This window comes from Mirounga leonina, unplaced genomic scaffold (genome assembly GCF_011800145.1).
Source record: "Mirounga leonina isolate KUSES-001 unplaced genomic scaffold, KU_Mleo_1.0 Mir_101222, whole genome shotgun sequence".
NCBI lineage: Eukaryota > Metazoa > Chordata > Mammalia > Carnivora > Phocidae > Mirounga > Mirounga leonina.
Genome location: NW_023270085.1, coordinates 53,188 through 125,276, shown reverse-complemented (window position 1 = coordinate 125,276; position 72,089 = coordinate 53,188). Strand labels below are relative to the sequence as shown.

The following is a 72,089-nucleotide window of genomic DNA, read 5'->3' as shown; positions in this document are numbered from 1 at the left end:
TCAGATCAACGAAACTAGAAGCTGGTTCTTTGAAAGAATTAATGCAATGATAAACCGCTAGCCAGACTTATCCAAAAGAAAAGAGAAAGGGCCCAAATTAATAAAATTATGAATGAAAGGGGAGAGATCATGACTAACACCAAGGAAATAGAAACAATTATTAGAAATTATTATCAACAACTATATGCCAATAAACTCAGCAATCTGGATGAAATGGAGGCCTTCCTGGAAACCTATAAACTGCCAAGACTGAAACAGGAAGAAATTGACAACCTGAATAGGCCAATAACCAGTAACGAGATTGAAGCAGTGATCAAAAACCTCCCAAAAAACAAGAGCCAGGACCTGATGGATTCCCTGGGGAATTCTACCAAACATTCAAAGAAGAAATAATACTTATTCTCCTGAAGCTGTTTCAAAAAATAGAAACAGAAGGAAAGCTTCCAGGCTCATTCTATGAGGCCAGCATTACCTTAATCCCCAAACCAGGCAAAGACCCCAACAAAAAGGAGAATTTCAGACCGATATCCCTGATGAATATGGATTCCAAAATCCTCAACAAAATCCTAGCTAATAGGATCCAACAATACATTAAAAGGATCATCCACCACGACCAAGTGGGATTTATCCCCGGGATCCAAGTGTGGTTCAACATTTGCAAATCAATCAATGTGATAGAACACATTAATAAGAGGAGAGAGGGGAACCATAGGGTCCTCTCAATTGATGCAGAAAAAGCATTTGACAAACTATAGCATCCTGGGGCGCCTGGGTGGCTCAGTTGGTTAAACAACTGCCTTCGGCTCAGGTCATGATCCTGGAGTCCCGGGATTGAGTCCCGCATCGGGCTCTCTGCTCAGCAAGGGGTCTGCTTCTCCCTCTGACCCTCTTCCCTCTCGTGCTCTCTGTCTCTCATTCTCTCTCTCTCAAATAAATAAATAAAATCTTAAAAAAAAAAAAAACTACAGCATCCTTTCCTGATTAAAACTCTTCAGAGTATAGGGATAGAGGGAACATTCCTCAAGTTCATAAAATCCATCTATGAAAAACTCACAGCGAATATCATCTTCAATGTGGAAAAGCTGAGAGCCCTTCCCTTAAGATCAGAAACACGTCCAGGATGCCCACTCTTGCCACTATTGTTCAACATAGTACTAGAAGTCCTAGCAACAGCAATCAGACAACAAAAAGAAATAAAAGGTATTCAAATTGGCAAAGAAGACGTCAAACTCTCCCTTTTTGCAGATGACATGATACTTTATGTGGAAAACCCAAAAGACTCCACCCCCAAATTACTAGAACTCATATAGCAATTCAGTAATGTGGCAGGATACAAACTCAATGCACAGAAATCAGTTGCTTTCTTATACACTAACAATGCAACTGTAGAAAGAGAAATTAGAGAAAGGATTCCATTTACAATAGCACTGAAAACCATAAGATACCCTAGAATAAACCTAACCAAAGAGGTAAAGGATCTATACTCTAGGAACTACAGAACATTCATGAAAGAAATTGAAGATGCAAAAAGATGGAAAAACATTCCATGCTCATGGATCAGAAGAATAAACATTGTAAAAATGTCTATGCTGCCCAGAGCAATCTATACCTTCAATGCCATCCCGATCAAAATTCCAATGACATTTTTTAAAGTGCTGGAACAAACAATATTAAAATTTGTATGGAATCAGAAAAGACCCCAAATCACCAAGAAAATGTTGAAAAAGAAAAACAAAGCTGGGGGCATCACGTTGCCCAATTTTAAGCTATATTACAAAGCTGTGATCACCAAGACAGCATGGTACTGGCACAAAAACAGACATATTGACCAATGGAACAGAATAGAGAGCCCGGATATGGACCCTCAACTCTATGGTCACATAATCTGCGGCAAAGCAGGAAAAAATATGCAATGGAAAAAAGACAGTCTTTTCAATAAATGGTGCTGGGAAAATTGGACAGCCACATGCAGAAGAATGAAACTCAACCATTTTCTAACACCATACACAAAGATAAACTCAAAATGGATGAAAGACCTGAATGTGAGACAGGAATCCATCAAAATCCTAGAGGAGAACATAGGCAGTAACCTCTTTGACATCGGCCACAGCAACTTCTTTCAAGATACATCTCCAAAGGCTAGTGAAACAGAAGCAAAAATGAAATTTGGGGACTTCATCAAAATCAAAAGCTTCTGCACAGCAAAGGAAACAGTCAATAAAACAAAGAGGCAACCCACAGAATGGGAGAAGATATTTGCAAATGACACTACAGATAAAGGGCTGGTATCCAAGATCTATAAAGAACTTCTCAAACTCAACACCCAAAAAACAAATAATCAAGTCAAAAAATGGGCAGAAGACATGAACAGACACTTCTCTGAAGAAGACATACAAATGGCTAACAGACACATGAAAAAATGTTCATCATCATTAGCCATCAGGGAAATTCAAATCACAACCACACTGAGATACCACCTTACACCAGTTAGAATGGCAAAAATGGACAGGGCAAGAAACAACAAATGTTAGAGAGGTTGTGGAGAAAGGGGAACCCTCTTACACTGTTGGTGGGAATGCAAGTTGGTACAGCCACTTTGGTAAACAGTGTGGAGGTGCCTCAGAAATTTCAAAATAGAGCTACCCTATGACCTAGCAATTGCACGCCTGGGTATTTACCCCAAAGACACAGATGTAGTGAAAAGAAGGGCCATATGCACCCCAATGTTCATAGCAGCAATGTCCACAATAGCCAAACTGTGGAAAGAGCCCAGATGCCCTTCAACAGATGAATGTATAAAGAAGATGTGGTCCATATATACAATGGAATATTACTCAGCCATCAGAAAGCGTGAATACCCAACTTTTACATCAACATGGATGGGACTGGAGGAGATTATGCTAAGTGAAATAAGTCAAGCAGAGAAAGTCAATTATCATATGGTTTCACTTATTTGTGGAACATAAGGAATAGCATGGAGGATGTTAGGAGAAGGAAGGGAAAAATGAAGGGGGGGGGAATCAGAGGGACAAATGGACCATGAGAGACTATGGACTCTGAGAAATAAACTGAGGGTTTTAGAGGGAAGGGAGTGGGGGGATGGGTTAGCCCGGTTATAGGTATTAAGGAGGGCATGTACTGTATGGAGCACTGGGTGTTATACGAAAACAATAAATCGTGGATTACCACATCAAAAACTAATGATGTTTTGTATGGTGAGTAACATAACATAATAAAATAAAATTTTAAAAAATCATAGGAAACAAACTGAGGGTTGGTGAATGTGAGGGGGTGGGGGATGGGATAACTGGGTGATGGACATTAAGGAAAGCACTTGTTGTAATGAGCACTGGGTATTATATCAGACTGATGAATCATTGACCTCCACCTCTGAAACTAATAATACATTATATGTTAATAAATTGACTTTAAATTAGAAAATAAAACAATATAGGAGTAAAAAAAGAAAAAGCTTTTGCACAGTGAAGGAAACAGTCAACAAAACTAAAAGGCAACCTACAGACTGGGAAAAGATATTTTCAAATGACATATCTGATAAAGGGTTAGTATCCAAAATATATAAAGAACTTATAGATTCATCCTTCTTCAGCCATAAGTGCTTGTAGCTCAGAAATGGTCAGATATGGTAGTATGGAGAATTTGTTTTTATACGAGAGTGTAGTGAAAAAACTGGCAGAATTCAAATGTGACACCAACTAAAATTAATTCATTTTCTTGAAGATCTTGAGAATGACATTAGAACTTTCCTTCTTGAATATACCCATCAACTCTTTGGAGATGACGAAACTGCTTTCGGTTACAAGAGTCTAAAGATCCGGGGCACCTGGGTGGCTCAGTCGTTAAGCATCTGCCTTCGGCTCAGGTCATGATCCCAGGGTCCTGGGATCGAGCCCCTCATTGGACTTCCTGCTCAGCAGGAAGCCTGCTTCTCCCTCTCCCCCTCATCCTGCTTGTGTTCCCTCTCTCACTATGTCTCTGTCAAATAAATAAAACCTTAATAAAAAAAAAAAGTCTAAAGATCCTGTTAAACTCTAATGCTGGTAGCCTGTCAACAATGTTCTGTGTTGAGTGTGCATCTAAAGTTGATGAAAACTTTGATCGTGTAGAAGCTAATGATGTAGAGGGCAAAACTAGACAAATAATTCTACCTGGGTTTTGTACAAACATGAATGATTTTTCTCTCTTTACTGGAAAAAGAAGTTGATTTCACGCCATTTGGAACCTTATGCCATATATATTCTGTTCTCAGTCCAACAGGAGGGGAAATTTACCTTTCAGATATACAAGGCTGACATGACATGTAGAGGCTTCTGAGAATATCATGAAAGGCCTCAGACCTTTTTGATGTGGTTTATTGAAACTGCCAGTTTTATTGACATGGTTGATGAAAGACGGCACTACTTTCTAGTATTTGAGAAGTATAATAAGGATGGAGCTATTCTCTTTGTGACCATAGGCTACATGAGTCTGTAAGTACTATGTGTACCCAGACAAAACTCAACCCAGTGTAAGTTAGATGCTGGTACTGACTCCATTTCAAGGTCTAGGTCATGGTGTTCAACTTTTTGAAACAGTTCATAGATACACAATTGCATGTTCTTCTCTTCTTGATATTACAGAGGAAAATCCATCCAAAAGGTATGTGAAATTAAGAGACTTTGTGCTTGTGAAGCTTTGTCAAGATTTGCCCTGTTTTTCTCAGGAAAAGTTGATGCAAGGGTTCAACAAACATATGGCAATAGAGGCACAACAGAAGTTCAAAATAAAGAAGCAACATGCTAGACGGGTTTATGAAATTCTTTTGACTACTGTTAACTGACATGAGTGATGCTGAACAATACAGAAGCTATAGACTGGACTTTAAAAGAAGACTAATTAGCCCATATAAGAAAAAGCAGAGATCTTGCTAAAATGAGAAAATGCCTCAGACCAGAAGAACTGACAAACCAGATGAACCAAATAGAAATAAGCATGCAACATGAACAGCTGGAAGAAAGCTTTCAGGAACTTGTGAAAGATTACCAATGTGTTATTGAATACCTCATTCAAGAGTAAAGATTATCCTGCTCTGTACAGGAAGTTTGCAAATTTCTGTACATTGTGTTGTGGAAAAGCTAATGATGACTTTAATTTTAAAATCTTCTTTTTTATTATGTTATGTTAGTCACCATACAGTACATCATTAGTTTTTGAGGTAGTGATCCACGATTCATTGTTTGCATATAACACCCAGTGTTACGTGCAATACATGCCCTCCTTAATACCCATCACTGGTCTAACGCATTCCCCCACCCCCCACCCCTCTAAAACATTCAGTTTGTTTCTCAGAGTCCATAGTCTCTCATGGTTATCTCCCCCTCTGATTTTCCCCTCTTCATTTTCCCCTTCCTTCTCTTAATGTCATCCATGCTATTCCTTATATTCCACAAATAAGTGAAACCATATGATAATTGACTTTCTCTGCTTTACTTATTTCACTTAACATAATCTCCTCCAGTCCCATCCATGTTGATGCAAAAGTTGGGTGTTCATCTTTTCTGATGGCTGAGTAATATTCCATTGTATATATAGACCACATCTTCTTTATCCATTCATGTATTGAAGGGCATCTTGGTTCTTTCCACAGTTTGGCCATTTAAAATCTTGTAACATTTACTTATATTAAAAGTTATCTATCTTATCTTTGGTTGAATATTTTCTTTTGGAGAGATTGTATATTTAAAATACTGCTTAGAGTCTATGCACATATATTACATTTAAAAATATATATAGCTTCTGATATATCAGTGTAATTGCTTTCCTTCTTAATGGTATAATAAATGTTTAGTTGTGATAAAAAGAACTTATAGAATTCAACACCAAAAAATGAATTATCCACTTAAAAAATGGGCAGACGTCATGAATAGATATTTTTCCAAAGAAGACATCCAGATGGCCAACAGACACATGAAAAGATGCTCAACATCACTCATCATCAGGGAAATACAAATCAAAACCACAATGAGGTATCACGTCACAGAATGGCTAAAATCAATAACGCAAGAAACAAGTGTTGGTGAGGATGTGGAGAAGAAGGAATCCTCTTGCACTGTTGGTGGGAATACAAACTGGTGCAGCCACTCTGGAAAACAGTATGGAGGTTCCTCAAAAAGTTAAAAATAGAACTACCCTACAATCCAGCAATTGCACTACTAAGTACCTACCCAAAGGATAAAAAAATATTAATTCAAAGGGATACACACACTGCAATGTTTATAGAAGTATTATCTACAATAGCCAAATTATGGATACAGCTCAAGTGTCCATTAACTGATGAATGGATTAAAAAATGTGGTATCATGGAATATTACTCAGCCAATAAAAAAGAATGGAACCTTGACATTTGCAATGATGTGAATGGAGCCAGAGAGTGTTATGCTAAGTGAAATAAGTCAGTCAGAGAAAGACAAATATCATATGATTTCACTCATATACAGAATTTAAGAAACAAAAGAAATGAACAAAGGGGGGAAAAAGAGAGAGAGGCAAAGCAAGAAACAGACTCTTAACTATAGGGAACAAACTGATTGTTACCAGAGGGGAGGTGGGTGGGGAGGATGGGTGAAATAGGTCATAGAGATTAAGGAGTGCACTTACTGTGATGAGCACCCACTGTTGTATGCAAGTGTTGAATCACTAAATTGTACACCTGAAACTAATATTATGCTGTGTGTTAACTAACTGGAATTTAAATAAAAACTTTTTTAAAAATTCCTTCTTTGATATAAACATTTCTTTGCTGATTCTTCTGCTCTGTCCTGTCCTTAATCCAGTATCTTCAAATATTGCCCATTCAAAACAAAGTTTCAAGCCTCCTTGGAGTTATAGGAGGAAATGACAAGGCCACCAAAGGTGAGAGCAATTAGTAATCCTGAAACAAAAGAGTCTTATTAAAAGCACTGCTTTAGTAGAAAACCAGGAATTAAGCACAGACAAATACCCCAAGGACTTTTTCCAGAGCATAGAAAATCCATGCTGGATTTCTCATCTCTATTCACATTCATTAATAAACTATGTGTACCTTCAGATACCCTGTAGTTCATTTGGGGCTTTGTTTTCTCTTTCTTCTACTCTTGTTATGCCTTCATTAGCCTCTTACTATATACCTAGGTAGGTTAGTACTAAACACTTTTAATCATTGTCACTTTGTTTATATGGCTTCATATATGATGGCATTAGTCTTCCCCACTTCTTTTTCAGAAGTTTCCTGGAAATTCTCAGATGTTTTCATTTCAAGTGAACTACAATATTGTTTTGATTACTTGTATCAACCCTAGAGGTAGATATTAAGATTACTCACATTTTATATTTATGTATTCAGGAAACTAAGGTAATATACAAGTTAAGGAACTTACTTACAATCACATGACTAATATGTGGCAGAGCTGAGAAATAAATTCTTATCTATCAAATTGCCTATTATATTGAGAATATCAAATATGTAACCATCCTGGAATAAACCTCCTTGACAATTTATAAAGGCTTGACAGTGGGCCTTGTGAATAGTCTCACACATATATTTTTATGAGAAAATGATGATAACCTCTATTTAATGTACATATAAGAATAATTCTGATACAACCTAGTCCTTCTTTTATGGGTCTCCTAGAGAGTCAGATGGCTCCTTGTCACTTTAGAGTCCTCAAGAAAGACCACAAAGGGTCCCGCTCTTGGCTTGTTAATCCCAAGAAGAGCTGTGTCTATACTGCAACTGGTTTCCTCCTGCTATCTCAGAGTGGGACAAGAGCTGCTTGTTGTTGTTGTTGTTTTTAATTCCTGTGCACTGTGATAATGCAGTTGTCAGATCTTCAGCAGTTTTACTCTTTTTTTTTTCTAAATCTTACTATTAAATCACTCCAAGCAGTCTACCTCACAGTTTCACTAGCCATTTGTTGTAAGTAGGCTTTTAGTATCAACTCAGGAACACAAAATCCCCCAAATGAAGCAAACTCAAACTTGTATCCCTGTGTGCAATGTGTCAGAGGGAGTTCATTTCTCTCCACTGGAAACACTTTGTCCTTTACCACCATGTTCCCACACATTTGACCAGAGATTTGTCAGAGGGAGTTCATTTCTCTCCACTAGAAACACTTTGTCCTTTACCACCTTGTTCCCACACATTTGACCAGAGATTTGTCAGAGGGAGTTCAATTCTCTCCCCTGGAAACACTCTGTCCTTCACCACCATGTTCCCACCCATTTGACCAGCAATTTCTCAGCCCCTTTTGGCCCTGGCAGTGACTCACTGACTAGTTTGTTTTTCTCTATATCTGAGTGGAAGTTTTTTCTCTATATCTGAGTGTTTTTCTCTATATCTCCAGGAAGTTCTTTTCTCCTGTTCTTGCACTAGAGGTGGGCAGCCAGTATACATTCTTATGGCCATACTATTTGCTTATAGCCAGTGTTGGTTATTGGTCTAGACCTATGTCTTAACAACTGTTACATGCTTTGTATATTATCTGATAAAAATTTGCTTTAAATAAATTTATCTCTAGGGTGTCAAATTTTATTAACTCACCAGCAAGGGAACCAAGAAGATGACAAAGTCATTTGAAAGAGAGTGTGCCAGGTCGGAAAGGATTTTGAAATGAAATGATTACAAATGTGGGAACTAGAAATGCTTACATAAACAAGTAGATTTTTATACTAATTAACATTTCCTTTCACAAAGTTTTAAACACATAATGTCCTTAAACACATAATGTTCCAATTATTATCAAGGAAGTTTGTAACAGGATGGTACATGCTATCAGTCAGAAGATAAAAGGCAGGTGCATTTAAGTAGCAAATGTTCAAAATATATCTGCCTGATATTGGGGCTTGGTTTTGTCTTCCAGCAATAGTGCGTAAATAGGGACATCTATCAGGAAAGCATGAAACATAGTCAACAGAGATTGGAAACAGATCACTAAGTAATGTTAGTGCCAGTAATTTTTTTTCAAGCTGAAACAAAGATGCAGAATATATAGTTTGCCCGTTCCTTAGTTTGGGGACAATTTCTTTTCTTTGACTGTCACTCCTCTGGTTTCCTCCTCCAAAAAGCAATAATCATTCTCACTTTAACTTACTGTTTGAGTAATCATTTTCTATACAACTTTTAAATATAGCAAAAAGTAGACATAGTCTTACTTTATATACCGCTATTACCATCATGATTATCAGAAAGGTTTTTACTTATATTATTCCTTTAAATCAGTTTCCAACATCTAGGAAAATTTTCTAAATAAAATTTCAAAGTAAATCAATCTTAATGGTAACAAATTAATTTTGTTTATGAACCTGGGCTTTCAGAGTGTGTTCTTTTCACACACAACCTCAGATAGTCACATAAGTGCATCAAAAACATCACTAAATATACACATTCCTTCTTATTGTATAATTAACAACTTTCAGGGTGAGAAGCTACCGAGACCTGATAACTTTTGCTGGAAGATTATGAAAGGAATACAAAGCTCTGTTTTATTTTTTTTAAGATTTATTTATTTATTTGAGAGAGAGAGAGAGAGAGCACATGGGTGGAGGGGCAGAGGGAGAAAATCTTCAAGCAGTCTCCTGACTGAGCATGGAGCCCTATGCAGGGCTCAGTCTCATGACCCTGAGATCACGACCTGAGCCAAAACCAAGAGTCAGACACTTAACCAACTGAGCCACCTAAGTGCCCCCAAAGCTCTGTTTTAAATGGTCCCTATTATTTCAGAAAGGCCCTTTACCATTTTTACCTTACCCAGAGCTATAGAATGTGTACCAAGAAATTCATCTCCATCTGTTTGCAATACCTTACTGTGCAGAGTTGCCCCCAAATTTCCAAGGTTCCTGACCTGCCAGAAAAGATATTCTTTCATATCTGCAAGGCAGAGACTCTTTAGACCACAAAACAAGCACCAGTTACCTGAAAGGTCTCTTTAGGTATTGTTATCAAATATAATATTTGTTTCTTGATGGTAGGCTTGTTAATTCTAATTAGGTGATTTTACCTTCAAATGTGACATTTCTTATATGGGTGCAGTAACAAATTTGATTTGATATCTGATAAACTGCAGTATTGTTTCAATTACTTTTGTCAACTTTAGATATAGACATTAAGATTACACACACTTTATAGATGAAGAAAATGAGGCACCCCAAAGTTAAGGAACTTATTTAAGATTATACAACTAATAAGTAGCAGAATTGAGAAATAAATTAATATCTAACAGTCTGCTTGTCATACTGGAAATATCAAACATGTAACCATCTTGCCATATGCCTCCCTGGCAATATATAAAGAGTGGGCATTTCGAACAGTCTCCCATATATCTAGAGTCACCATCTTTAAGTCTTTTTATTCCCCTGAAAATTCACATTTATGGCCTGTTTTTACATTAAAATGTAATAAACATATAGGAAATTTTATGTTTCTGAATTCTAATGGACTATACTCCATATTGCAATATTCTGAAGAATTTAACCTGTTGAATCCCAAAGTCTGATGACATGAGCTAAAACATAACATTCTTAACATGGAGTTTTTGGAGAATCACTTGAATTTCATACCACTTGAGGAGTGTGATACTTCCGTTACCCTGTGATTTTGACAGTTAGAATTTTTTTAAAGATTTTATTTATGACAGTTAGAATTTTAAAGAGGAGGATGAAGAAGAGAAGAAAAAAGGAAAAGATAAAAACTTTGTAGTATAAGACTGTCCGAATAGAAAATATCAAGCACAATACCTAAAACATCCCAATGCAAACAATCACAATTAGATTTTTCTTATAATTTCACTTGGTCCTCCAATTGTCACTAACTAATTCTTGTTCCATTCCTCTTGGATCAGCAGTCTACCTCTTGAAGTTTGCTTTTGGGCTGAAGCAGTCTTGGAAAACTTGAATTTCCTATCTTTTATACAATCCATTTCATTGCAGCTCTAAGGCTAACTTTCTTGGGACTTTCTTCCATTATACCCAACCATCAATCAGTAGCTTATGGCAAGAGCCCTTAGGTTCATGTGTGCAGGGGAGGAAGATACAAGAATGACAGGCTTTGGTTAATTTATTAGAGTGATTGAATATATCAGGATAGGAGCCTGGATTTCCCTACTGGGTAAAATATGTAAATATATGGACCTAACCATGACCTTTTCTTAGAGACTTAGGCAATATTTGTTAAAAGTTAGTGTAAAACATTTTATGAATTGTGATTGACAAATCTCCAGGGCTTTAAAAACCTTCCCATAAAGTGTGGACCACAATCATCACTAATAAGCAAGGAATAATGACCTAGTATAAAATCTTATACATAAATTTGTAAAAAGTTTTTGTGTCTGCCCATGCACATAAGAGCATGCTTCTACATACCCTGAAGAGGCAGTTGCTGAAACATATTTATATCAATAGTACTTTAGCTATACAAAATTAACGTAGGAGTTGATTTTCTCTCTTTGATTTGACAGTTTTTCTATAATGCATATCTGAAAAAAAATAATGGTTCTTCTAACACTGTGAATTCAGTTACAAAATAAAGAACACACCAAATATAGTTTAGTCTGTTTTTATTCCTCCTTTTATAAGGTGAGGGAATAAGCCTTTTGTATTATGTTCTAGCCATCTAGAAACTGCCAAAAATGATTTGTGTGTAAGAGACATCTTGACAGTTTTATTACTCTAAATTTAGGGTTAGATTTTGGAGAAGAAAATAACAAAAGGGTCTATTAGGGGAATCTGGCTGCTCAATTAAAATTAGAACATAGTTACCTAAGAACAAGGAAGAGTTTTAGTATTGGCTACCTTGTTAACCAGAGTGACAATGCAACATTTAAAATAAACATAGCACCTGAAGTTAATAGAATATTATATGTCAACTACACTTCAATAAAAAAGAACTATAAAATAAAATTTAAAAATAACAAAAAGAAGCACAGCAATAACTAAAAATTTTAGCTTTTCCTTAAATGCAGAATTTATGAATATGATAAGAGACTGTATAAAAGGACACAGAGTAACTATTTTGAGTTGAAAATATACATACACGTGAGACATATTAAATCTTTTTGCAATCTGGATAGAATATATGAAAAATAAATAATAAGTCTATATAATCTCATTGTGAACGCAAATTATATATTCTAAGATCATTTTTCATTTTAACTGTTTAGTCCTCTCCTTTCTGTTATTCCTAGGTTGCTCTTCTTTATATTAATGTATCATTATATGTATATATTTAAACATACAGACCCAGATACACACAAATGTATTCATATTATAGAAAGGTTTAACCTTAAGCTTTAAAATATAATTAACTTCTCAAAATATAAGGTGATGCATATACCATATTGATTTTACCATTTTAATTTGAACTTTGTAAAAAATAAATACTTTTATATGTAAAACTCTAAATAAAAATTATTGCATTGCAACTTGGTATGTCTGATGCTTTGTGCTTATGGATTCTGATTTTCTTAGGAATTTTCCAGGTATCCAAAAAATATTCACTCATTATTTTTGAAGTCTCAAAGTCAATTAGAGAATTTAGAAATTAAGTCGATATTAAAAAAAGAAAACCACAATCATTGTCATTAAAATTTTGGCTTTGTAATATTTCGGTGAAAACCTATATTATAATATAATCCAAATGGAATAATTGTAGGCCCACATATTTTGTAGCATCGTCTGAAGTTGGCAAGAACCAATCCTTTTATAAAAACTTGGCTTACAACAGTTCAGTTTCTCATTATTATCTTAAACATTTAATGATCAATGGCAACTTCTGTGAACAGCAAAATTAGTTATATAGGCAATCTAGGAAGTTCAGATTAGTCTTTTATAATATTATAATCCCAAACAATGCAAATCAAGGAGAAGACAAGTGGGAGAACTTAGGTAGGTTATGAGTCCCATAAAGCAGAGATTTCTATTTTTTATTGTCACTACTGTGAAAAATTTGTTGATACCCCATATTTTTATAAAATATATAATATGTTAGAGTATAAGTGATTTATTATAAGCATTTAAAAGTGTAAATAAATGTTTATAAATAAAATGAAAAGAAATGAATTTTGGATATTTACTTCCTAGGCCAGACTAGATAGTCTTATATGTGCCCCGGAGTATACGTATCTCTCTCTGTGGAGATCATTTCTCCACTATCTGTTTAGTCATGCCACTCTGCTATGAAAAGCATTAAATGTTCTCTGTTAACCTCTGTAATGTTCAACTTTAGGGGATCATGTCAAACATTTCCCAAAATATTAGTTCCAATTTATACTCCAGCAGTGTACAAACCTTTAGTTTCTCCTCATCTTCACCAATAGTTGGTATATTCAGTATTTTATATTTTGGTATGTTTACTTTTTATGTTCCACTGGTTTCTTTTTAAAGCATTTTTCAATACTGAAGAAAATTACAATAATATCAAAAACAATAAAAGAGCAACCCTCAGAGTAGAACCTTTTTGTTTTTAATAACAATTTCTCAAGGTCTTCCCATTTTAAAGAACAAAGTTTATCAGTTCTCTGTTGTCAATGTTGCCACGTCTCAAAGAACAATGTTTCTTAGTATTATGTCCTTGATAAACAGCAGAACTGATTCCGCAATTTTGCAAAAATTCTCACGAACAGAAACTGTTTTTATAGAATTGCAGTATTGAGAAGCTTTGGTTTCTGAAATTATATTAGAGCCCTTGAGAGAATGTGCTGTTAGAAATCATATCAGATAGTATAAGACCAAAATAAATAGACTTTAATCTGGGAGAGATCAAAATGCTTTGTATGCTAAAAGAGCCTCAGGAAGAGCTGACCAGCATTTTCTCCCACTTCTGTTAGAGCTAAACAAAATTTTCTTACTTGTCCAACAATGTATTCCTATCCATTTTGGCATTATTATAATTTTGATGTTAATTAGCAGATACATAAAAGTCTCTACAATTGTCACATCTTGGAAATAATGAGCAAATTGCAACAACAAAAACAAAATAAATGAAATAGTAGATGAAGCCAGGATGTCAGCTTTATTCAGGGGGAAAGTGAATTGCAGGGTACTGCTCATTATTAGAGTGAAATTATACTAACAGAACCCAAGATTTAAGCAAACTATCCATCAGCCTGGAGGCCTTTCGAGTCTAGAAGCAGAACCTTCAAGTTGCACTATTCATGCTTTCTTCACAGGGAAATGAATATCAGGGATAGGAAAGAACATTGTGAATTGCTTGTGTCTTTTACCAGTTTCTTTACCCTGGTGTTCATTGCTTTCTTATGGAAATATAAGAACCAGTTTAGGGATATTTTTGTTTATCCAGTCATATGCATTGAAAAATATTTCTATGGGGGCGCCTGGGTGGCTCAGTTGGTTGAGCGACTGCCTTCGGCTCAGGTCATGGTCCTGGAGTCCCTGGATCGAGTCCCGCATCGGGCTCCCTGCTCGGCGAGGAGCCTGCTTCTCCCTCTAACCCTCCCCCCTCTCATGTACTCTCTCTCTTATTCTCGCTCTCAAATAAATAAATCTTTAAAAAAAAGAAAAGAAAAGAAAAATATTTCTATGTTTGTGGTTGATTTTTTACTTTGGCTTATTGTGATTTTACTATTGACACACACACACACACACACACACACACATATATATATATATTTCAATTTCGGTATAGCCAGATTTTGTTTCAGGATTTTTGTTTAGAAATGACTTAAGGAAGGAAGTATTTGACCTAAGTGAAAGGAGAGATAGATATATTATGTCCCAGGTTCAGATTCAAAATTGTAAATAATTAATTCCACCTAAAATGAAGTATTCATTCATAACAATCCCAATCAAGACACTTAGCATTCTTTTGTAGCGGAGCTTGACTAGCAGGCTTCAAATTTACCAGAGACAAAGTATAAGAGAAGGCCTGAAAAAAACATGTAAGGAAAATTTTACTGCATCTTTATTATATGAAAAAGAAATTTGCTACTTCTATTTCTTTTCTTTTTTTCTTTTTTCTTTTCAGGAAATCACCCACCTTAGGGGTTTGAATGGAAATTGAACAGACATATGTTGCCATTACGCTTTAAAATTCTTTTAAAAAACCAGTTCTTTCTTTCAACTGTATTTCTGTTTGACTTGTGATTCTCCTCCCTCTAAATGAGGGAAGGACCTCCTGCTTTCTCCATCACAGGGAGGGGGCGGAGCATTCTCCAGAAGCTTGGATGTGAGCTGTGGATCGGCAGTCCTGAGGGAGGAGCCGCATTACATACAGACTTGGAGGCTTCCGCCGAAGAGAAGAAGCTTGGAGGTAATGGCTGTCGTAACAGCTAGTTATTTTCGGTGATTTCTGGAAACTTTCAAGTAAAGGTGAGAAAAGAAGGGACTGTTGCTTTGGAGTAAAGGGAAAGGAGTGTCGTTTCGTGGGGGTCGTTGTTTCTATAAGGGAATTAATGTCTGGATTTTGTATTCCTTCAGATATTTTAAAAGTCCACATTTTGAAAGTGGGGGAGGTGGTGATCAGATTACACCTGCGGAAAAAATATTTCATGAAGTGGCCAAAGCTAACTTCTGAATAGGGCATTTTAGGTTTCAGACAAAAAGCAGTGGTAACAAGGGATAAATGATGAAACAAAAGTTGAGAAATTAGTCTTTCTTATTTTGAAAAAAAAAAAAAAGATTGTGATAATCCCAAATGAAGTTAGTTGGGGGTGTTGGCTTTCATATTAGTTTGGTTTTATTGTGTTTCTAACAAATCTTACTGTTGTGAAGGAGTTTATATGGTAATAATCTGAAGTAATGTATAACTGTGCGGATTTAAATACTTCTGAAAATTAGGAGTTTGGTTATTTGTCAGGGGGATACTCAATGCCTTAGAAGAATTGCTTTTTTATGGATGTTCAGAGGGCTATCTTTGTCTACATCTCTACCTATCAGAAGAATATGTATTCCTATTTTTACTATAATCAGAAAAATATCTGAAAAATCATAAGCTAAGGAATAATGGACATGTGTTAATATAATAAAACACAACAAACAGTATGTCTAGTAGTAAAAGATATCTAGGGGAAAAAAGAGAGGAAATTTTCCACTTCTTTCTTCCCCATTTCACTTAGCATGTAGTACCTTGTCAGCATAAAGAAGAGAATTTTAAAACATGGGGGAGAAAACTACCTTCTCCAAAATGTGTAAATATATATAAACATGGAAAAATCTTCAAATATATGCGTGAATAAATGTAATCTCAGATAGTACATTCTAGTATATCTATGATGAGGTTAACAATCAAAGGGATTAGACTCAAATGTAAACAATTCGGTGGTTGGAGTAATGATGGCTTGTATTTTCTTCTTTAGATTCAATGTATTTTTAGGGTTTTTTGGAAACATAATGGAGCTGAGAGGGAGTAATCCATTTTGTTACAAATATTTAAATAGACACCACACACACTCCATTGTCTTTACCTGGAGGTGGATCTGACAAGGCTGTTTATCTGGTCGCTTGGGCTTTTCTTGCAATTCAGATATTTAGACTATTGTACAGACTTTGGTTCAAGCAGAAGGTATGTATTTGTATATTGATGTATTCTTGAGAAATAATTCAAAAAATGTTTTAAACATATTATAGAATAGCCACATAGGATAGTGCATCCATAATGCTGAATACTATGCAGCTGTAAAAAGAATAAGTTAATGCAATGAACTAAATAATAAGAAAAGGTGTCCATGGTATATTCCAAAAATAAGCAAATTTGCAGAATGACCTGTATTATATTAATACAATATATGCCAGAAAAATCTGGAAATATGCATGCTACTTTATTAATTGGGGATATAGATGTAGTTGGAGAGACAGAACACTTCAGTGTTCTGTATATCATATTTCTCCATTTAAAAAAATCTTACTTTGAAAAGAGTAAGCTTGAACCATTTTCATTATGAGAAAATGAGATCAAATTTTAGAAATATAGACAACTCTTGTAAAAGTAATTCACAAAAAGATGATGCAAGAAAATATTTATTGATGTGGAGAGGTGATAAAGCGTATTCTTGTTTAAAAACCATGCACATTTATAAAATCTGTAGGAAAAATCTAGAAATATGGAGAGCAAACCCTTATATTTTGACCATTATTGTGGAGACTTGCTTTCTTTGAAAAATTAAAAGATGAAGTAAGATATACAATATGCATGAGAGATATTATAATAAAGACATTAAAATGAGGAATTATTATTCCATTTTTGTCCAACACAATTCTTAAATTGAAAATAAAAAAGCATAGAAGCCCAAGAAGGCTACTGTCTGGATAACTGTAGTTCCCACCCTTCCCCACTAAGGACCAGGGTATCTGCAGTTCTGTTTCTAGCCACAAGATGGCGCTTGCCAGGTGTCCTAAATTTTCTCCAGGCAACCATTTTTATGAAGTGGACAAACAAAGGAATGAAACATATTTTTCATTAGCAGATTACGAGACAGTATGTGGAGTGTGATTGCAGTTCTGTTGAAGTTTTTCACATGTATAACAGAAAAAGCACCCACACTAGGACTGATACGAAATTCAAACAGAACACATTTTTTGAAAGGTAACTACAGAGGTTTAGATATAGAAGACGCAAGGCAACTGTTATTTCCCTTCTTTCCTGTACCCAGATCATACTTTTCATGAGAGAGCTCATTTCAGTATGAAGCAAGTAACAACTATATCACAGAGAACATTTCAAATAAAAACCAAAAGGGTGATAAATGTGGCATCTACATCACAGATGAAATTTCACCTCCTTCTTGTGTTTCAGAATGATGCGCCTGCTGAAGTTTTGGTAGAGAAGTTTCTTTATACCTTTTCCATTGAATTGGTTCGATTCACGGTCTCCTTTGGGTTAGTCTCCTAGGTTAATATCAAAGATATACATGACCTGGGGAATCTGCATGTGATACCAGTTGAGCCCCAGAAAGGCAGTGCAACCTCGGAAGTGCTGAGCAGGAAGAAGGCTCTGCAGGACAGGCAGCTGGAGTGAGAATCAAGACAACGAGATCACAGGACCAGACCTTCCATAATCCACGTGATACTGGGTAAAGTTCTTCCCATTTCATGAAATGTTTCACGTTGAAAATGCATTGAGAACCTTAAAAGCCGCATTCATACTAAAATTATGTTAGGTTGAGAATTAGCAGTACAATTTATTTTGTTCCCCATCCTGTAATTAAGAGTCATAGTTTCTCATTTGGGAGGAAAAAAATCTCATGTGTTAAACCACTGTGAAGAAAATTGTGCAAGAGTCTATTCGGGTATCTACCTGAGCTTTCAGCCAATGGCCTGACTCTCCATTGCTTGACACCTAGGTTGTTATCACCACATACTAGATAACAGAGTTACAAAGATACTTTAAAACCTGCTTAAGGTCTTCTGACCCTCCTTACATAGACATCTGTATACTCTCTTGAATAGTATATTATAGTGGTTTAACACATTTAATTCTTCCCCAGCAGCCATCAGGAATCTCTCACTCCTGAAGTCATACTCTTAATGAGGTTGGTGCTGAACCCTACTGTCTGGGTCCATGAGATCTTTGGTTGCTTTGGACAGATGGGGCAGCACTAGCAGTAAAGAAAACACAAAGCCACACATTCCCTCATGATAACCTAGTGGGGTCCAAAAGGCCCAAATTGTCCAGGAACACAAATAATGTCCCTGACACTGCCAAAGCCTCTCCGGCACACATTCCCTTCTTACGGTACAATAGAAATGATAAAGACAGGATATTGGCTTTGTTATCATAATCTTTCTTCTCTGTTTTTGTTCCTCTCCCCCGAAACATGTTCCGTGTCTCTAACCTCAGCTGATACTCACTATTCATTCTTCTGATTTTTATCTTATCTTCATTCTCATTGTCCACATTCTTTCTTCTTAGCAAAGTAAACTTTGTATCTGATCCCTTTTCTTTTCTGCCATGTTTTAATCTAATTCAGTTGTCACCCATTGAACATATTTTATTCAGGCTCTTTTGTGAAGTTTCAGAAGGATAAGAGTCTACAAGCAGGTGAGAACCACTCACTAGCCCTAATAAGAAGAGTTCAGGGTTCTTTAAAAACACTGCTTTTCTAGAAACCCAGGCAGCTACAACCAGATGAGTGACATAAGGATTTCCCTAGCATATTGTGTATCTGTTGATTGATTTCTTGTCTATCTGGCTGCACTGATTGAGCATGTGCAAATTCAGTTTCTCTGTGGTTAAATTAGGACTTCTTTTGCCCCCTTTCCTGTACTTCCTGTCTCATCTGTCTCTTACTACACACTTAGACAGGTAATAAACTCGTTTTTATGTACCATTAAATACGATTTAATATTTAGACAACCTAGGTTACATGTGACTCATGCGTCTCTCTTAACTATGCTATCTACTGTGGGGAGATGACAACTTAGCATAGTTGTCAAGGATTTGATATGTTTCTCTCCACTGAATTAATAAAGATCTCAAACCCACACCTGTCTGCCTGCCTGCCTGCCTATTCGACCCCTTCAAAAACGTGACTCTGTCATAATGCCTCCCTGACAAATTCTTAAAAGCTAGACATTGGAGTCTGCCGATAGAAATCCATATCTCCTCCCCAAAGACCCCTTGATGTCCTTTATTCAGATTGGCTAACAGAATAATTTTGACCCAGTCTGACCCTGCATTATGTGTCTCTGGAAGAATGGAAGAATGATGGCTTCTTCCTTTAGAGTCCCCAGTGCAGACAGCTAGCTTTCTTTCTCTTGTTTGCTAATTACAGGAAGAGCTGTGTCATACTGAAGTTCTGTTTCTCCAACCTGAATAGTCAGAGGGGGCAGGAGGCAGCAGTTGTGTTTACTTGTTCACTGTGATAAAGGATGGGGTTGTGAGGGTCTCACCAGGATGACTTACGTTTTACTTTGTTACTGTTGTTTTTAAACTTGGCATAACATTATCTTAAGAGAACTAACCCTCTGAATGATCCATTGGCACCGTGTACGTTTTAGCACTTCCTGGGAAACCTCAAAGTTAAAAATCTAAGTTTAAATCTTACTTTCTGGCACGTTTTGTGAACACAAAAGCTCAGTAAGAGAGGGTAGAGAAACAATTTTCTCATATTGAATTAGAAGTTGCAAACAACGAAAGCACAAGAACAAAGAGTTGCCAAATGTAAATGAGGATGGAATGAACTGGGGCATTTCTCTACCTAACAAACGACTGATTTTTCAGCCACTGCCCAGGGATAGCTATATCTTGTGCCCTGCGACACAAAAGAGATATGTCATAACTACTCCATGGCCAAGTGAATGCTATCATGCAGATAGGATCAGTGTGAAAACATAGTGCAGAAAAATATTTTTTAATTTGTGTGGAAGTGTGAATGTACATCAAAGATGGAGAGTTCATAGATAAGTACGGTAGTTACTGAAGGCGGTTGTAGTTCACCAGTGTGTTCACCAGAAGGGACATGAAATTAAGCAATGCTCACTCTGGGGTTACATTCACCAATTTCCTCACAATCTGAAGGTAAATGACACCATCCTTGGTTCAACCAAAGAGTCAGTATTCCAAGCCCAGGAGGCAGTGAATACTGGTGGAGAAAGAACACATTCTTTTGTTTGGGAGTCAGATAGACTTTGGCTTTAATTCTCTTTTGCCCTCTTCCCAGCTTCATGACCTTGCACATGAGCCAAAGTGCCCATTTCCTCATTTTCTGGTCAACTGTCCATTGTATCATTTCTTCATTTCTTTGTAAGTGAAACTAGGTAGAAAAATCTCATTGCTGTTCACGTTTGCATCCCTGATTATTAGGGAAGGTGAGTATCCTTCATGTATCGTTCACTTTTAATTTTTATTTTGAATGTTTGGGTTTTGAAAAGCCCCACCGAATAGCACTTTCCTTTCTCCACTGAACAAATTGATATAAAACAAATAGAGTTGCAGATGGCAGCCAAAATGTCAGCTTAAGATAAATTGCAGTCAAGATAAGTGGCAGGGCATTGATTATTGTGAGAATCAAGTGGGCCTTATAACACCACATTTAAACAAATCTACCGAACAGCCTCTAGGCTGGCAACTGCACAAAAAGGAGAGAGATACCTGTAGTTGAATTACTTGAGCTTGCTCACAGGAAGTAAATAGGAGCAGGGAAAAACTATTCCCTCAGAATATTGTGAATTACCTATTTATAGCCCTTGCTCAATTTTTTCCACTTTGCTGTTTATTTCTTATTAATTTGGAAGCTCTGCTTTAGATTAGAGATTTTTTTAATTGAAAACGGTTTTATGAAGTGTGTTCTTCTGTTTTCAACTTTGGTTTGTTGTGTTTTTACCATATTTTTGTATTTCAGTATATTCAGATACAGATCTCTTTTCTTTAAGGATTTTGATTGATGTTTTATGTTTAAGGAATGACTGTACTTGAAAAAACTAGAAAACATTCTGAAGGATAAATGAGACAACCTGAGTAAAGAGACACACCATGTCTCAGGGCCAGAGGAATAAAACTGTAGAGATATAATTCTTCACAAATTAATGTATTCATTCACTGCGATCAGAAACAAGGACCTAACAGGTCTTTTTAATGGACAATGACCAGCTGTGTCTTAAAATCTTGTAGAAGTAAGGTGCCAGAAAAGGCAAGAAAAATATGCAAGAGCTATTTTTAACTGGGTCTTTGTTTTATGATAAGTGGATTTGCTAGGTCTTTTCAGGAAATCACCTTACCCCTGTGGTTTGAATGGAAATTAAAGAGACACATGTTGCCACTTCACTTTCAAGTCTTTTAAAAATGAACGTTTTTCCCCTTTAAGTGAATTTCAGTTAACTTGGCGATTCTCCTCCCTCTAATTGAGGGACAGGCCCCCTACTTTCCCCATCACAGGGAGGGGGCGGAGCATTCTCTGAGAAGCTTGGAAGTGAGCTGTGCCTGGCCAGTCTTGGGGGAGGGGCTGCATTTCACGAGGCTGCAGCTGACAAGAAGCTTCAAGGTAATGGCTGTCTGAAAGCTAGTTATTTTCTGGGAATTTCTTCGGGTTTTGGTGTTACAGTGGAAAAAAACAAAACAAAACAAAACGTTGTTGCCTGGGAGAGGTGGGAATGGAATACGGTTTGGGGAGAATTGTTGTTATTGTTACAGAATCAATCCCATGAAAATTCAGTTTCTCTCGATATTTTATGAAGTCCACAATGTGGGAATGGGCGATCAGATTACAGCTTCTAAATTAAGACTTCAGTGAGGCATGCTGTTCATGTTAATTTTTACATGGCATTCCATGTTTCTATTTTTGTTACAGATTGTATTATATTTTGTGTGAACATTTATTATTGTACACAAAAAGTAACTGATAGAAAAATGTAAGCATAAAAAGTGATTGACATGTACAAACACAAGTATAAATGTAGACGAATGAATGTGGAAGAGATTCAGATATGCTGTTGAGTGATAACATTTGTGAAAAATATATGCATTTTCCTTAAAGAGAACTAGACTCCCATGCTAGCAGTCAGCATCTCTGAAGTGTTCAGATTACTGGGATTTCAAAATACATTTTTATTTGGTTTCAGCATTTTTAGAATTGTTTTATTCCGTGATTATTTTTATAATGAGAAGAGCACAACGAAGCTGCAACAGTGTACCTGTTTGGTTTCAGACACATAAACGTTCACAGACACGACAGACATGCAAACATACCCCCCCACCCCCCTTGTCTTTTGTCGATAGTGGAAATTTTCCTGGACCTGATCAAGCGCGTAGCCTGGTTGCTGTGTTGGCTACCGCCCTGCATGTGTCCTCCTTGCAACTCATTCTTTCAGACCACAGGTATGGCTGTGGTCAGCAAGAACTATTTTTCTGTATCTTTTAAGTTTATTAGTGAGACAGGGGATTTGGTTTATTTCTATTAGCAGTTTTAAAAATATCATGTGGCATGGTGCATCCATACAATTGAATGTTCTATAGCTGACAGATGGGAAGTATGAACATGTAGTGATTTGAAAAAATGTCTGAGAAGTAGTATTAGGTGAAAAATGGAAATTGCAGAATGGCAAGCACTATACTATATCATTTAAAGATAAAAGACTGCCTTAATACTATACGTCTAACAAAATCACAAAAAAAATAGAAGGCTGCCTGCTAATGGGATTGTGTGGTTGGAGACATAAGACAGTCTTTACTATCTCTATGTAAAAATAATCATTAATATATATTTAGTCATTTTTTTAATGGTAGCAGAAAAAAGTTTGGAATAAAATGTTACAAATTAGGGGGGAAATTACATTTAAAGTGATTCATAGTCAATGAAAATACTTACTGATATGGGAAAACTTTCAAACCATGCGCTTGAGCATGGTGAAAAGCTGGTCTGAAATTATATGCATCCATGTGTATTTGTAAATAAGGATTGTGGAAAAATATTCAGGAAACAATATTAATTATTTTTCTAGAATTATACTTTCTTTTTATAAATCATGTCTTTTCAATTTTCAGTAGGTACGCAATTTTTTATCAGACCATTGGAAGTAAAGACATTAGCATTCCATGTTTTGCATAATGCATAACAAAACTCTAAATTTGAGCATGGTATATTCTAGAAGCCTGAGAAAACTGCTGGCTTGGCAGCATGTAGTTCCCACCCTTCCATAAGAAGTATCTGGTAGTAATAAAGTGCAGTTCTGGCACTGGTCACAAGATGGCGCTTGCCAGATTTTCCAAATTTTCTCCAGGCAACTATTTTTATGAAGTGTGCAAACAAAGCCATGAAACGTATTTTGTATTACCAGACTATGAGACGACATATAGAGTGTGATTATAGTTTCACTGAAGAAAACTACGTGTCTCGAAAAAAAGCCCCACCTGAGGACTGATGTGAGAACTCAAACAGAAAGCATTTTTTTAAAAGTAACTACGTAGCATTCGGCCTATGGAAAAAACACAAGGCAATTGTTATTTCCCTACTCTTCTGTCCTCACCTCACCTTTTGCTAATAGAGATGATATCGGCATGAACCAAATAACAAGCGTATCACAGAGAGCATTTCAAATAAGAACAAAAAAGGAATATAAGCATGGCATCTCTATCACAGATGAGATTTTGTCTTATTCCTGTATTTCAGAGTGACATGCCTGCTAAAGTTTTGGTAGGGAAGTTTCTTTACACCTTTTCCATTGAATTGGTTTGATTCCCTGTTTCCTTTGGGACAGTCTAGGTTAATATCAAAGATACACGCGACCTGGGGAATCTGCATGTGATACCAGTTGAGCCCCAGAAAGGCAGTGCGACCTCGGAAGTGCTGAGCAGGGAGAAGGCTCTGCAGGACAAGCAGCTGGAGTGAGAATCAAGACAACGAGATCACAGGACCAGGTCCTCCACAATCCATGTGACATTGGGTAAGGCTCTTCCCATTTCACATTAAAACATGGTTAAGTTGAGAATGTACAGTACAATTTTATTTTTTCTGGCTCGGTAGCCATAACATTTAAAATTTTAAATCTAGTGTTAGGAAAGAATTGTCTTAAACTTCTAGGAAGGAATTATACAAATGGAAATCTACTTATGGAAGACTTGCGGGTCTCTGCCAACTGCCTGACTCTCAAGAAATCCTTGAAAACTACCCTAATCGGTAGGTAGCTATGGCAGCCATTCCAAATATCTAACTCTTAAGCTCATCTTCTTAATGAGGTCATTGTGCTGTTGTCTGAGTCCAGGAGGCACAAATGCCAGTATCTGTGTCTGACTGCCTTGTGTAGATAGGACAGCACTGGCAGCCTTAAAAAGTTAAGATTACCCTAAGGGCGCCTGGGTGGCTCAGTTGGTTAAGCGTCCGACTCTTGATTTCAGCTCAGGTCATGATCTCAGGATTGTGATCTCAGGGTCGCGACCTCAGGGTCGTGAGATTGAGCCCTGCATCAGGCACTCTGCTCAGCGGGGCGTCTGCTTCTCTCCCTCTCCCTCTGCCCCTCCCCCCAGTCGTGTGCTCTCTCTCTAAATATAAACTAAATAAATAAATCTTTTTTGTAAAGTTAAGATTACCCTAGAATAAACCTCAAGAGGCCCCAAAGTATCAAAATATCCAATAATAGAAATGGTGTCCCTGACACATTCCCCAACACCCCCCCATCTCCTACCATATGCACCCTCATTCATTTCTTACATGTAATAGCTATAATAAGGATTACATAGTGGGGCATTATAGAACTACTTCTCTTTTTCTGAATTTTCAAATATTTTTCCCCAACCGCAGTGTTTCTTTGGTGCCAGGTATATATTCATCTTTTTGTATGTCTTCTCTGTTTTCATTGCCCACCTTCCTTCTCCTTTGACAGAAGAAATCCCTTTGCTTATTCTCTTTTCTCTTTGCCTTCTCTTTAAGTGACTATTTTCTTACTCCCTCACTTAAGTGAATATTTCTTATCTCCCATTCAAATCACTTACTCAAGCTTCCCCCCAAGTTTTCAGGAGGATATGTATAAACACTGAATGAGAAAACTCTTTTGTAGCCCTAAGGCAATAGAGGCCTCTAAAATCGCAGTTTTTGTGGTTACCTGGGCAGTCAGACACAGCCCAATGACCTAAGGATTTTTCTAAATGATTCAGAGTTCACTGATTGATTTCTACTCTATATCCAGATGTACCAATCAATCACACACACATTCAGATCTTCAGTGATTCATTTTGAACTTCTTTTATTTTGCCTTGCTCATGTTCTTATCTACTCCTTGCTGCACACTTTGACTGTTACTGAAGTTTTTACAAATTATTTTAACTGGTCCTTCTCTTTTCTTGTTAATCCCAAGAACACTATAGCTTAGTCTTTCTACTTCAGTACTTAGATTGTAGTCAAGCTTTGTTTGCTATGTGCTCTAATGATGCAATTGTGAGGTCCTCATCAACTTTATTTTATTTCTTTTAATATATTTCCCATTCCATCATCCTGAATCTTAATTTCCTAGCAGCTTCAGCCATTGGCACTATGTAGGTCTTAGCATTACCTGGAGAATACAAAATCTCCAGACATGGCAGGTTTATCTTCATGTGACCTCTAGGTCACTGTTTGGTATTTTTTTCTTTTTTCCCCTCTCTATCACGTTCACATACATTTGGCCAGAGATTATGGAGTCCCTTTGGCTCTGGCAATAATTCACTCTCTGGCTAGCGTTTTCTTTTACCTAGCAAGCTTTCTTCTGATGTTCTTCCTCTTCCGGTGGGCTGACATTCAGCCAGAGAACATTAATAATAAGATTTTAACTTTGTTTATAGCCGTTTTCAGTTGTTTGTTTGTACCTATGCTTTAGGGGGTCATTCAATATTTTGTATATCCATTAAGTATCTATAATTCCTTGCTTTACCAGCGCTCATGTCCTCCTCATGGTTTTTACGAGTGTTCTAACTGAACCATTTCCACTCTTTTATATGAAACTTCTACACTAAAGATATTGATATTTGTTTGTTCTATAACCACACTGTCTCTCGTATGTTATTTGGCTTTTGCTTTCTCACTGGGGACATAATTCTTAACTGGATCTCTGTCTCCAGATTATGACACTTTGGCTTCTACTCCTTCCTTTCTTTCCATCCTCATAGTTGAGTGCTATGTGAGAACTTCAGTGTAGTTAAAGGCTCTACCAATAAGGATAAGTTTCACAAACCATAAGGTGCTGATGTCATCTGGATTCTTGACATTTGTCCTGAATTAACTAACTTCTAATGAAAGAGTGAGTATATAAATTTATAGAAAGAGATACATAACTGCATTAAAAGTCATGTGTCTTAGGTGACCCCCCAACATTTTAAAGTAAGTTCAGAAATAAAGTTAGCAAAAATTAAAGATATTTAAAAAAACTGAATTTCTAACATATTCTTTGTATGCTCCAGAAGATATTTTTACACATACCTTGTGTAACCCACAACCTTTTTTGGTATTCATGACCCAAAGTACAAATCAAACTCCTATATATATTCCCATTACTCTCTCAGTAAAATATGAACTTCTTATGTAGCTTATATTCTGATTTTGGATGCCTTTTTAAGGCTCAGGTTTATTGAGGTGTAATTTACATAGAGTTAAATTCACTCTTTCAGGCATATAGTTTGATGAGTTTTGACAAAGGTCTGTAGTCATGTAATGACAAATAGAGTCAGGCTATAGAATATTATTGTAATTCCAAAATGTTCTCTCTTGCCCCATTGTAGTCAGTACTCACTTTACCCTGATTCCTGGTGACCACTGATCTAATTTCTGTCCCTATAGGTTTTTATCTTCCAAAATATCTTCTACATGGAGTCATATAATATATAGTTTTTTACATCTGGCTTCTTTCACTTAGCATGATGTTTCTGGCATTTACCCATATTGAAGTATGTATCAGTAGTTTATTTGTTATTCTGTTATTCTACAATTTGTGTATCTACTCATGAGTAGATTTATAATTTTTGGTAATTATGATTAAAGTTGTTATAAACATTCCAGAACAGATCTTTGTCTGTGCATAAGTTTTTATTTCTCTTGGGTAAATACCTAGGAGTGGGATTCCTGGATTACATGGTAAGCATATGTCCAACTATATTAGAAACTGCCATAGTGTTTTCTAAAGTAGCTGTGAGATCTTGTATTTTCAACAGCAATATATGCATTCTAGTAGCTCTGCATCATTGCCAGCAGTTGATACTGTCATGTGTTTTCTCTTTTTGATATTAGCCATTCTTATAAAGGTGTTAGTGATGTCTTACTGTGGTTTTGCTTGCATATCCCTAATGATTAATAGTGTTGGGCATCTTTCGATGTGTTCATTTGATATTCATATATCTTCTTTGATGATGGTCTATTTAAATTGGTTGCCCATTTTTTACTAGGTTGTTAATCTTATTATTGGATTATAAGATTTCTTTGTATATTCTGAATAAAAGCTGTTTATTAGATATGTGTTTTGTAAATATATCCTGTGGATTTTCATTTTATTTTTTAAGAGAAGTTTTCAAGTGCAATTTATCAAATTTTTTATGGTGCATACTTTTTGTGTCTTAATAAATCTTTGTTTAAATGAAGGTCTCAAAGGTTTCCTACTTTGCTTTCTTCTAGAAGTTTTATAGTTTTCACTTTTACATGTAGGTCAGTAATTCATTTTGAATTAATTTTTGTATATGGTCTTAGGTAAGGGGTCAAGATGAATATTTTTACATACAATGTCCAATTTTTCCAGCACTATTTGTTGAAAAAAAACATCATTTCTCCATTTAATTACCATTGTTAAAAACCTATTGACCGTATTTGCAGGTCTATTTGTGTTCTATTTATCTGTGTGTCTATTTTATAGTGTAATACACTATAATAATAATTGATAGCTAATAATATGCTTGATTGCTGTAGTCCTTTTTTTAGAGGAGAAGGAAGAGCAGAGGGAGAGGGAAAGAGAATCTTAAGCAGGCTCCACACCCAGTGCAGAGCCCAACGCAGGGCTCAATCTCATGACCCTGAGATCACAACCTGAGCTGAAATCAAGAGTCAGACACTTAACCAACTGAACCACCCAGGCCCCCCTTGATAGCTGTTGTCTTAAAATCAGATAACATGAATCTTCCACTTTGGTATTTCCTTCCCAAAAGTGGTCTGCCTATTCTAGTTCCATTATTTTTCCGTATACACTGTAGAGATATCTTTTCAATTTCTACAAAAAGTCTGCTGGGATTTTAGTTGAGATTACAATGATTCTATAGATATGTTTGGAGAGAAGTTACATCCTAAAAATAGTTAATCTTTCAGTCAATGAACATGATATATTTCTTCATTTATTTAGGTCTTCTTTAATATTTTTCATCAATTTTTTGAAGTCTTCAGCATACAAGTATGTACATATTTGTTAGATTTGTCCTAACTTAGTATTTCCTGTTTTTTGATGATATTATTATAAGTGGTATTTTTTAAAACATCCAAACTTTACTATATAGAAATAAATTATTTTATATTGATCTTACATCTGATGATATTGATAAACTTCCTTATTAGGTCTAATAGCTTTTTTTTTTTGGTAAATTCATTGGGATTGTCTACATGGATCATCATGTCTGCAAATAAAGACAGTTTTATGTCTTCCTTTCCAATATGTATGCCTTTAATTTACTTTTCAGGCATTACTGTATTGGCTAGTATCTCCAATATAACGTAGAATAGTAGGGGTAAGAGCAGACATCCTTTCCTTGTTCCTGATTTTAGGGGAAGAACATTCCATGTGTCACCATTAAGTATGATGTTAACTTCAGGCTTTTTAATAGATACCCTTGATCAGATTGAGAAAGATCCATTTAATTCCCAGCTTTCTGAGCTTTTTTATCATGAGTGTTTATAGAATTATGTCAGATGCTTTTTCTGCATCAATTGAGATGATCTTTTTTCCCCCCCTTCAGTCTGGATATGGTGAATTACATTGATTTGCAAATGTATAACTATCTTTACATTCCCAGGATAAACTCCGTTTGGTCATGATATATTATCCTTTTTCCATATCATTGGACTTTTTCTAGATCATTTTCTGTATCATTTCTATATCTAACATCATTGGATCCATGTATTTATTTATGAGAGACATTGATCTGCAGTTTACTTGTTATGTTGTTTTTTTTTTTTCTCCTAGTTTTGGTATCGGGTTAATGCTGGTATTAAAATATGTTGGAGATTGTATCCTTCTTTTTTCACTATTATCATCTGGCTTGCATAGGGTACATTATTTTGCTTAGAGTGGAGCCTGGTGTGCCAGAAGATTTTTTTCAATGATTTTTCTCCACCCTATATTCAGCAGTCTCTTCACATCTGTGCCACTAGAAGGGGGTTCTCTCTGCACACTCTTGCCTATTTTGCAGCAGTAGGCTCCTGTTATTATTAGGTGCTAGCCTCTTGGTGAGGCAGGGAGTGCTCTTTGATGTCCTGTCCAGACTCAACCTTATGGAGGCCTTGTGCAACTGGACCTTGAGACTTGTCCTTTCTCAGCATTCTTTCCTCTCCGCATGGTAGCTAACCTCGGATTTGTACCTGGAGTTGGTCTTTGGTGAGAGATATGACCACTGCTTTTATTCATGTAGGACCGTGGGCCTAAGGGTTTCGTACCCCACCTCAAGGGCGGAGGTTTTTTACTCCTACTCCACACCCCACCCCACCCACTTCCAGCAGCAAAGGATCTCTGCTTTTGTCCTGGGGATGGGAAGATTTCCTGTCTCCCCCTCCCTGGGCACATGGGTTTTACTTTTACCCCTCCCCCAGAAGCAGTGGATTTTTACCTGTACCTAACAGGGAAAGGTTTGTTGCTTCTCTTCTAGTGACTTAAGGCTTTTGCTTCTCACAATAGAAGGGTTTGGATAAGTGTGTGGGGCTGTCTGTCTGCCAGCAATAGCTTATTGCCCCCTGCATACCTCAACCACTGACATGGGCTGTTTTTGATCTCCTGCTTTGTCCCTAGTCATGTATGTGTGCTTCTGGTTAAGGACTGTGAAAAAGAACTTGGCAGTGAGTGAGTGTATAAGTGTCTGGGATGCCAGATATTCCAAACTACACTAGCCCAGTAAGAATTTAAGAATTCATTAAAATTTCAGCTGATTTCTTTTTACCTGCTTGCATGACAGCCACCTCTGTCCCATGTTTTGCCAAAAGTGAAAGAGTGCATGTGTCCCTCTAGTCACCCTTTGTAAGTCAGTTTACCAGAGTTCTCTGATGGGCTCAAGGAATGTTACAGTTTTGTAGATTATCTAGATTTTTATCATTGTTTACTTATGGGTGATATTCTCTTGTGGTTTTTCATATCCTAATTGGAAATAGACCTGGTACTTTCTAATAATGTTATGTATGGGTTATTTTTGTTTTCTTTGTTATTAAATATGCTTTAGGAAGAAGCAGATGGTTTCTAAAGCATATTTATAAAAAGTAGATTTTTATATAATGGTTATGAAATGTTTCTACTTAAATTTTATTTTTTAAATTATCCATTAAAACCATATTTTATAGTATCATATATAATACATCACTTCTTTGTATATACTTCTTTGGATTTTACACAGGTATAGATTCATATAATCACTACCACAGTCAGAATACAGAAGAGTTCCATCACCCCACATCTTTCTGTGCTATCCTTGTATATAGTCACACCCTCACCCTACCTATAATTCCTGCCAGCCAATGATCATGTCACCATCACTATACTTTCCTCTTTTTGAAAATTTCATATAAATGGAATCATACAGTATTGTGGCAGACAACCTAGGCGGCCCATCTCCTTCTGTAATCTCCCACTCTTGAGAAGTGTGGGTAGAACCTGTGACTTGTTTCTAATCAATAGAATTCAGCAAACGTGATGTCTCTCATTCCCATAATTATATTAGGTTATATAAGACAACTTTATGTTAAATTAGATGCAGAACCAGGTACAGAATTTTAAGTTCCAGTGACTTCCAATACATAACTATTTCAAATTCATTAATTAACTCACCTATTCATCCAGCCACATTTACAGAGCCTTTTCCATTTGCAATGAGGTAGGTACAGTGTATCTTAGTGATTAAGAGCATGGACTCTGGAGTCAGAGTACCTGGATTAAAGTTCTGTGCACCACATGCTCTCTAGATATCCTGGTAAACATTCATTAATCTCTAAAGCCTTATCTATGCAATGGGAATACTCGTAATACCCACCTAACGAGAGTCTGTGAGGGTCAAGGGAGATGGTGTATACAGAGCCCCTGGCAGAGCACGTGGCACATGGTTAGAAACAGTTTTGGCTTCTATAATCTTTGTCATTATTATGAATAATACTGCTGCTGTTATGCAGAATGAGTTGGTTATGGAACTCTTCTCCATGAAATAACTATCTGATTATTAAATGAGATAATATGTCAAGTGCTGGGAACAGGTTTAGATACTATTAGATCTATAATTATTTTCTATCTTCATTATAATAATAGTAGTAACAGCCTTTATTATTATTGATTATCATTCTTCTCCCCTTCTCTCTACAGAACAGTGAAATATAAAATATTGTCCAAGGAATTAGTTTTTTCCTTTGCATTTTGTTTGGAAAATAGCAAGGTAGCGTAGCATTTCCTGGTTTATGTGCAATATAGAAAATAGACAAAGAAATTATGGTTTTGATGTAATGACCTTACTTTATTTGCATTTGTTTTTTTTCCAAACATGTGAGATGAGACGACAGAATAAGAAATATTTCATTATAAAATATATATAATTGAATATGTCTTTATTTAAATAAAGACATATTTACATTGGCCTGATAATCCTCTTTAAATTATATAGTAATATTTTGAAAGCTTTGAAAAGATTAATTCTGTAATACTAATGATATCACTTTTGTTAATGATTGCAAGATCAACTATTTTGTTCTATACTAGAAGGAGAGACTGGAAAACACAGTGACTTAGATAAGATAAAGTTTATTGTGTCACTAAGTTAAAGTGTTTGGAAAGAGCTGGCTCCACTCAGGGGTTCAGGATCTAGCACCCCTAGTGAGTTGCATCCTTTTTCTAAGTCACTTGGTCCAGAATGACTATCTGAATTCTATCATGGTCAAATTCTAAGGGGGAAGCAAGAGAAAGAGGCAAAGTGAAAAAAGCCCTAGTTGGCTCTTTACCCCATTTGGAGGTACCTTCTCTGGAATCTTTACAAGTATTTCTGCTTACATTCTTTGGCAAGAAATTCCCTATGACAGTGGCTTATATGGTAAAGGAGTCTGGGAAAAGTAGTATTTTAAGAGTTTATATTGCACCTTGAATGCAACTGGGGTTCTGCTAATGAGGACGAATGCAAGCAGTAGACTTAGGGTGAGCAACTAGAAGTTTCTGTCCCAGTCATTATAACTATGATACATGGTTGTAAAAAACAAACAAACAAAAAAAAAAAACAAAAAACGTATTAAACGAATAAAGGAAATCTATAAAAGATTGAAAGGGAAAACTTTCTGTGGCAGAGAGAATGCTACGGGGTTCACCAAACGGTTTCATTTTCCTCCTGGGACACAGGGAGACTGCTTTCCCTGGCCTCTATGGCAGTTTTATCTACTTGACTGTGACCAGCAGTCATGTTTGCCAGCCCTGCCCCTAAAACTTGCCACAGGATTCTCCAGCCTCCCTCTCCATAAGATTGCTAGCCACGTGCAAAAAACGCAGTGGAGGACTTCAAGGCTAAAGAAGATGGTACAGTCATAGATGGAAGAAGTTTGAATCTCTTAATGACTGATAGGAATAGCGATCCCTTCCCGTTCTAGCCACTTGATGACCTACATTGTACTTTGACATCAGGAAAATAAACTTCTGTGGCTAAGCCACAGAGATTTAGGGGTTGTTTATAGTATAGAACATTACATACTCTAATTATTAGAGCCCTCAGTAATAATACCAGTCTAGAGATGATCTTCACTAATTTATTGGTACTTACTGTTCCAGTATTAAAGCTTATATAAAGGTGGATTTTTATAATATATATGTTTTATGCTACATGATACAGAGGCCAAATAAAACACTTCATCCTTAAGTATCTTCGTTCCCAAAATTATCACTAATGATATAAAAAATTGGCTTTCTAAGTTAAGTCAGAAATTCAAATTTAAATTCAGACAGGAGAATTTTAATGAACAAAATCTACAAAATACATTTCAGACATACAAATAAAGACATGTAAATTTTTCTTAAAAATTAATTATCACCACATTGAATTGCCTGAATTGAAAAATACCAACAAAATATAAGAAGGAGGAATTTCCAATTATTGATGAGGGTATGTGAAATGGGTACTTTCTGGCCAAACCAGGGATTTTTCTGCCTTTAGTCAAAAATATCCATGTTTGTGAAGAATTCTCTGAAACTTTCCTAAAGCATTTAGAAGAACTGAATAAAAGGAAAGACTTACTATGTCCTAGAAACAGAAAAAAAAATTATAAAGAAGCCATTCTCTCTAAAATAATGTGCAGGTTTAGTGCATTCCCAATCAAGATCTTAATGAGCTATCTTTTTTTTTATTAAGATTTTTTTTTTTAATTCATGAGAGACAGAGCGAGAGAGAAAGGCAGAGGGAGAAACAGAGCTCCCAAGGAGCAGGGAGCCCGATGCGGGACTCGATCCCAGGACCCTGAGATCATGACCTGAGCCGAAGGCAGATGCTTAACCATCTGAGCCACCCAGGCGCCCTCTTAATGAGCTATCTTAATGGAGGTTTATCAGCTGGGTTGTAAAATCTACCTGCAAAGGTAAGGTGCCAGAGAAGGCAAGGAAAAAAATATGTTAGGAATATTTTAAACTAGATTTTTGTTTTTTAATAAAGTGGTTTGCTAACCTCTTTTTATAAAAAAAATCACACTCCCTCAGACTTGAATGGAAATTAAACAGACACTTGTTGCCATTTCACTTTAAACTTTCTTGGGAAAATAAACCATCTCTACCCTTTCATACTTCAGCAGTTTAATTTGGCAATTCTCCCTTCTCCAATTCAGGGAGGCGCCTTCTGTCATCCCCATCACAGGGAGGGGGCGGAGCATTCTCTGAGAAGCTTGGAAGTGAGCTGTGCCTGGCCAGTCCTGAGGGAGGAGCTGCATTTCACCAGTCTGCAGCTGACAAGAAGCTTCAAGGTAATGGCTGTCTGAAAGCTAGTTATTTTCTAGGGGCTTCTCAGGGCCCTAGAGTAAAGATGAGGAAAATAGGGAGGGTGGTCTTAGAGTGGTGGGAAGGGTGTGTGCTTTTGAGAGAATTGCTGATGTTTTGAAGGAATTGATCCTTTGGAAATTTTGTATCTCCCAATGCTTTAAAAGTACACAATAAGAGAAGGGGTGATCAGATTACAGCCTCTATATTAAGGCTTCTGTGCAGCATGGCTGTTCATGCTAATTTATTGACTTGGCATCCCATGTTTATATTGTTAGACATTCTGTTACTCTTTGACTTTTTAAGCATTCATTTATTTACACACAAAAAATGATAGATAAAAATATTTGACAGCTTGGGGGAAAATACTGTAAATCAATTGCCATATAGAAAGATTATGTATGTGTCATCTGCACATGCGTATGGAAAGGGGAACATGTATGTAGTTGAGTGAAGCCATTTGCACACCCCATGCGTGTATATATATGTGTGATTAGAAGATAATTTGGGAGAAAATAAACTGCTATATTAGCATTTCTGGGTGGTCAGGTTACTATTTTAGTGTTATTTTTCAGTCTGTTTCAGCCTCTTTAGAGTAGATTTCCCCATGATTATTTTTATAATCATGAAAGAAAAATAAAACTGAAACAACATGCCCATTTTGTTTCAAACACATAAGAACTCATAGACACATGCAGACATGCAAACATACCTTGTTTTTTGCCGATAGTGGAAATTTTCCTAGACCTGATCAAATCCATGTCACCTGGTTGCTGTGTTGGCTACAGTCCTGCATGTGTTCTCCTTGCAACACATTCTTCCAGACCACAGGTATGGCTGTGGTCAGCAGGGCTGTGGTCTGACAGTGAGATAGAGTGGTTTGTTTCTATAAACACTTCTTAAAATGATTATCCAGCTTGGTGTAATCATACAATTGAATACTGGAGAATAGAAACATGAACTTCTACATCTAGTGATTTGAAATGTCTGAGAAATAAGATGAAGTGAGCAAAGCAAATTATAGCATAGCATTTATCATATGATCTCTCTTAAAATTAAACATGTATGTTAGTGACACATATGTATGCTACTACTGGACTTGCAACAAGTCTGGGAAGAACATGTCTGCCACAGTATTAATGGGATTATTTGTGTGGTTGGAGAGACAGGCTCTCTTTTTAAAATACTGTTACTATATATTTATTCATTTACTTGGTTTACATCACCAGGGAAAATATTGACATAAAATGTTGCAAATGTGGGAAAAACCTCATTTAAAGTAATTCATAAAAAGTCATGTGGAAAATACTTTTTTGTGTGGAATGATGTTCAAACTCTTCTTTTGAGATCTGACGTTGGTTTGAAGTGATATGCATTCATTTATCCATGTAAAAAATTCTGGAAAGATAGAAAATATTCCTAGTGAGTATTTGTATAGAGCTGTACTTTATTTTGCATATATCTTTTTGTATCTTTTCAATTTTTAATAAGCTTCTGGATGTTTTTATAACCAGAACTATTGTAGTTGAAGACATTATAATCCTGTTATAATCCCGCACAACAAAACCCTTGAGCCTAGAACAAAAAATTACAGAAGTTTGGGACAGCTCCTAGCTGGCTAAATGTAGTTGCCACCCTTCTTTCTCCCTTGAGAAGGATCTGATCCTGATTGAGGCCTTCCGTACTTCTTGGGGAGGCTGCAGTTCTGGTCTTGGTCACAAGATGGCACTTGCCAGGTTTCCTGAATTTCTCCAGACACCCATTTTTATGAAGTCGGCAAACAAAGCAATGAAACATATTTTGTATTTGTGAATTATGAGACAGCGTATCGAATGTAATTAAAGTTCTGTTGAAAAATTATATATTTAAAGAAGGAAAAGTCCACATGATGATCGATGTGAGGATTCAAACAAAGGTCTACAGTCTGGCTCAGAGTAGACACAGGGTAATTGTTATTTCCTTTTCCTCTTGTCCCCACCTCACAGTTTTCCTGAGAGGAATTCTTTCAACATGAACCAAATAGCATAACAGTATCACAGACAAAGAATTTAAAATAATAAGAACAAGAAGGAAAAAAAACATGATATCTAAATTGCAGATGAGATTTTATCTTAGTGTAGAGTTCCACTGCCCTAGGTAAAACATTAGGGGCACCAAAGTCCCACGGTATCTAATAACAGAGTCCCTGACACACCACTGCAGCCTCTTCCACCTCTGTCAGTATGTACATAAATTTACTCCTTAATACTCATGTGCAATAATAAGGGCATGTTCTTGAATTTGAGATATTATAAAACCATTTCTCCACTTCTCATGCCCCACCTTACATTATGTTGCATTTTTCTCCTCACCAAACATTGTTCTTTCTTTTATCTCTTCTCTGTTTGCAACTGCTCACTTCGACCTTGGCAAAACAATTTTATTTGCTGATACTTTTCTTCTTTTCCTTTTCCCTCTTCTAGTATCCTCCATATTGTCCCCTTCAAACAACGTGTTCACACATCCTTGGGAAATTCAGCTGGAGAAGAACAGGCCACACAAGCTGTATACCTTTTGTAGTTCTAAGACAAAAGAGGCTTTGTCAGAGTATTGCTTTTGGTAGAAACTGCCTTAGCAGTGTCAAGAATAGCCAGACACCTCAAGTTCTGATAGTAATCTCTTGACACACAAACCTAAATCGTAATGGATGCTGAGTATGTCCTGTGCAATTGGAAAGACCAGTTATGGCCAGCAAAAGTTTTGTCTAGATCTGAGATGTCATCAAACAGTAAGAGAAAAAAGACATTTTCCCTAGAAGTTCAAATACTCTCACTGGATGAAAAAATTAAAGTGGAAAGCACAGAAACAAAGATTCTAAGTAAATCTCAAATTGAAGCCATTGCCTCCTCACTAGCAGCACAGTCAGAAGTCAGTGCTCCACCTAGAGAGGAAACAGCCTATGAAAGGTCACTAAAAGTGGCACTGGATCTTCTGAATGAAAGAACAAATTTGAGTCAAGCAAGCAGTTCAGATGAAGAAGCAACCACTACTCTGTCTCAAAATGATCCACAAAAGCTTTCTGATTCACCCCCTCGTAAAAAGTATCGGAAGCATGAAGGAGATGACGGAGATGAAGGAGACTTATCAAAGTGTCTTGAGGAAAGTGAAAATGCAACGTCCCCGTTAGGACCTAATTTAGAGAATAATGATTCCCTGTGTGATGATAAATCACAGGTGCATGCAACCACTGATACTCTTGCAAGTGAAATGGAAACAAAGTCATCAGAAAACTCCAGCTGGTATGAAACTTTTCCTTCGCTTTCAGAAGATGACGATGAAAAGGAAAGCAAGAAAAAGATTGATATCTCAGGAGTTATGCCTCTGTATTCCACAATCAAAGAAGAGGATGTATACGTTAAAGATGAAAAGTTCACTCCAACTTGGCCATCAGACACCTTCACTGTGCCCAAAGCTGTGAAAGAGGAGGCACAGGATATTTGCCCAGAGACCCTGGGTGTTTCCTCTGAATGCTCTACCTTCTCAGAGAATATTGAAGATCCTGGAGAGGGCCCCTCAAATCCGTGCTCAAGTACCAGCCAGAATCAACCTGCGGAATCAGAAGCAGGTGCTGCGGCATCGCCCAGGCGTTGTTCCTGGGAATGTCAGGTTTCACTTAGTGCCTCTAACCGTGTCCTGGATTATTCACTCCTTCTTATGAATAATGAAAGAAATCTTCAGAGACTGGATTTTGAAGAGCTTGGGGAAGAACTTCAAGCTTCTGATAAGTCAGCACAGCTAAATCCTATTGATACTTCCATATTAGATGACAACGACGAAGATGAAGAACTTCCACGCTTTGTTTTTAATTATGAGCCTCGTTCATTTGAAACAGGAATGATAGTCTGGTTTAAATATCAAAAATATCCATTTTGGCCAGCAGTGGTGAAAAGCATCAGGCGAAAAGAGAGAAAAGCAAGTGTGCTTTTTGTTGAGGCAAGCATGAATCCTGAAAAGAGAGGCATTAGGGTGCCTTTTAGAAGATTAAAGAAATTTGATTGTAAAGAGAAACAAGCACTAGTGGAGAAAGCCAGGGAGGAATACAGTGAAAGTATTGACTGGTGCATCTCGCTGATTTGTGACTACAGAGTTAGACTAGGTTGTGGTTCTTTTGCGGGCTCTTTCCTTGAGTATTATGCTGCTGATATTAGTTATCCACTTAGAAAAGTAATCAAACAGGACACCTTTAGGAACTTATTCCCAAAGCTGCATAATGAGAATTCTGCAGAACAGATGGTTGTGACTTCCCAGACCAAGAAAATGTCCTTCCAGAAAATTCTTCCTGACCGAATGAAGGCTGCTCGGGACCGAGCCAACAAGAACCTAGTGGACTTTATTGTGAATGCAAAGGGAACAGAGAATCATCTTCTAGCCATTTTAAAAGGCACGAAAGGGTCCAGGTGGCTGAAGTCATTTTTGAATGCAAATAGGTTCACTCCCTGTATTGAAACATACTTTGAGGATGAAGATCAGTTGGATGAGGTGGTGAAATATTTACAAGAAATCTACAAACAAATAGATAAAAAAATGCTGACTCTGATAAGAGATGATAAAATTAAATTTATCCTGGAAGTTCTTCTGCCAGAAGCAATCATTTGTTCAATTTCTGCTGTTGACGGATTAGATTACAAGGCAGCTGAAGCAAAGTATCTAAAGGGACCATCCCTAGGATATAGGGAAAGAGAATTATTTGATGCAAAAATCTTATTTGAAAAGAGACGGAAACCATTAACAAATGAAGCTCATTAAATCTCTTGAGAGTCCAAACCATAACCGGAAACTTTCATAGGTATTACTTTTAAAAAGTTGTTGAACAATTCTAACATATATTTTCCAGAAATGGGAGAGTTTGGGTACTGTGTTCACTTTTTTTTTTGCCATCTCTAGGATTTGCGAGTATTACTACATCTTTGTTTCCTTTTCTTAATGCTCCTTCAAAGTCAGTTTTATTAACATATCAGCAGTTCTACTTTGCCATAAATTTTTAGAGTGCATAATTCCTAAATTATTTTTAAGAGAAAGTACTGTTTTGTTTTTTGACATTTTTTTTTGTGTCTCTGCTGTATAGTTAAATACAGTGTGCACAGTCATTTTAATATTAAAATGCACTGGTGTTAGATATTAAGGGAGATAATTAGAAAAAAAGTCTAAAGAACATCACATATATTTTTTGCTTAATTTTTATAAAATATTAGGCTTTCTCTTAAGATAGTTGAATTATTTTTCCTGCCATGCCTATTTATTTTTGGAAAAAAAATAACTCTGAGACATGGAACCAAAGATAGAGAGATGCTTTGCTATATATTGTAATTAACTGCAATTGTTTTTGCTAGAAAACAGTCTGGAATTCAAAAATAAATAGATTACCTGCATGCAGTCTGTATGTGTGTGAATAACATCTCAGCATGCAGAAAATAATTTTGACAGCCTTGAACAGGATTGTTCATTTTACGTTTCCCTGAAATTCCGTTTATGAGAGTGTCTGTTATTCAATAGCTGAATGGTTTCTTAAAAAGGCTTTTGGCTGTCTTCATTACTAACAGTGACTTATCTTAATATAGCCTTCTGACCACATGTGGAAGGCAGCTAGAGTCATTGTATTCACAGTCTGGCTACTCCAGATGGATGAGTCCAGGCTGATTGCTTAAGAGCCCATCTAGTTTGATATAAACTATAGAAAATGCAAGCACTTTGTTCTGAGTCTTGTATCTCTGAATACATAGTCATTTGTTTCAAACCAAGCAATATTTATCATCTGGCTTATTCATAAAATAGTTCAAGTTGGTTCCAATAATATAAATGCCAACTGGTAAGTTATTCCAGGCTACTAGAAGAGTAGATGGACCAGAATTTGTGAATTTGGAAATGGGTCACAGAAAAAGCCTCCATTTGGCCAAAATTGACAATTATCTGAATATGTTTTAAAATAAACAAAAGTTAATGTTTGAAGCCAATGAAGTGTTTATTCTAACTTGAAACAAGACTTCAGTGAGAATAACTTTTAGGAGAGCTACTTTATTTTAAAACTTTGACATAAAAATAAATGCTAAAGGCTTAACATGAACCTGTCTGGATTTTTACTGATTGAGACAAGTTTCACACTTGGGGTTTTGTTATGTGGATACATGGCCACATGTTTATGTAAAATTTGCAAATGTTTGATGTTTTGATTTGCAATAAAGCTATTATATCTTTCACCTTGGATGGTCACTTTGTCATACTTCAGATTGTGCAGCTACATAAGTGGTGTTTCTGTGGAAAAAATATATATATACACACACACATATATATATTTATAATCTGTTTGAAATTTTTGCCTGCTGTAGTTGTCATAAGTTTAACACTTGTTATATGTTATCATTATAAATAAATATTCATTATCATGATTGATTTTGTATTATTTTAAAAGAAAGCCATCTAAATTGTATAAGCTTCAGATTCCACAGAACCTTATTTGGACCCTGCCTGACAAAGACCAGGTCTCCTTGGGCATACAGCCTATACCAATCCACATAGCTTCCTCAAGATCCTGAGATATATTTGACAACAGACATCACCACACTATATGTGGATCTTATACCTTGGGAAAACACTGTATTTACTCTATAAAAATGTGTTCCCTTGATTCCAATCTGTTACCCACCTTCAGTTTTCTCAGTGGAGCTAACCCTATCACTTGGTTCTAATATTTTCTTTACTACCTCATTCATTCATTCATACAATTGTGAGTCAGGAGAGCAAACTGTGTGGTTTAAAGCCCAGCTCTGAGCATTTAAGGTGACCCCAATGACAGGGTCAGATTTAGGGTGAGCCAGATGACAATCTAATTTCTAAAATGACTAGGATACATTACATCATAATAGAAATATTTATTAATCTTGTGGACAGCTCGTATTTGAAAACCAGAGCCAGAAGCTTCCCCATATTTGCGAGTTCCTGGATATATGGTTTGGGGTAAAGGGAGGGTACATGATTCCTCCTGGGATTTCATGTTGTGGCACTTATTGAAGTGAGGGAGATGTGCCTCAGACATGCATCTATATTCTCTTTGGGTTTTTTTAAGATTTTATTTATTTGAGAGAGTGAGAGAGCACAAATGGGGAGGAGAGGAAGAAGTAGGCTCCCCACTGAGCAGGGAGCCTGACATGGGGCTTGATCCCAGGACCCTGAGATCATGACCCGAGCTGAAGGCAGCCGCTTAATGGACTGAGCCACCCAGATGCCCCGAATATTCTCTTTAAATGAATTGGCATTTGGGGCATGGGAGTGGATAAGCTTGGCTTCTAACTCTGTGGATTCTGAAATACCTTTCAGCCTAAGTGGTTGCAGAGGCAGGCTCTAAGACTGCCCTAATCTGAATCTCTAACCTCGGTTTGTATGTCTGGTGGAAATGCCCAACCTGTCATCTACGCTAACCCATTAGGTTAAAGAGACTTTCATCTCCCTCATTCATAAGGCAGACTGCTGAATATAAGGCACAGATTCTAAATGTAAGTTTAGAAGAGCTGCATGGAAACTTCATTCACATTTACAGGTCTCTATATCAATGTATGTATTCTTTTTTTTTTTTTAAGATTTTATTTATTTGTGAGAAAGAGAATGAGAGACAGAAAGCATAAGAGGGAGGAGGGTCAGAGAGAGAAGCAGACTCCCTGCTGAGCAGGGAGCCCAATGTGGGACTCGATCCCGGGACTCCAGGATCATGACCTGAGCCGAAGGCAGTTGCTTAACCAACTGAGCCACCCAGGCGCCCCCTCAATGTATGTATTCTAATAAAGAGTAGAACTCTGAGAACTGGAATGGTGATAAGTGTGAGAATCTTGAATATCTACAATCCCCGAACCCTCAGCTTGGCAAAAGCAGCCCCCTAACCCTTGCTATTGGAGAGCAGCCTCCCTGTTCGTAAAGACAAGGCAATAACCTCATCTAAGGGACCTACCTCAAAAGACATTACTTAATCTTACCCAACATCCATATTTTTCATTGCTTCCAACTCAGAAGGGTAAGGTATCACACAGCACAAGGAGCAAAATACAGTCTCTGTGTAGGTGGAAAATCCAGACTGAACTACATGGACTGGCTAATATGTAATAGCATGGACTGGAATAATATATTTTAAAATTGACTTTGAGGATGACAAATTAGCAAGGAAGGAGGCAGAATATAAGTAAATATAGGAGAGTACTTACTGACTTGGGAACACAAAACTAACTCAGAATTCAGTGACCTGGAGCTGCCTTAATATACTACTCGGGTGACATCTTTAAGTGTGGACAACAACCTATCATAAATGAGGTAGTAATACTGGAACTTTCTTGCCAGATGCTGAAGAATTGGTGAAAAGACCAAAGGGAGTGAAGGTATTAGAAATGATTTATAGTGTGAGACAAGAGGACCTATCTCTAACCTATTTTCCTTGAAAGGGCAGAGAAGAGACTACTATAATGACTCTGTTGGTGAAGGGAAACGCATTTCTTATTTTATTTTTTAGATTTCTTATTTAGAGAGAGCATGAGCGGGGGGAGGAGGGGAGGGGAGAATCGCAAGCAGACTCCACGCTCAGCATGGAGCCCAACATGGGGCTCCATCTCACAACCCTGAGATCATGACCTGAACTGAAATCAAGAGTCGGATGCTTAACTGACTGAACCACCCAGGCACGCTGGGGAAACACATTTTTTTTAGAAGCTCAATGTTGGCTCTCCTCTGCAAACCATGATTAGAAGTAAACTATGTTGCAATAAAGATGATAAGATTCCAGAATGACAGGGCCCAGGTGGTGACACAAAACTTTAGGGGCAAGTTGGGCATCATTACCATAATGGAAAACAAGGTCAGAGTGGAGTGAGGCTATTTTGACTGACAGAAATCTGTGGCAATGCCTTACAGATAGTATTCCAGGGCTAAATGTATGTACAGCTGACTGGGGTATTATGTCCTTTGTACAAAAAGAAAAACATGAGAGTTGGCAAGTCAAAGTCTGATGTTAACAGCTGTGGTGTAATATCATGGTCCCCCACCAAGTTTTCAGATCTACAGTGCAAGTTGTCCCACTACTCAGGCCATATGACTTAGCATATCCGATAGTGCTTACAGTATCTATGGTGGAAAAGGATGTACTATCTAGTCATTCTAAGCCATAATATGGGAGTTGCAACACAGAATCCTGAGGTTCTGAACAAAAGCCATACACCCTATACCAGTAAACTACTTGTTATTTAAAAAAAGCTCCTTGTATGCTATTTTTCTTTAAAGATTTTATTTATTCATTTGACAGAGAGAGACACAGCGAGAGAGGGAACACAAGCAGGAGGAGTGGGAGAGGGAGAAGCAGGCTTCCCGCCAAGCAGGGAGCCCGATGAGGGGCTCGATCCCAGGATCCTGAGATCAGGACCTGAGCCGAAGGCAGACGCTTAACGACTGAGCCACCCAGGCGCCCCTCCTTGTATGCTATTAAAAGCTTAGTATCTATAGAGTGCCTAACCAAGAGACAACAGATGACATATACAGGAGCTGCCCACCATAAATGGTGTTATAAGATTCACCAAGTGATAAGTTTGGCAGGTTTAAGAGCAGTCCACCTTATGATGGAAATGCAACATTCAGGATCCAGCCTGAGAAGGCAGAAATAAATCAGCAGATTTCACAAACCAATATGCCATTGATCATTGTTGTAGTGATGTCTCTCATGAATTATAGGGTGATCTATGACCAGCCAATGGAAGAGAAAATTATCAAGCATAGTGTACAGATGTGTCAGCACATTAAATATTGATGATAGCTGTAAATGAACTGCCACTATACTTCAGCTTCAGTTGGAATAGCCCTGAAGAATAATGTTGAAGGGAAAACCTCCCAGTTGGCAGAGCTGTGAGCATTACATGAGATCCTACACTTTGAATGGAAGGAGTAGTAGCTTGAGGTGATGTCCTGAACTGTGAAGAATGATTTGGTATTTGTCAAGGCCTTGGAAGGAGAAGAGTTGGAAATTGAAGATAAGAAAGTTTAGATAAGAGGCATGTAGATGGACTGTGGGAATGGAAACAAAGCATATGCATCTCTGTGCCTCATATTAATGGTCATCTGTGGAATTGGCTGTAGAGAAGACACTTAACCAAGTGGTTCTGATGGCTCATGCTGTGGATGTGAAACAGCTTCTGTCCTCAGTCATCTTAGTTTTGGCACAAGGTATGATGAATTGTCATGGTGGCAGGGATGGAAACTGAGCTTAAGCTCAATAGCACTGGATCTCTCTCACCAAGGGTGATTAAGCTACTGCCACTGCTGAATGTATAATTCCCCAAGAGCAACATCTGATTCTGGGCCCTCAATTCTGCACCTTCCTTCAAGGATATCATTCAGTCAGTTACCTCATTCCATGTTGAATGCACTGCATTCTATCTTAGAATAGGTAGTGGCAGTTATTCATCCTCACAAAAATGCATACCAACTTTGGACCCATAGGATCACCTCCACTTGCCTGTAGTGGTGTGAAATTTCAAAACACATCTTTGTTTGACTTTTCCAGCTTCCTTGTTTCACCACTCATTTTCCTCACTCTGACTCACTAAAACCATTTGCCAAATGAACTACTCATGCAGAAACTGTTGTATCACACTTTCTTTTATGGGAACTCACACTAAGATAACCAGCAATAATTATTTATATAGTTTATAAAATATAAGTAGGTGCTGCTATGTCAAAATGTGTTAAAGATTTTAAACTTATCCATACATGAAATAAGTTTAAAAGTAAGTGTTCCAGGGGAGCCTGGGAAAATGGCAGAGTAAGAGGACCCTAAGCCAATCTCATCCCATGAATACAACTAGTTAACACTCATATCAGTATAAATAACCCAGAAAATTACCTGAAGACTGGCAGAACAAACTCCACAACTAAAGGTAGAGAAGAGGCCACATCAAAGAGAGTAAGAAGGGTCGAGACTCATGGGGAGCTAAACGGACCATAGCCATCTGTGATGGGAGGGAGCCACAAGCATGGAGAAGGGGAGAAACAGACTGTCACACAAGGGGGCACACACAGGGAAGACAAATCTCCATGGGAAAGGGGCCAAATTTTCGTGAGTTCTTAAAACCAGCAAGACTTAAAACCTGGAATTTTAAAAACCAGCAGACTTGGCTCTGGGAGAGTCTAGAAGACAAGAGGAAGCTGAGACCCCAACCTTAAAGAGATAGCAGGACAAATAGCCCACAGGGATACAGCCTAGAAACAGCAGTTTGAAAAACACCTGGGACATACAGGAAGAAGAGTAGTTTATTCATTCCAGAGCATATCTGAGAGGGCCAGGGATCACAGGAAGGCCTCTCCAGGAAAAAAGTAGCTGGCAGGCACCATCTCCCACCCCTGCCTCCCAGCATAAACACATGACCACCTGTGGGAACCAGCACAGTACTGGAATTCACTACCGAACTTACTAACAGTATGCCCCACCCAACCACTCTCGGTTTCCACTCATCTGCCCTTCCTAGTCCTGCTCACCTCAGTCCTACCACTGTGGGTCCCCTCCTCCAAAATACCAGTACAAACCTCGCCGTGTCTCCTGACCCATGACACCGTGTCTCCTGACCCATGCATTTTGTGGGCCGTAGTCCCAGTGGTGGCAGTGGGGGCAGCAGAAGCCAGTCCTGCTGATGACCAATGGTCACCTTGTTGAAATTCTGTGCCCCAAGCACACGGGCTGTGCAGAACTGCCCAGGCCAGCCCTGGTCCTGGGAGCCATAGTGGCAGATATCATTTTGTAAGCAGACCAGCAGTCACCAGGCTAAAACCATGTGCCCCATTCTGGCCCAGTCCCAGTAGCAGCAGCACATACCCTCCAGTACACCCTCAGCGGCAGCCCATTCAAAGCTGTACCATAAGACTGGCAGTGTGTAAGCAGCTCCAACAGGGGCCAGCACTACTCCAAAGTGGCTCTTGCCCAGGGAAGAAGGAAATATAACTACACACATCAGTCACACTGTAGCCCCAGTAGTGGGAAAGAGGTAGACAGCTGGTCTGAATGCAAGTCCCACGCACCAGTGAAAATTTCTCAGGTAATGCCACAGGGAAAGTGCCCTACAGTTCGGTACTATTGCATCTCTGCCAAAAGAGTCTGGTCTGACTCAACTCAAACCCAAGATGACCCCAGACTTGTCCACTAACATGACAGGGACCAAATACTGCCCACACAGGCAAAGAGAGCCACTACAGCTGACTAGACTGAAGGAAAAAGCAGCCAAGACACAATAGTAGGGTACATGCAACATAGAAGACACTCATGTGGTGCCAAGTTCTAGTGAACAGGGGACACTGCATTGCAGGGCACTACAAGACCTCATCTTCATAAGGCAATTACTTTCAAGAACAAGAGACATAGCTGACTTTACTAACACAGAGAAACAGACAAATAGATTTAGACAAAAGAGACAGAGGAATATGTCCCAAATGAAAGAACAGCACAAAACCACAGAAGGAGACATACATGAAGATAAGTATTATGCCTGACAGCAAATTTAAAGTACTGATCATAAAGTTACTCACTGGACTTGAGAAAAGAGTGGAAGACATCAGTGAGACCCTTATCAAAGTAACAGAGAACATAAACAAGAAGCAGTCAGAGATGAACACAATAAATGAAGTTAAAAATATAATAGATGGAATAAATAACAGGCTAGAGGAAGCAGAGGAACAAATTAGCAACCTGGAGGACAGAGTAATGGAAAATAAGCAAGCTGAGCAGGTGAGAAAAAAATATGCAAAATGAGAATAGATTTAGGGAACTCTGCAACTCTATCAATCATAATAACATTTGCATTATAGGGATTCCAGAAGAGGAAGAGAGAGAGAAGGGAGCAGAAAATTTATTTGAAGAAGTAATAGCTGAAAAATTCCATAATCTGGGGAAGGAAACAGATATCCAGATCCAGGAGACAGAGCTCCCCTAACAAAATCAACCCAAGGAGGGCACAACAAGACACATAGTAATTAAAATGGCAAAAAGTAATGATAAAGAGAGAATTTTAAAAGCAGCAAGATCTCTCTCTCTCATTCTCTCTCTCAAATAAATAAATAAAATCTTTAAAAAAAAAAAAAGGGCGCCTGGGTGGCTCAGTTGGTAAGCGACTGCCTTTGGCTCAGGTCATGATCCTGGAGTCCCTGGATCGAGTCCCGCATCGGGCTCCCTGCTCGGCAGGGAGTCTGCTTCGTCCTCTGACCCTATCCCCTCTCATGTGTCCTCTCTCTCTCATTCTCTCTCTCTCAAATAAATAAATAAAATCTTTAAAAGCAGCAAGAAAAGAGAAGTTATAGACAAAGGAAACCCCATAAGACTATTGGTGGATTTTTCAGCAAAAACTTTGCAGGCCAGAAAAAAGTGGCATGATATATTCAAGGTGCTGAAAGAAAAAAAAATCTGCATTAAAAAATACTCTATCCAGCAAGGTTATCATTCAGAATAGAAGGAGAGATAAAGAGTTTCCCAGACAAACAAAAGTTAAAGGAAATCATAACCACTAAACCAGCCCTATAAGAAATGTTAAAGGGGATTCTTTGAGGGGAAAGGAAAGACCATAAGTAAAAGAAAAGTAGGAAGGAAAAAAAGTGCTAAAAATAAGTATATCTGTAAAAACTAGTCAAGAGTCTCCCAAAATAAAAAGATGTAAAGTATGACAATGTATATCTAAAACATGGGGGGGAAGAGTAATAAAGAATGTACATGGGGTCCTGAGTGGCTCAGTCAGTTAAGTGTCTGACTCTTGATTTTGGCTCAGGTCATGGTCTCAGGGTTGTGAGATTGAACCCCACATCAGGCTCCACACTGAGCATGGAGCCTGATTAAGATTCTTTCTCTCCATCTCCCTCTGCCCCTTCCCCTCCCCCTTCTCCCCACCTCTCTAAAAAAAATGAATGGGTTCAAACTTAAGCTACCATCAACTTAATATAGACTGCTATATTTAGAAGATGTTATATACAAACCTAATGGTAACCACAAATCAAAAACCAGTAATAGATATCCAAAACAAGGAGAAAGGAATCCAAGTATATCACTGAAGCAAGCCAGCAAACTGTGAGAGAAAAGAGCAAGAGAAGAAAGGATCAGAGAAGAACTACAAAAACAACCACAAAAAAGTAACAAAATGGAAAAAAATACATAATTATAAATAATGATTGGAATGTAAATAGATGAAGCACTCCAAGCAAAAGACACAGGGTGATGGAATGGATAAAAAAACAAGAATCATGTATGTGCTGCCTACAAGAGACACATTTCAGACCTAAAGACACATGCAGATTGAAGTGAAGGATGGAGAAACATTTCTCATGTGAATGGCTGTCAAAACAAAACTGGGGTACCAATACTTATATCAGACAAACTACTTTAAAACAAAGACTGTATGAAGTGACAAAGAATGCCACTGCATAATAATAAAGGGAACAATCCAACAAGAAGATATAACAATTGTAAATATTTATGCACCCACCATGGGAGCACACAAATATATAAAACAGTTAATATCAAATATTAAGGAACTAATCAATAGTAATACAATAACTGTAGGGGACTTTAACAACACATTTACATCGATGGACAGATCATCCAAACAGAAAATCAACAAGGAAACAGTGATGTTGAATGACACACTAGACTGGATGGATTTAAGATATATTCAGAATACTCCATCTTAAACAGCAGAATACACATTCTATTGAAGTGAACATGAAACATTCCCCAGAATACATCACATATTAATCCAGAAAAAATCCTCAACAAATTCAAAAAGATTGAAGTTGTACCATGCATCTTTTCTGACCACAACACCATAAAACTAGAAATCAACCACAAAAAAAATCTGGAAAGAGTAGAAATACATGGAAGTTCAATAACACGCTACTCAACAATGAATGGATGAATCAAAAAATCAAAGAAGAAATAAAAAATTACAGAGAGGAATGAAAATGAAAACACATGATCCAAAATGGTTCTAAGCAAAAGTGGTTCTAAGAGGGAAGTTTATAGCAATACATACATACCTCAAGAAGCATGAAAAATCTCCAACAACCTAACCTTACACCTAAAGCAGACCTGTACTCTGAAAACTATAATACACTGATGAAGGAAACTGAAGATGACACAAACTAATGGAAAGACATTCCATGCTCATGAATTGAAAGAACGAATATTGTTAAAATATCTATACTACCCAAAGCAATCTATACATTTAATACAATCACTATGAAAATACCACCAGCATTTTCCACAGAACTAGAACAATCTTAAAATTTGTATAGAACCACAAAACACCCCAAATACCCAAAGCAATCTTGAAAAAGAAAAGCAAAACTAGAGGCATCATAATTCCAGGCTTCAAGTTATATTACAAAGCTGTAGTAATCAAAACGGTATGGTACTGGCACAAAAAATAGGCATATAGATCAATAGAACAGAATAGAAAACCCAGAAATAAGCCTACAATTATATCGTCAGTTAATCTTTGACAAAGGAAGCAAGAATATACAATGAGAAAAAGACAGTTTCTTCAACAAATTGCGTTGGGAAAACTGTACAGCTACATGCAAAATAATGAAACTGGACCATTTTCTTACACCACACACAAAAATAAATTCAAAATGGTTTAAAGACCTAAATGTGAGACCTGAAACCATAAAAGTCTTAGAAGAGAGAACAGGCAGTAATTTCTCTGACATCAGCCATAGCAACTTTTTCTAGCTAGGTCTCCTGAGGTAAGGGAAATAAAAGCAAAAATAAACTATTGGGACTACATCCAAATAAAAAATTTCTGTACGGCAAAAGAAAATCAACAAAACTAAAAGGCAACCTACTGAATGGGAGAGGATATTTACAAATGACATATCTGATAAAGGGTTAGCATCCAAAATATATAAAGAACTTATACAACTCAACACCAAAAAAAAACCCCAAAAAACAAACAAAAAAAAAAAACCCACACAAATAATCCAATTTAAAAATAGGCAGAAGACATTAACAGACATTTTCCCAAAGAAGATATCCAGATGGACAATGGACACATGAAAGATGCTCATCATGACTTATCATCAGGAAAATGAAAATCAAAACTACAATACATTATTAGCTCCCACCTGTCAGAATGGCTAAAATAAAAAACTCAAGAAACAACAAGTTTTGGCAAGGATGTGGGGAAAAGGAACCCTCTTGCACTGTCAGGGGGAATGCAAACTGGTGCAGCCACTATGGAAAACAGTATGGAAGTTCCTCAAAAATTTAAAAATAGAACTACCCTACAATCCAGCAATTGCATTATTGGGTATTTACCCAAAAATTACAAAAACACTACTTCAAAGGGATACATGCATCCCTATGTTTATACCAGCATTATTTACAATAGCTAAGATATAGAAGCAACCAAAGTGTCCAACAATAGATAAATGGATAAAGAAGAAGTGGTATATATCAACAATGGAAAATTATTCAGCCATAAAAAGAATGAAATCTTGCCATTTGCAATGATGTGGGTGGAGCTGAAGTGTATAATGCTCAGCAAAGTAAGTTAGTCAGTGAAAACAAATACCATATGATTTAACTCATGTTGAATTTAAGAAACAAAACAAGCGAGCAAAGGAAAAAACACAGAGAGAGAGACAAACCAAGAAACACTCTTAACTATAAAGACCAAAATGATGGCTAGCAGAGGGGAGATGGGATGGGTGAAATAGGTGACAGGTATTAAGAGTGTGCTTGCTATGAAGAGCACTGGGTTATGCATGGAATTGCTGAATCACTATATTGTACACCTGAAACTAATATAACACTGTATATTAACTATACTGGAATTAAAGTGAAAACTTAGTAAATATAAAATAAACAAGTGAAGGGGATCAAGTGTTCACTTACCATGATTAGCACTGAGTAATGTATAGAATTGTTGAATCAGGGGGTGCCTGGGTGACTCAGTTGGTTAAGCATCTGACTCTTGATTTCTGCTCAGATCATGATCTCAGGTTTATGAGATCGAGCCCCACATTGGGCTTATGCACTGGGCATGGAGCCTGCTTAAGATTCTCTCTCTCTCCCTCGCCCTCTGCTCCTTACCCCCCCTTAAAAAAATAGTTGAATCAGTATATTGCATATCTGAAATTAATAAAATGTTGTATGTTAATTACACTTGAATAAAAAGTAGTAACAAAGTTATACTATTTTTAAAAACTAAAACTAGTCTACAAGTCAGTAATCACACTGCAGTGTATTTACCCGAAGAATATGAAAACACTAATTTGAAGGGATATATGTACCCCTATGTTTATTGCAACATTATTACAATAGACAAACAATGGAAGCAGCTCATGTCCATCAATAGATAAATGGATAAAAAAGAAGTAATATATATTACTTCTTCTTTATATATTTCCATATATATATATGGAATCTTGCCATTTGTACCAGCATGGATGGATCTAGAGAGTATAATGCTGAACAAAATAAGCCAGTTAGAGAAAGACAAATACTGTATGATTTCATTCATATATCACATTTAAGAAAGAAAATAAATGAACAAAGGAAAAAAGAGAGAGAGACAAGCCAAAAAACAAACTCTTAACTATAGAGATCAGATGGTTACCAGAGGGGAGGTAGGTGGGGGGATTGGCGAAACAGGTGAAGGAGATTAAGAGTACACTTAGCTTGATGATCACTGAGTAATATATGGAAGTGTTGCATCACTATATTGTACACCTGAAAATAATATGCTGTATGTTAACTATACTGGAATTGATATAGATGATGATGATGATAGATAGATAGATAGATAGATAGATAGATAGATAGATAGATAGATAGATGATAGATTTCCAGAACTGGAAAACTTACATATATATAATATACATATATAATACACATAAATAATGTATAGTATTATATATATATGTATGTGTGTGTGTGTGTGTGTATATATATATATTCTAGATAGGATGGAGTCATACATTTCCTCCATTCCTCCTGCCAAAATCAATAACCTAAGTTCTCACCCTAGAAAACTAGAGAAAGAAGAGTACATTATGTCTGAAACAACAGAAGGAAGAAAATATATAGTAGAGCATAAACCAACAAAGTTGGTGTTACTGGGCAATAATAGAGTAATAAAATAATAAAATAAAATAATAAATAAATAAATAATAAATAATATATAATATATTATATATATTATATATTATATAATATAATATATAATAAATAATATATAATATATATATTATATATATTATAATATAAATAAATAATAAATAAATAAAGTAATAAATAAAGTAATAAAATAAAATAAAACAGGGCAATAATAGAGTAAATCAATGGAACCTAAGGGTGACTCTTTGAAAGAGCAATAAATCTGGTAAGACTTTAACCAGGGTAACTAAGAAAAAGAAGACACAAGTGACCAATATTAAGAATGCAAGAGGGGACATTACCACTGATCCCATGGACATGAAAAGGATAATAAAATATTATCAGTAACACCATACACACAAATAACTTAGATGAAGTGGACCAACTCCTCAAATAATTTGAAAGAAAAATATTTTATCACATTTCTTTTTACTATACTTCATATTTTAAAATAGGATTCTTTTTTTTTTTACATGGAAAAGTACTGGTGTCAGATATTAAACAGTAATAATTTTCAAAATTTAATGTATATTTTCCTGAAATATAAATTTTCCTTTTTTTTGCTTCATTGATATAAACTGTTGATTTTTCAACATAATTCATGAATTTTTCCTCTTATGCCTATTTATTTTTGGAAAAATAGCTTTCAAACATTAAGCCAATGACAAAGATGCTTTCTTTCTTTTTTTTTTTTTAAGATTTTATTTATTTGTGAGAGAGAGAATGAGAGACAGAGAGCATGAGAGGGAGGAGGGTCAGAGGGAGAAGCAGACTCCCTGCTGAGCAGGGAGCCCGACACGGGACTCGATCCTGGGACTCCAGGATCATGACCTGAGCCAAAGGCAGTCGCTTAACCAACTGAGCCACCCAGGCGCCCGACAAAGATGCTTTCTTATATATTATCACTAACTTAAATTGCCTCTGCAGAACACAGTCTGCAGTTAAAAAATAAAGTTAATGCAGTATCTGTCTGCAGGCTTTATGTGTGTGAATGAAATCTCAGCATGTAATAAATCATTTTGGCAGCCTTGATAAAAATTGTTCACTCTACCTGTCCTGAAATTCCATTTATGGGAGTATCAATTCTTCAATGGCTGAAAGGCTTCTTAAAATAGACAGGCTTTTGGCTGTCTTCCTAACTGACAGTGACTGGCTCCTCTTAACATAGCCATCTGACAATATGTGGAAGGTAACTAGAGTCATTGTATTCAATCTGGCTACTCTAGAATATGAATCCAGGCTAACTGCTTAATATCCTATACAGTTTGCTATAAACTGTAGGAAATATAAGCACTTTGTTCTGACTCTTCTATACAGTTTGCTATAAACTGTGGGAAATATAAGCACTTTGTTCTGACTCTTCTATCTTTAAAACCATAGTCATTTGTCATAAACGAAGCAAGCTTTATCATCTGGCTTATTTCTAGAGTAGCTCTAATAGGTTCTGATAATATAAATGCTGACTGGTAAGTTATTCCAAACTGCTGGAAGGAGTAGATGGACCAGGTTCTAAGAATTTAGAAATGTATTACAGAAAAAGCCATTTAGCTGAATTTGACAATTATCTGAGTATGGTTAAACAATTAAAAGTTAAAGTCCGAAGCTGATTGTTTATCTTAACTTGAAACAATACTTTTTTGTGAAAATAAATGTTTGAAAAACTTTTACTTTTAAAACTTGATGTGAAAATAAATACTAAGGGCTTAACCGCATTTTAATCTACTATCATAGATCAACTGCACCTCACATGTAATATCATTTACATATTTTTTTTCACAGTAATGACTATGGTAGTTGAATTTGTGGGAAGAATGAGACCACTTTCCTGATTTTCCCCTCACTTTATAGAAGCTCCTTTAATAAAAGTTATAGTGCATTTTCTATTAGATGGGTGATTGTCCACTTCCTTTTTAATTAGTAAGTTAATGTTTTAAAAGGAAGACAGACTTTTAGGCAAAATAATTACAAACAAAAATTATAATATGTTATACCATTTTCAGTGTTGATTTCAAAGTGTGATATAGAAATTAAAAAATATTTATTCAAATGGCATGCTGAAATTGTGGAGTGGAGAAGTCCAAGTCTCTTTCAATCTACTGAAGCAACTATAAGCTTGCAAAAACTGTCAGAATCAACATTTTGAAATTCTGGAATCTAATAAATACACAATAGCAACCCAAATGTCCACTGACAGAAGAATGGATAAACAAAATGTGGTATATATATATATATATATATATATGATTTATTTATTTATTGGGGGGGCAGAGGGAGAGGGAGAGAGAATTTCAAGTAGACTCCCTGATCAGGTTGGAGCCTAAGGTGGGGCTCAGTCTCACGACCCTGAGATCATGACCTGAGCTGAAATCAAGTCAGATGCCCAACCGACTGTGTCACCCAGATGCCCCTAGAAAACACATAATTAAGGGAAAAAGAAGAAAAGAACAATCCTTCATAATCCCACAGCCACTATTGATATATTGGTGATCGTTCTATCAGCCTTTCTTCTTCTATCATATACACATGTAGCTCTCTCTTTCTTTGGGCGTGTGTGTGTGTGTGCACACACAGCACGTATATATGTGTGTTTTGTTTTGTTTTGTTACAAAAATGGGCTATATAGTCAGGAAACAACAGATGTTGGTGAGGATGTGGAGAAAGGGGAACCCTCCTAAATTGCTGGTGGGAATGCAACCTGGTGCAGCCACTCTGGAAAACAGTATGGAGTTTCCTCCATACATTAAAAATAGATCTACTCTATGACACAGCAATTGCACTACTGGGTATTTACTTCAAAGATACAAATGTAGTGATCCAAAGGGGCACCTGCACCCCAGTGTTTATAGCAGCAATGTCCACAGTAGCCAAACTATGGAAAGGGCCCAGAAGTCCATCAACAGATGAATGGATAAGGAAGATGTGACACACACACACACACACACACACACACACACACACACACTGGAATATTATGCAGCCATCAAAAAATGAAATCTTGCCATTTGCAATGATGTGGATTGAACTAGAATGTATTGTGCTAAGCAAAATAAGTCAGTCAGAGAAAGAGAATTATCATATGATCTCACTGATATGTGAAATTTAAGAAACAAGGCAGAGGATCATAGGGGAAGAGAGGGAAAAATGAAACAAGATGAAACCAGAAAGGGAAACAAACCATAAGAGACTCTTAATCTCAGGAAACAAACGAGAGTTGCTGGAGGGGAGGGGTGGGGGGAGGGGGTAACTGGGTGATGGACATTGGGGAGAGCATGTGTTACAAAGAACACTGGGTATTATATAAGACGGATGAATCACAAACCTGTAGCCCTGAAGCAAATACTATATGTTAATAAAAAATAATAATAATAATTAAAAAAATGGATCCACACAATATGTGAAAAAAATGAAAAAATAAATAAAGATATAGGAAGATAATCAATATAGCTTAAATGAGAAATGCAAGTCAAAAAATAGACTCTTACCTATAGAGAATAAACTGATGGTTGCCAGAGGGGAGGGGGTGGGGGGATGGTGAAATAGGTGATGGGGATTAAGGAGGGCACTTGTGATGAGCACTGGGTTGTATATAAGTGTTGAATCACTAAATTTTATACCTGAAACTAATATTACACTGTATGTTAACTAACTGAAATTTAAATAAAAACTAAAAAAAAAATGATAACACTCTAGCCTCACTAATCAAGGAAAAAAGAGAAAAATGAATTACCAATTATCAGAAATTAAAAGTAAAGACATCACTACAGATACTATAAGCATTAAAAATGTAATAAAGAAATAACATGAACAAGTTTATACATTAAATTCAGCAACGTAAATAATATAAACTCATTACTTGAAAGATAGAAACTATCAGAGGTCACTCAAAAAGGAATCTACAGCCTTAATAGTTCTATATGTACTGAAAAAATTATATTCATAATTATAATTATTCCAACAATGAAAACTCCAGATCCAGACGTCTTCACAGGGGAATTCTATAAAATAATTAAAGTATAAATATTATCAATTTTACACAAATTCTTCTATAAAATAGAAAGTAAAGAGTCACTTCACACTCATTTTATAAGAACAATGTTTTACTGAAGGCATGAACAAACAAAAAAATTACAAAAAAATTAAAAGTACAGACCAGTAACCCTCATTGATATAGGTAAAACATCCTTAACAAAATATTAGCAAATTGAATTCAGCAATAATAAAAGGATAATATATCATCAATAACTGGGAACTACCCATGAATTCAAAATTGCTTAAACATTCAAAATTAATTAATGCAATTCACCTATCAACACACAAAAGAAAAAGTGTGTTCTCAATCAATGCAGAAAAACCATTTGACAACATTCAACATCTGTATGTGATAAAACCATCCAACAACTTGTAATAAAAAGAAACCTCCTCAAACTGGTAAAGGGTACTCAACATCATATTTAATGGTGAATGACTGAATGCTTTCCCCCTAAGTTTGGGAATATTTGTTGTGTATCTGAAATTCAGATTTAACCAGGCATTCTATAATTTTATTTGCTAAATCTGGCAATCCTACCAAAATTTATCTTCTATGTTTAACTATAAAGTCTGGATATGTGTCTTGGTTTCCTTTTTCATTTTCCCCTCACTAAAAAATAATTTGAAAATCTTCACTCAGTTTATATACAAGTATATTTCTGGACTCGCCTGGTACATGCCCCATGGATCCCAGGAGGTTTGAGATGGGTTCTTTTTGCTTTTGAGTCCCTCAACTGACTACTTGTTAATAGAAAGCAGAGCTGTGTCCTACTACAGCTCAGTCTCTCTAACCTGAATAAGCATATATTAGAGAAAATGTGTGTGCACTATTCTAATGATAAGTTGGTATGGTCATCAAATGCACCTAAATCTTATTTTTTTTAAGATTTTATTTATTTATCTGAGAGACAGAGATCGTGAGAAAGCAGGAGCAGGGGGAGGGGCAGAGGGAGAGGGAGAAGCAGACTCCCCACTGAGCAGAGAGCCCAATGCGGGGTTCAATCCCAGGACCCCAGGATCATGACCTGAACCGAAGGCAGACACTTAAACAACTAGGCACCCAGGTGCCCCTAAATATTATTTTTTAAATTAATTTTAACATAGTACATAAGTGAAACATTTGCCTATGAATGTATTATCTATGGAAGTCTGTAGATTTTATCATTGCTTAGGAAACAGCATAATCCCTAAAGTAGCAGCCTCATATTTATCTTCTGTCCTGTAATCCCTTGTACCAAAACACTATGGAGTAGTGTGTCTATTCTCATTTAAGTTGTTTTTCATGGTCCTTGGTATGATGAGTGATTTTTTAACAAATCCTTGACATTTTGACTATTATGCTGGAAGATTCTTGATCTTATATCCCATTTCAATAGGTGGTCACCTCTTTTTAGATCTAGCTTATAGAGTTCGGCTAACTTTTGTGACCTTTAGTTCAAATGGCAGTTTAATGTTCAGAGCCCAGTTCAGTGCTATTCTGGCTGACTTTATTCTGGCTCTGCTAGTCTCCCTCTTGATCTCTTCAGGTGCCACCTATGTGCCCAATGCCATTGGGTGGGAGATCATGAAATATTAGGCCCTGGTTGCTGATGCTGTGGCAGACTGATCCATCACTACTTCATGCATGGAGTGTGGAACAGGTACCTGGCTAGGTCCTGATAGACTATGCTGCTGCCACTGCTTCTATTGTTGGGCAGGATGGGTCTCCTCACTGTCTTTGCTAAGTACCCTTTTCCCAGAACCTTTAGACAGAAAGAGTAGACTTCTTGTTTCCCTTTGTTTTTTGTCTATGCCTGTGACAGCTTCCAGGTTGTAGGTCTCTTTGTCACCCAATTAGAAATGTACAAAAGATACAAAGAAAACACAATAGACTCACAGACACCACTGTGTCTTTCCTCAAGTCTTGAGTTCCCTGGCCTGTCACCTTCCTTCAACCTTCACAGTCCCTTTACACCTGTCTGTTGAATTAGGAGAAGGAGAAAGAAAAGTTAGTCTATGTCATTTCATCCTGGAACTGGAGGTCAGTTTTTCTTTCCTGGAATCATTTTCTTCATACTACAGTTTTTGTAAACATTTGTCCAAAAATTTACCAATGTCCTTAGCCCAGGAAAATACTTAGTGGCCATTTTCCCTAATACTATATCTGGAAGGTTAATATTTACTAAATTTTCTCCTCCCTGTGTTGTCCCAAATGTACCAAAAATCCTTGGAGTTGGCCTCAATATATTCCTGTTATAATTAGGTATCTCCATTATCAACAAGGATCTTGGTGGGGGGAAAATGTCATTCTCAAATATTACTCTGATTCTCCTTCCTTATTAGAATCATCTCAATGTCCAGATTCTAACATTTTCTGCTCTACCTCATTCATTTATTCATTTAGTTTTAGGACTGTAATAAGTGAACCACTTAGCTATGGTGTAAAGTCATGATTTTGATGATAAATTTAAGATGCACTAGAAAGAATGTGGTAATTTTTGAACCAGGTCATCTGGAGGTATTGACTGCCCTGGGTTTGGGGTGATGTGGATTTTGAAATCCCTTCCAGCACAAGCATCTGTTATTTCAGGTTCTAAGGTGATCCTAATCAGACATTGAAACCAGTTTTGCTGCATCTGACAGGAAATCCAGAACAATTAACTATCCTTTAAATCATCCATTTTAACTCGTTGTTTTAAAATCCTTTTATTTTACTCCAATGGTAAATTTGGGGGGAATTGCTGAAATAATTTCTTCATGGCATTGTTTCCTAGGAGGAATTTGTACTTCATAGCTTCCTTGGAAAGCTAATGTAAAACTGATTGTTATGCTGATACTCTGGTTTCTATGACAACTGGAATGTGCTATCTAATGGTCAGAGGGAGAAACAGTTAGCAAGGATATTCATAGCCAGAAAGAATGGCATACATGCATCCAAAACAAGCCTACTGGGGAGTCTACCATCAATATGACTGTTTTTATGTGCCTTTTTGCATGTGTCTTTGATGAGTGATTTTTTATTGGAGATTTGATGAGTTATTTTATTGGAGAACCTGGGTCTGATCTCCCTTGTAATTTGACAGAGACTGTCAGCTCCTCCTGAGGACAGTGGTGAATGCTGAGTCACCAGTTATTTATTTAATTCCCTTGTCTCTGTGCCCTAAAATAGCCTGACACCTGTGCAGAGAGAGCCAATTTAACCTTTGATTCTTTCATTTGGATTCTGTTAGTGGACATAGAATAAGATGTGGGAATCCAATAGAGGATTAAATTAATTTTATGATTTTAAAAATTGTATGTAATATTTTAAAATTTAACATTGTGGGCGCCTGGGTGGCTCAGTTGGTTAAGCGACTGCCTTCGGCTCAGGTCATGATCCCAGGGTCCTGGGATCGAGTCCCACATCAGGCTCCCGGCTCAGCGGGGAGCCTGCTTCTCCCTCTGACCCTCTCCTCTCTCATGCTGTTTCTCTCTCGCGCGCTCTCCAATAAATAAATAAATAAAATCTTAAAAAAAAATTTAAATTTAACATTGTATTAAAAATTCCCCTAACAAAATGGGTATACCTTAGGAAAAAATTGAATTCTAGTAAAAATCTAAATTCTCCCTAAATTGTCGTTTATATTCAATACCAAAATAATTATCAGAAGTTCCTTTTAATTACACAGAGGAATTATAAAATTAATCAAGTGTCAGGTGCCAGAATAACCAAAATATTTTTGTTACATAAAACCATTACAAATTTCTCTTTTAGTATAGTGAAGTTTCCTTGTTAGTTTTAGGAAATACTCCATTCAGTTGCCTCTAAATTTCCACAGGCTACATAGTACAAGAAGCTCTAATGTAATGGGTTAAAATTTTGGTGATGTGAATTTGGGATAAAAGTGAAAAAAATAAATTTCAGACTATGGATGTTGGTGTTCATGGGAGTCATTTTAAGAAACGTGCACTTATTGGGGCACCTGGGTGGCTCAGTCAGTTAAGTGCCAACTCTTGATTTCAGCTCAGGTCATGATCTCAGGGTTGTGAGAGGGAACCTTGTGATGGGCTCCACACTGGGTATGGAGCCTGCTTAAGATTCTCTCTCTCCATCTCACTTCACCCCTTCCCCATCTAAAAAAACAAAATGTACACTTATTAAGAAAGAACTCCATATGAAGATTTATTTTCCTTGAGGTATATATTAATCAATCACCTGGTAAGCAGTTATCAGAGTATAGCTTCCAAAACACTATTTCTATAGAGCATGACTATCAATGGATAACTAAAAACTTTTTGATTAGCAATTTTATTTCAACCTAAGAGTACTTGTGGAAAATGAATCATATTTTAAAAAGCATAGGAAACTCATAACTTGGACATTTTGTTACTGTAAAACATTTTTATTTTATTGTGGTAAGAAATCTACCCTCATAACAAAAATTTTAAGTGTACATTATTGTTGACTATAGGTATGATGTTATATGGCAGATCTCTGAAGTTTATGCATTGTACTTAAACTTTATGCCTGTTGACTAATAACTTGCTGTTTTCCTCTCCTCCCAGACCCTGGAATCACTGTTTCACTCTTTGATTCTATAAATTTGACTATTTTAGATAGTTAATGTGGGTAGAATTATACAGTGTGTGTCTTTTTGTGACTGGCTTTTTCCACTAAGCATAATGTTCTCAAGGTTCATTCATCTTTCCACATATTGTAGAATTTCCTTCTTTTATAAAGCAGAATAATATTCCATTGTATGAATATATTACATTTTTTCTATTCATCCAGCCATTGATGGACACTTAGGTTGTTCCCACATCTTGGCTATTGTGAATAGTGCTGCAAAGAACATAGGAGTGCTAATATCTCTTCAAGATCCTGATTCAATTCTTTTGGATAAATATCCAGAATGGAATTACTACATTATATATTTCTGTACTTAATTTTCTGAGGAACATCATACTGGTTTCCATAGTGGCTGCAATATTTTGCATACCCACCAACAATGTGCAAGGATTCCAGTTTCTCTGCAGCCTCACCAACATTTATTATCTTTAAAATTTTTTTTAAGATTTTATTTATTTATTTGACAGGGGGGAATGGCAGGCAGAGGGAGAGGGAGAAGCAGGCTCCCCGCTGAGAGCCCAACGTGGGGCTCAATCCCAAGACCCTGGGATCATGACCTGGGATCATGATGCTTAACTGATTGAGCCACCCAGGTGCCCCTTATTTTTTTAATAATAGCCAACCTGACAGGTGTGAAGTGACATCTCATTGCAGCTTTGATGACTATTCACATTGAGCATCTTTTCATATATCTGTTGTTATCTATGTCTTCCTTGGAGAAATGTCTATTCAGTTTCTTAGCCCGTTTTTAAGTGAGTTATTAGGGTTTCATTTTTTTGTTTATTGTTCAAGGAGGTTTTTTTGTACAAGGAGTTTCTTGCATATATTGAAGATTAACCTCATCAGATATATAGTTTGCACATATTTTGTCTCATTCCACAGGTTGCCTTTTCCCTCTGTTGATTGTTTGTTTCCTTTGTGGTGCAGAAATCTTTTAATTTGATGTGGGTCTACAAGTTTATTTTTGGTTTTGTTGCACATTTGATGTCAAATCCATAAAATCATTGCCAAGATCAATGTCATGCAGCTTTTTTTCTGTGTTTTTTTCTAGCATTTTTATACTTCCAGGTCTTATATTTAAGTCTTTAATCCATTTTGAGTTAATTTTTTGTGTGTATGGCATAAGGGTCCAATTTTATTTTTTTGCATTTGAATATCCAGTTTTCCCATGACCATTTGTTGATGAGACTACCCTTACCCCACTGAGTATTCTTGGCACTCTTGCCAGTTTAATAGTTTATTTTAAGCTGATAACAACTTAACTTTAATCACATACAAAAACACCACACTTTAATTGCCCCCTCACATTATGTTATTGTTAAAATTTACATCTATTTCTATTGTGTATCTTTTAACATATTTTTAAATTACGATTATTTTTAATACTTTTGTCCTTTATCTTTAATACCAGAATTAAAAGTGTTTTCCCCAACACCATTATAGTAATATACTATTCTCTATTCGCCTAAATATTTATACTTCCCAACAAGTTTCATGCTTTCTCATGCAATTATATTCCGGGTTAGGATCCTTTTGCTTCTACCTGAGCAGCTCTCTGTAGCATTTCTTCTGAGGTGTAGCAAGTAGTAATGGGCTCCCTCAGCTTTTGTTTTGGGGGCTTTTTGGGGGGATGGGAGTCTTTATACCCCCCTTCATTTTTAAAGAAAGTGTTGCCAGTGAATTTTTCAGTTCAATTATTGTGTTCTTCAGCTCCATGAATTCTGTTTGGTATTTTTTATTTTCTCCTTGTTGAAATTCTCACTTTGATCATGCATTGTTCTCTTGACCTTGGTGAGTAATGTTATGACAGTTGATATGAATTCTCTGTCAATCCCTGTAAATTATGTATCTCAATTTTGTTAGGGTTAGTTTCTGGAGATTTTTCTTGTTCCTTTATTTGGAACATCTTTCCCTGATTCTTCATTTTCCTTGACTTTCTGTGTTGATATCTATGCATTAGCAAAAGCAGGCACCTCTCTCAGTCTTTTTGGACTAGTGGCACACAGGAGAAGGACCTTATCCACAGCTTGGCCAGAGATTCTGGGGCTCTCTAGCAACTCCTTCCCTCCTGGAGAGGCAGGCAGCTGTGTTTTTGTCTGTTTGCTTGGTGCTATACAGGGGGAGGATCTATGGCCTCTACCAGTGCAAACTGCTATTCTCCCTCAGGTAGCTAAACTGTGCTAGACCATTAGAGTTCCAACACTGGAACGTCAGATGACATTTCTTTGGGCAGGCCTGGAATAGATGGAGTGTTGGATGCATGGATCAACTCCTTCCCTCCCAGGGGGAAGCTGGGAGCTGGGATTTTTCATCTGCTTACTCTATGCTGAGCAGGGGGAATGGAAGGATCTTTGGCATCTAACAATTCCATTCTCTCCCAGGTGGCTAGACTGTCAGATTCATCAGAGATACAAGACTGGAAAGAAAAAAGACAGTCCTCTGGGGAGCCCCTGAGGAAATGCTGGTGTGTGGAACCCATGAACCAACTTCTTCCTTCCCCTGGGAGAAGCTGAAAGCTAAATGGTCTTTTCCTGATCATATAGCACCGTGCCAGAGGCAGATACTGAGATGAGAAGGTGTCCTGAATCTGTCTGCTGGCTTTAGTGAGCCTGGTATCATATTCACACAGGGTACAGGAGCATTTCATTTACATTCTGGATTTATTACAAAGGGAATTTGTCCTTGAATTGTTGCTGAATTAGTGTGTTTGTGAAGAGAAGGAGGAGCCAGGACTTCCCACGCCACCACCTTGCTGATGTAACTCCTGGGGATTTTATTTCTTGATAATCATTTAAAAAGTTATGAATTTATGGGTCGTGGATTGGCAAGATTAATATTTTCTCTTTATATTAATTTGATTTTTGTATTTAAACATTATACCAAGTTCTAGAAGTTCTAGATCAGAATAAATATTTGGATATTTTAAAAACTGAAAATTTCTGAGATTTGGGAGATACCTCAATAGATAAGGAGTTGTTCAGTGCATGTACTAATGATCAAAGAGAGCAGGGAAAGAAAGAAGAAAGAAAGAAAGAAAGAAAGAAAGAAAGAAAGAAAGAAAGAAAGAAAGAAAGAAAGAAAGAAAGAGAGAAAGATTTCTATGAGTAAACAAAATGAAATTACTAGAAGTTTATATACAAACTTAGTAGTAGAGAATATATTGATAGGGGACCACTAGGTGATGTGCCAGTTCATTTAGATATTTTTTATGTAAGAAATTCCTCTATTATTTGTTTATATTAAGCCTTTATCATTTTTATCCTCATTTTTAGGATATGTGGGAAATATACCATCAACATGATACATATTTTCTAAGTAGTATACAAATATGAACAATAAAATATATTGAAACCTGGTGTAGAACTAAAACAAATAGTCTTTTGGGATTTGAGCCAAGAGAGTGGTATAGTAGGAGGACCCTAGGCTTACCTTATCCCTCAAACACAGCTTGATAAGTATGTCATTCTGAATACCCAAGAAATTGACTTGAGGACTGACATCAAACTGCTTAACTAAAGGGAGAGAAAAGACCACATTGAGAAAGGCAGAAAGTGCAGAGACATGGTTTGGGGGAGGAATGGATTATGGGTGCTGTGGAGGGCAGGGAGCCCTGGTCATGGAGAAAGGCAGGAGAGAGTGGAGTGCACAGGGACATGAACAAGGGGAACTCTACCACAAAGCCGTTGGCTGTGAAAATGAGAGGGGTTGATTTTTGTGAGGTTTTTTGTTTTTTCTGTTTGTTTGTTTGTTTGTTTTTTACAACCAGCAGAGCTCAAAGATCAGAGTTTTAAAAGTCAGTGGCATGGCTGGGATAGAGCCCTGAGGGTGCTGCCCTACTCTTGAAGAGAGGGCAGACAAACAACCCTGAGGTGGACAGCCATATCTAAGGATCACCTAAAGAACACAGGGAGACTGTACACTCTTCTGGGAGGCCATCAGTGAGCGGTGGTATTCAGAGATGCCTTTCCAGGGACAAAAGAAACAGTGGGCACCATTTCCTTCCTCCACCCCTCAGCAAAGGCACAGGACACCTGCTGAGGGTGAGTAACCCAGACACTGACTCTCTAGCCTGCTTTGCTCCAAATTCCATGCCCCTGGGCTCTGGCATGACTGTCTTTCTTGGTCAGACCTACATCTGTCCCAGTGCAGTGAGACCCTGCCCCAGAATAGCAGTGCAGGCCTCTGCCACAGCACATCCTTAATGTTTGGAGTTTTAAAAGTCAACAGGCTTGGCTGGGATAGAGCCCAAAGTGCACTGTGCTGCTCCAGGCAGGCAAGCAAACTGGACACAGACAGCATGAAAATAGTGATCTGAAAAATGCCTGGGACACAGGAGGGGAATTATTCACTCTTCTGAGAGTACTTCCCTGAGAGCAGCAAACCCAGAGACTTTCTGGGGACAAAGGAGCTGGCTGGTGCCATTTCCCTCCCCTGCCCCTCCACATAAACCAAATTCAGTAAACAACACAGTTCTAACGCTGGCTGCCTAACTTGCTTACACCAAGTTCCATCCTCCTGCACTCTGCTGGTACTGCTTTTCTCAGGCCAGTGTGCCTAAGGCCCAGTGCAGTGGACCCTTTTCCCAGAAGACCGGCAGAAACCCACACCACACCATGTCTACCAACCACAGAGTTCTGCAAGGCTTCAGTTCTAGTAGAAATAACATCAGGTCGCATTTAGTAAGCAAACCAGAACACACCCACTTAAAACTTGCCATGCTCTGGCCAAGGTCCAAACACTCTTCATTGCAGGCAAGGAGAGTCCCTGCAGACAACTGACCTGAGGGATAGAGCAGCCAAAACACAGCAGCAGAGTGCATGGAGCACACACCAGAGACACTCCAAGAAGCACCAGGCCCTGGACAGTATATGACCTCTTCTTCATAAAGCCATTACTTTCAGGAGCAAGAAACATAACAGGCTTTTCTCACATAGAGAAGAAAGACCTAGACAAAATGCCAAGATGGAGGAATTCATCCCAAAAGAAAAAACATGAGAAGGCCACAGCCAGAGATCTAATTGAAACAAATATAACTAATACGTCTGATGGAGAATTTAAAGTAAGAATCATAAGGATACTTGCTGTGCTTCAGAAAAGCATGGAAGACATCAAGGAGACACTTATCACGGAAATAGAAGAATTAGAAAACAATCAGAAATGAAAAAAATGCAGTAACTGAGATTCAAAACAGACTGGATATAATGACCACAAAGATGGAAGAAGTACAGGAATGAACAAGTGATATAGAAGTAGAATAACAAAAATAATGAAGCTGAACAAAAGAGAGAAACAAAAATTATGGATCATGAGAATAGACTTAGGGAACTCAGTAATTCCATCAAAAGTAATAACATTTATATCATAGAAGTCCCAGAAGAAGAAGGGAGAGAAAAGGGGGCAGAAGATTTATTTGAGGAAATAACAACTGAAAACTCCCATAATCTGGGGAAGGAAACAGACATCCAAATCCAGAAGGCACAGAGAACACCCATCAAAATCAACAAAAGCAGGCCAACAACAAGACATATTATAGTTAAATTTGCAAAATATAGTAATGAAGAAGTCCTAAAAGCAGCAAGACAAAAGAAGTCCCTAACTTACAAGGGAAGACCCATAGGCTAGCAACAGATCTCTCCACAGAAATTTGGCAAGCCAATAGGCAGTGGTATGATATATTGAAAGCACTGAAAGAAAAAATATACAGCCAAGAATACTCTATCCAGCAAGGATAACATTCAGAATAGAAGGAGAGATAAAAAAGTTTCCAGACAAACAAAAACTACAGGAGTCCATGACCACTAAACCAGCCCCACAAAAGACATTAAAGAGGACACTTTGAGTGGGAAAGAAAGACCAAAAGTGACAGAGACAAGAAAGGAACAGAGAAAATCTCCAGAAACAATGAAAAAACAAGTAATAAAATGGCACTAAATATACATCTATCAATTACTCTGAATGTAAATGAACTCAATGCTCCAATCAAAAGACATAGGGTGTCAGAATGGATAAAAACACAAGACCCATCTATATGCTGCCTAAATGAGACTCATTTTAGACCTAAAAACACCTGCAGAATGAAAGTGAGCGGATGGAGAAATATTTATCATGCAAATGGGCATCAAAAGAAAGCTGGAGTAGCAATACTTATATCAGAGAAACTAGGTTTTAAACCAAAGACAGAACAAGAGATGAAGAAGGGTGCTAAGTCATAATAAAGGGAACTATCAAACAAGAAGATCTAACAATTGTAAATATTTATGCCCCCAATATGGGAGCACCCAAATATATAAGACAATTAATAACAAATGTAAAGGAACTCATTGATAATAATACAATAATAGTAGGGGGCTTTAACACCACACTTACATTAATAGATCATCTAAGCAGAAAATCAGCATGGAAACAGTGACTTTCAATGACACACTGGACCGGATGGACATAGCAGATATATTCAGAATATGTCATCCTAAAGCAGCAAAATACACATTCTTTTCAAGTGCACATGGGACATTTTTCAGAATAAATCACAAACTAGGTAACAAAACAGGCCTCAAGAAGTATAAAAAGATTGAGATCATACCATGCATGTTTTCTGACCATAACACTATGAAACTTGAAGTCAACCACAAGAAAAAATTTGGAAAGACCACAAATACATGGAGGTTAAGCAACATGCTACTAAGAAATGAATGGGTCAACCAGGAAATCAAAGAAGAAGTAGAAAAATACATGGAGACAAATGAAAATGAAAACATGACAGTCCAAAATATTTGGGATGCAGCAAAAACAGTCCTAAGAGGGAAGTATATAGCCATATAAGCCTACCTCAAGAAGCAAGAAAAATCTCAAATATACAACCTTACATTACACCTAAAGGAGCTAGAAAAAGAACAATAAATGAAGACTAAAGCCAGCAGAAGAAGGGAAATAATAAAGATTAGAGCAGAAATAAGTGGTGTACAAACTAAAAACAAACAAACAAACAAAAAGTAGTAGAACAGATCAATGAAACTAGGAGCTGGTTTTTTGAAAACATTAACAAATTGATAAACCCCTAGCCAGACTTAAAAAAGAAAAGAGGACCCAATTAAATAAAATCACAAATGAGAGATGAGAAATAATCAACACCACAGAAATACAAACAAGTATAGGAGAATATTATGAAAAATTATATGCCAACAAATGGACAACCTGGAAGAAATGGACAAGTTCCTAGAAACATATAAACTTCCAAAACTGGGGTGCCTGGGTGGCTCAGTCATTAAGCATCTGCCTTTGGCTCAGGTCATGATCCCAGGGTCCTGGGATCAAGCCCTGCATTGGGCTCCCAGCTCAGTGGGAAGCCTGCTTCTTCCTCTCCTACTCCTCCTGTTTGTGTTCCCTCTCTCACTGTGTCTCTTTCTGTCAAATAAATAAATAAAATCTTTAAAAAAAAAATAAAAACTACCAAAACTGAAACAGGAATAGAAAATTTAAACAGACCCATAACCAGCAAAGAAATTGAATCAATAATCAATAAACTCCCAACAAACAAAAGTCCAAGGCCAGATGGCTTCCCAGGGGAATTCTACCAAACATTTAAAGAGTTCATACCTATTCTTCTCAAAATGTTCCAAAAAATAGAAATGGAAGGAAAACTTTGGCATTCATTCTATGAGGTCAGCTTTACCCTGATTCCAAAACCAAAGATTCCGTTAAAAAAGAGAACTACAGGTCAATATCCCTGATGAACATGGATGCAAAAATTATCAACAAAATAATAGCAAATTGAATCCAACAGTACATTAAAAGTATCATTTACTATGATCAAGTGGGATTTATTCCTGGGTTGCAAGGGTGGTTCAACATTTTCAATCAATGTGATATACCACATTAATAAAAGAAAGAATAAGAACCATATGATTCTTAAGCATTTGACAAAGTACAACATCCATTCATGATAAAAACCTCAACAAAATATGGCTAGAGGGAACATACCTCAACATCATAAAGGCCATATATGAAAACCCACAGCTAATATCATCCTCGATGGCAAAAGACTGACAGCTTTTCCTCTATAGTCAGGAACAAGATAGGGATGTCCATTCTCACCGCTGTTATTTAACATAGTACTAGAAGTCCCAGCATCAGTGATCAGACAACAAAGAAATAAAACACAACCAAATTGGCAAGGAAAAAGTCAAACTTTCACTATTTGCAGATAACATGACACTATAAATACCCAAAATACTCCACCAAAAAATTTCTAGAACTGATACATGAATTCAGTAAAGTCACAGGATACAAAATCAATGTACAGAAATCAGTTGCATTTCTATACACCAATAATGAAGCAGCAGAAAGAGAAATCAAGAAATCAATCCCACTTACAATTGCACCCCAAACCCATAAGATACCTAGGAATAAACCTAACCATGAGTTAAAATATGTGTACTCTGAAAACTATAGAAAACTTAGGAAAGAAATTGAAGATGACACAAAGAGATGGAAAAACAGTCCATGCTCATGGAATGGAAGAATGAATATTGTTAAAACGTCTATACTACCCAATGCAATCTACACATTTAATGCAATACTTATCAAAATACCATCAGCATTTTCACATAGCTAGAACAAACAATACTAAAATTTGTATGGAACTGCAAAACACCCTGAATAGCCAAAACAATCTTGAAAAAGAAAAGCAAAGGAGGAGGGATTGCAGTACTGGACTTCAAGTAATATTACAAAGTTGTAATCAACACAGTGTGGTACCAGCACATAAACAGACACATAGATCAATGGAACAGAATAGAAAAGCCAGAAATGAAACCACAACTATATGATCAACTGAACTTTGACCAAGCAGGAAAGGATATCCTATGGAAAAAAGACAGTCTCTTCAGCAAATGGTGTTGTTAAAACTGGACAGTAACATGCAGAAGAATGAAACTGGACCACTTTCTTACACCATACACAAAAATAAACACCAAATGACGGCTCCAGTGGCGCAATTGGTTAGCGCGCGGTACTTATAAAAATAAACACCAAATGGATTAAAGACCTAAATGTGAGACAGGAAACCATTAAAATCCTAGAGGAGAACACAGGCAGTAACCTCTTTGATATCAGCGGTAACATCTTACTGGATACATTTCCTGAGGTAAGGGAAACAAAAGTAAAAAGAAACTATTGGGACCTCATCAAAATAAAAAGCTTCTGCAGTGAAGAAAACAGCCAAACTGTGGAAGGAGCTGAGATGTCCTTCAACAGACGAATGGATAAAGAAGATGTGGTTCATATATACAATGGAATATTACTCAGCCATCAGAAAAGATGAATACCCACCATTTCCATCAACGTGGATGGAACTGGAAGGGATTATGCTAAGTGAAAAGTCAAACAGAGAAAGACAATTATCATGTGGTTTCACTCATATGTGGAGCATAAGGAATAGTGCAGAGGACCACAGGGGAAGGGAGGGAAAACTTAAATGGGAAGAAATCAGAGAGGGAGATAAAACCATGAGAGACTCTGGACTCCGGGAAACAAACTGAGGGTTACAGAGGGGAGGGGGTGGGGGGATAGGGTAACAGAGTAATGGGTATTAAGGAGGACACATGTTGTGATGAGCACTGGGTGTTATATGCAACTATGAATCATTGAACACTACATCAAAAACTAATGATGTACTATATGTTGGTTAACTGAACATAATAAAAAAAAAACTAAAAGGCAACCTACAGAATGGGAAAAGATATTTGCAAATGACATATCTGATAAATGATTAGTATCCAAAATATATAATGAACTCAACACCCAAAAAACAAATAATCCAGTTAAAAAATGGGCAGAAGACATGAATATTTTTTCAAAGAAGACATGCAGATGGCTAACAGACACATGAAAAGATGCTTATGATCACTTATTATCAGGGAAATGCAAATCAAAACTACAATGAGATAGCACCTCACACCAATCAGAATGGCTAAAATAAACAACACAAGAAGCTACGAGTGTTGTCAAGGATGTGGAGAAATGGAAACTTTCTTGCACTGTTGTTGGGAATACAAACTGTTGCATCCACTCTGGAAAATTTTATGGAGATTCCTCAAAATTAAAAATAGAACTACCCTACAATCCAATAATTGCCTACTAGGTATTTACCCGAAGGATACAAAAATACTGATTTGAAGGGATACCACAATGTCTATAGCAACATTATCTAGAGTAACCAAATTAAGGAAAGAGTCAAAATGTCTATCAACTGACAAATGGATTAAGAAGATGTGAGATACACACACACACACTGGAATATTACTCAGCCATAAAAAAGAATGAAATCTTGCCATTTGCAATGATGTGAATGAAGATAGTATTATCCTAAGCAAAATAAGTCAGTCATAGAAAGACAAATACCATATGATTTCACTCATATATGGAATTTAAGAAACAAAACAGATGAATATACAGGAAAAAAATAGAGGCAAGCCAGGAAACACTCTTAATTATAGAGAACAAACTGAGAGTTGCTGGAAGGGAAGTTGGCAGGTGGATGGGTTAAATAGGTGATAGGGATTAAAGAGTGAACTTTTGATGAGAACTGAGTGTTGTATGTAAGTGTTGAATCACTAAATTTTACACCTGAAACTAATATTATGCTCTGTTAACTAAATGGAATTTAAATAAACGCTTGAAAAA

At 36.9% G+C, this 72,089-nt stretch overlaps 1 protein-coding gene and 1 pseudogene across 3 annotated transcripts; both read left to right on the top strand.

Moving 5' to 3' along the window:
* Nucleotides 1–3,633: 3,633 nt before the first annotated feature.
* On the top strand, nt 3,634–5,076 carry LOC118011277 (annotated as a pseudogene).
* A 10,148-nt stretch (nt 5,077–15,224) lies between these two features.
* Nucleotides 15,225–40,835, top strand: PWWP3B (PWWP domain containing 3B). 3 transcript variants are annotated; one of them, XM_035007148.1, is made up of 6 exons: nt 15,225–15,357; nt 17,868–18,056; nt 21,860–21,965; nt 24,178–24,363; nt 34,455–34,589; nt 37,065–40,835. In XM_035007148.1, exon 6 carries the CDS (start codon nt 37,285–37,287, stop codon nt 39,385–39,387), a length of 2,103 nt encoding a protein of 700 aa, XP_034863039.1. In that variant the 5' UTR covers nt 15,225–15,357; nt 17,868–18,056; nt 21,860–21,965; nt 24,178–24,363; nt 34,455–34,589; nt 37,065–37,284; the 3' UTR covers nt 39,388–40,835. The 3 variants fall into 3 exon arrangements, with proteins under 3 accessions (XP_034863039.1, XP_034862945.1, XP_034863121.1); XM_035007054.1 differs by having other exon boundaries at nt 21,831–21,965; XM_035007230.1 differs by lacking the exon at nt 21,860–21,965.
* The last annotated feature ends 31,254 nt before the right edge of the window (nt 40,836–72,089 follow it).

Coding starts and splice junctions, on each gene's coding strand:
- PWWP3B (XM_035007230.1), top strand. CDS start 37,285: ATGGATGCTGAGTATGTCCTGTGCAATTGGAAAGACCAGTTATGGCCA.